Genomic DNA, 52,165 nt, shown 5'->3' with positions numbered 1-52,165 from the left:
ACGGAGTCAGGCGGCATTTCCTGAGTAGAAAATCACCATAATTGGCTCAAGTTAGGAAAAGGCTCACTTCCCCTGCACACACTCATGTAAAAAAACACAAATAAGTGCTTGTCATCAGAGTTCTCTCCACTGCTCCATGGGTTTATTATGTACTGAAGATAAACAGGAAAAAAAAAAACAATCTGTGAAGAACATCACAGACCTAATACTTTTTTTATTTGCATATTTTGTACTTGTTCTCACTTGACAACTGTTTCTGTGGAGCGCTGTAACTCATCTGTGCCTCCTGTGGTATTAATGATGTATTTTTATTTTCTTCCTCGTGTTCAGACTCAGGTTTTACTGACATCTGCATCTTAGTTCATCCTTCAGGATCAAAACAAAATGTTTTCCTAGTAGGAGTCATTCTGTCTATGACTATTCACCGTCTCAGAGCAGTGGATTTCATATAACGAGGCTTTGGTATCTAAAAAATATTAAGACTTTAAACAACCTTTTTATCCAGCCTTTATTAGACAGCCTGTGCAAAGTAACAAACACAGCAAAACTACTTTTGGGCCATGACCCTGTGATCAAGAAACATCATTTGAAAGCCCGTACTAATTGTTCTAATTGTTTTTTTGTACATGCTATTAATCCAAAATTAGACATAAATAAAAACAGATGTGAAGCACAATCATCTACGTACCTAAAACGTTTCATTTTATTCCTAATTAGGAGTGTTGATTTGTTTCAATTAATCATGATCAAACAACTCAATATTTTGCAGCCCTAGTTTTGTCGGTGATGCCTGCGACCCCAGCAGTAAAGAGTGGCGAGTTCTCTTGTCATGACCCGTGGACCACATGTGGCCCATTGACCGGTCTAATCTGGCCTGGTCTAATCCAGGAATACGATGGACTATAAATAACGAATGGTTTGAGTTATTTCCATTGTTAAAATAAAAGTGTTTTTACAGCTGGTTTTCTCTCTGGCTCTGTCTGTCAACAGGGAATCATCCGCTTCCACGACAGTTACAGCCACACTTTTCTCAGGCGAGAACATGGTAACGATAGCCTTCAGCTGACAGTAAAGCACAAGCACACGCCGCATCTATGATTTTAATAGTCTCTTTATTGTGGAGGTGAAAATGATACATGCTCCTTTACCCAAAACAACACAGATGCACTCGTGTAGCAATAAGTTTCTGGTTTTTCCTCTTCATGATTCCCTGATCCGTACTGAGCTGAAGCCCCGCGGAGCTCCTTCCAGTGATGCCTACGACAGGAGCATTACGTCTGTATCTGTAAGCCGCGAAGTCCACATACAGGTCATTAAACTGTGCAGTGGGACAGTGGCAAAGCGGGTCGTCTCCCTCACACAAACAAGGTCCAGTTCATTAGTCAACTGGGACCAAATCCTGCAAAAACAGTGGCGAGTTATGTTATTTATACGCTTGTGGATATCAGTATGCATGCTGGGAACACTGACAATCATGTGGCACATCACAGTGTCTCATCACATCTTGTTTTTTGGAGATCTTTTGGAATCTTTTTCTTTTTCTTTTTTTTTTTTGCTTAACATACATTTCATGAGAATTTGCGTTAAGTCAAGTAGAGGAGCAGTGGAGCATGCACCACATTTCCATTGCAGGCATAATCACGGAATTTTTTTTCTTTTTTTAAGAAAAAATCCTATGTACAGCAAATGATGACAAGAAAGTTGAATAAATACAATAATATCATTTTCTTCAATTTATAAAATTGCAAATGTGTCATTATTGGCATTGCCACATTGTACAGCAAGTGAATTGTATCTTTTTGAACACACATTACCGAAACGTGTTTTTCAGAATAAAAGCTCAAATATTCTGTTGTAACACTGCAATGAACACTGACTAGATACTTATTACACTTGCAGAAAACTCCCCATCATCAAAATATAGAGTACACATACAGTAAATAGCAATTTTGCAACTCGTACTTGTGTAGTATACACAGATGGCTTCATACAATTCCGACAATCACGATGATTTTAGAGAACGATGAGAGATTTTCTTCTGGAACAAATCGTCCTTTCACAAATTTCTTCTTTTACATTCAGTGATTTGGAGTCCACACGTATGTCACATGTAAAGCCTGCAGGGCTTCAAGTAAGACACGCTCAGTCTGTCACTTACTCAAAGCAAACTGCAGCCCTTTTTCCCCCATTGTTGTTGAATTTTCCTTAGCAGGAAGAGGTATTTTGATTTTTTGAAATCACCGCTCCTCCCGCTGTTGAGCAAGACGAGCGATGCTGCAGTTTAGCAGTGCAGGATCTTAATGAATGCCTTTCGAAACTCAACATTAAAGGTGGTGTATATGATGGGATTTACAGCACTATTCACGTAGCCCAGCCAAGTAAAAGCATTATACATCTGAGCAGGAACCTTGCATTTGGTGCAGTGGGTGTTGAGGATGTGTGTAATGAAAAACGGCAGCCAGCATATGATGAATACGCCTGAGGAGATACAAGAAAAATTGAATTATTAGAAAAAGAGAAAGAGAGCAAGAAATGGAAGTGACAGAAAAGAGAGCACAATGATTATAGAGAAACATGTTCAGGGACTTGAACTCAAAAATACCAGCATGTTCTCTTTGGGTTACTGCAAAATCTGTTTTTTAACGTTGTGTTTCACCAGAGTCGGTATTAAGTGTACTCTCTAATACCTCGTATGAGCGAGTACACTTATGTAAATACATGTACTGAATTTTCCAGATGATAAGTCGTACTTTTTTTCATCCTTTGGCTGGGTTTGCGACTTATACTCAGATGCGACTTACATATTAAAATGTATAATTTTACATGTTTGTTTATTCTCACACTGACAGCAGCTGGAGGGCACTCTACTTGGCTGGTGTGACTTATACTCCGGAGCGCCTTATAGTCTGGAAAATACGGTACATGTATTGTAAATGTAACACAAATCATCACATTTGTTGTTAAACACAGGTAAGTCCAAAAGTTCTAAGAGGTTTTGTCATTTCAAAAAGGTTTCTAATCTCAGTCGTCTCAAACAACTTTATTAAGTTTATTTACTTAATAAATAAACTTGATAAAGTAGGATTTGTTACCTTTGATTCAATCAGGTTTTTCAGCCCTGAAAAACGAACCATTTTGAAGATGCAGATTTTCTCTGCAACTGAAAGAACATTTGAAAGGAATTGGATTCTTTTGACGACATATTCTTTTGTCCTACTCTGTCTGTATCTTAGGCAGGTCTTAAGGATGGCAACCTTGTTGATATGCCGTCAGTGGATAAAATAAAGCGGTTGCTATGGGTTAAGTGCTTGTTCTCAATGAAGTGAAACACGCACGTTCGACTACATGCAGATTCATTTAACAGTTTTTAAATCAACACATTTATCAGCCTTTATCTGAAAGTAAACATGGAATTGGACATTTTAGACAGAAGAATGTTGAAAAAAATGAACCTTTTCTTCTTTTTTTTTTCTTTCGACCATTTTGCATTACCCCTTTATACCAAATAGAAATAAGAAAAGCTCACCCAGAACAATGGCTAACATCTGAGTGGCCTTCTTCTCCTTCTGCTGCGAGAACTTCCTCTTGTTCATAGTTTTCACAGAGGTTTGAGTTTTGCCGTTGGGTAAGGCCTGTGTCTGGAAGGCTTTCACCACAACAGGTGCAGGATCCACCTGAGCTTCCTTGGTTGGATCTCCGTTCCTCTCTGCCTTCTGGCCCTCCTCAGGTGGTGTAGGTGGTGTAGAAGTGGGGCTGGCGTTAACCTTCTCAGGCATCAGAAGCTGATGGCTTGTGGCCGGCATTTCTCCAAGTGCTCCCTGTGACTGCTGTTTCTGTTTCTGGCTGCTTCCACTGTTATTCAGTTCGTCCAACTCCAGATCCTGGCCCTCGCTGGCAACATCTTTGATAAAGATCTGAGAAGATGGGAATGAGCAGGGAGACGCCATGGATGACTTTTATAATATAGCCAGTAGAAGAAGTGACATTTTAAAATTATGGAGACCTATAGATAACATATCAAACAGCTTGATTCAAGCCTTTCATATAAATGCCCTGTGCTAATTCATGCAGTAAGACGACCTTTCGGGCTTTATTTCCTTTGAGAAATGGGGAAGAAATACCCTTCAAGGTGACACGGCGGACAGTCATTTACAAGTGTGACAAATATATTTTCCAACAATTAAACAAAGGGAAGAACAAAGAGCACACACCACTTTCTTCTTGTTGACAGGATAACTCCCATTAGATTTTACAATCATGGTGCACAACCTCACATCCTCTGGATGAGTGCACTTATCCTGAAATGACAAGCAGCTGCGTCAGACGGGGGGAAAAAAAGACACAATGTCAAAGCACAAGTGACAAGAAGGCTGCAGGAGCACTGGTTCTGCTGAGTGTCACGTCAAATGAGGAGCCGACTCTGGGACTTAAAGGTTGTTTGGCAGGAAATTTGATCTGCTGCGTTGGAGGGTGGTGATTAAAAAAGAAAAGAAAAGAAAAACAATAAACTACAAAAAAATTCACTTATTTGAAAATTGAAGTGATGGAGAATTATCCATTGAGTGTTTTATTTATTATAATTATAACTATGTATAGTAAATGTAAATGAATGATCAAACGTTGCCTTGATCTGCCATCAGATTAATATTTAAAATTAGGATTAAAATATGGATCAAATGTCAATATTTTAAAATGTAGTAAGAGAAATTCTATTGAATTTTAGTTCAGAGAAGAGACAGCAATTAATCATTCAGGATTTTTAGAGACGGGAATTTTAACCCATTCCTATACCAGTAACCCATTAATTAATTGGGAGTTGATGATGGGATTTTGAGCTCAAAGTGCTTCAGTAAAACAAAAACTATTTTTTCTCCCCACAGTTTATGTAAATTCCAACACGTGATCTGACGCTTCCATCTCTGTATCTTTAGCACTCAAACTCACTTCTCAATGCCTCAATGAGAAACAAAAATGGACAGTGGAATTGGAACTGGATATAATAAAAATGTAACCTGTTTATCATTTATTATTTCATTAATTAATTATAAATTCTCACAGCCCTACTCTCATCCCGTTGCTGTTTTTTTGCTCTTCCCTGATGTTCACCCTCCCCCTCCTTCTCCATCACAGCCATGTGTTTGCAGCTCCTTCTCATCCATCATTTTACATCCTGCAGCGGTTTCACCATCGCCACCCCCCACTGTCCTGACTTTGGGGGGACCTACTTAGTAGGACATGTTCTGTGATGTCAGCCTCCATTGAGTCTGAGCCATACAGGACTCAATGAAGTCATCAACACCATTATTCTGATTTAAATTCATTTTTAATTAACTGCTTAATCCTAATCAAACATATGTCTCCATTGATTATGTGCAAATTCCATCAATGTGTTTGTGAATGATGACTCCATCAACAATCCATCTTTGCTTTGCACATTAATGTGTCAACTCTACTCACTGGAAATCCCTGTATATTATTATGGTTTTGTTTTTTTTCCTTCCTTGACCTCAATCCATATTACATGCAAACGGAAACCTGCGAGGAAAGCCATGCATGGACACCAGTAATGCAATGCAGTGGATCAACAACATCACTTAGCTTCCTGTGCAGAGCCCCTGTTTCACTGTCAGTAAAATCAATCGATCATAAGGTCAATCATGGGCCACGGCAGTGAGTGAAGCGAGTGCGTTTTCGACACCAAAATGTTTTGTTAAACCTTAACACAGATCACGGTGTTTAGGATTACACCACGCAGAGTGTGGATTTCTCCAAACCTTCAGTTACATATAAATATATGTCAACGATTGATATGGAAAAAGCCTCAGGCACACACGCAGCGGCATCATTTCAATCCCCTGAACGTTCTTTTCTTCTTTCTTTTTTTAAATCCACAAATCAATTCTCGTCTTGGCTGGGTTTTTTCCTTTCTTGAAAGCATGTTCTATAATGTAATGCACTGTAATAGTTGCCTTTACAGCTAGCAGGTATAAAACGGGGCGGAGAGGCAGTGAAAATGACAGCTTTGTTCAGATCTTTAAACCTTCTTTTGTATCCTTTGTGTAAAATATGCAGCAGAACATTCATGTAACAGAGTTGTCCCAGGTTTTCTACTCTGGACGTAGAAGTGTTTAAACCTAAAGGCTGTCATTGGACTGAAGCTGCTCACCTTCAGTGAAGTGGCCAGATCAGGCTCGGCAGCCTGACACATTCGCTGCTTGGGTTTTGTGTTTACACGTTTCCTGCGCTTCCTCAGGACCACATAAATTTGCACATAAACCAGCAGAGTGATGATGAAGGGGACATAGAAGGACACAATTGAGGAGTAGACCACAAAGGCTGGGTTGGCGATCACACAAAGTGACTCATCTCGGGTAGCTGTGGAGACCAGAGCAGGGTAAACACACAGGGTTAATTCTGCTCGTTTCACCAGTTTTAGGTGTATGTGTGTGTGTGTGTGTGTGTGTGTGTGTGTGTGGTACAGCTAGACTGTGGAGGGAATTATTTTTACTAACACTATTGTTGTGAGGATGCTGTGTAGTTGTAGGGACATTTGCAGGTCCTGACTGACTGACAGTAGTTTGAGGTTCAAGGTTTGGTTTGGAATTAGGATTGGAATTAGGTTCAAATTATAGTCGGGGTAAGAAGTGAGATTGGATTTGTAAATGTCAAGGTAGGGAGCCAGTGAGCCACTGCTTTCATGTGGCTGTTATAGGTTAACAAGACGTGTTGTTTCTCACCTGTGTTATTCAGGCCAAACAGCAGTGGACAAGATATGGCGAAAGACAGCACCCACACCACAGAGATCATGACTGTGACCCTCCTCCTGGAGCTGTACCGAGTGTTGTACAACATGGGCATTGCAACTGCTGTGTACCTGTAATGGGCAGAAGATGCTTTGGTATCAAAACAGATACAAAAAAAAAAAAAAAAAAGAAAAAAAAAAAAAAAAAAAAAAGAAAAAAAAAAAAAAAAAAAAAAGAAAAAAAAAAAAAAAAAAAAAAAGAAGAAGAAAGAAAACAGAAATAATTGTGTGCTGTCAGATTTATGAGCTCCAGTTTCTGTCTAAATTTGGAGCTACAGATTATCAAAGACAGTTTCTGTGTCTTGGATCCAGTTTCACTGTACATTCGTCTCTTAGACCAAGCCACTGGCTGTGAATTTTACATGAAGATGGATTCCTGTGAGGGAGGCTGTGACTTCATCCTTTACCGTCTCAGGAAAAGACCTTATCATTTAACCTTGTGCCAGTGGTTGATCTCATTAGTGAGCATGCTGTAATCACCAGGAAATGCACCACACTCTACAACATCCCATACATTGATTTTTTTTTTTTCACGTAATCTGTTTTGAAAAGCCTTAAAATTATTCCAAGTGGGTAAGACTGAGGCGACGCGTGAAACCAGAGGACGGGTTCAGCCTGAGATGAGTCGCATGTTTAATGCATTATTCCTCCACATACGGAGAACGTAGTTCTTATTCAAGCTGGAATATTTTACCCAGTGTCATTTGTATTTCGTCTTTGGTATAAAATAATGTAATAGAGAGGACCATTTTGCGATAAAAAACTATATCCGTTAATGTTACTTAATGTTTATGCTACTCAATAATAATTAGCCATTTAGCAATCTGATCATTTGGGTTTTTTCCACACACAAATGAATTACACCAACAGGTTTCAGCTCCAGTGCTGAAGAGTTTTCGCCTCTTAGGGATTGAAGCTTGACTTACAATTAACACTAATCATTGTCTGCAGAACAAAATTAACAGGAAATAATTGTTTTTGTACTTCAAAATAATAACTAATCGTGATCTTTGACTGCTGCATTTTAAAAGCGACAGATTTTAATTTAGAATAATTGGTTGAATTCCTACAGAACTCGCTCTCTCCCAATAATGAATGTCGTAATGAACATTTCAGACTTTTTAAAATAAAAGTCTGTCAAATCAAGAGGAAAAGGTCCACAGAGTAGACCGAGGACCAGTCTTTGAGCATCTATTTTCCTACTTCATGTGCAGCTGATTCTCACCTGACAAACTGTCTTTAAAAATGAGAATGGCACAATGAGTTTTACTTAAATATGCTTCATTCTAATTTAATATTGGTCTTTTCTCTGCTTTAACTTGATGACCAGTTAAGAACAACTTTCTAAAATCAGCATTTTGATTGACTCTCATCCCAAACCTTTGTGTTTTAGAACATAAAGTTTCTAAAACAGCTTATCTCACTTTAACGGCCAAGCAGTATTTTGCCTTTAGCTGAATATTTCCATGTAGATCACCATTAACCAGAAGGTGCTGTGGTGGAGGAGAATCTGCTAAATCTGCTTAAAAAAAACAACAAAAAAAGAAAAAGAAAACGCTGCCTTTTGGCAACATAATTGGAGCTGAGCTAAATGAGATTTGGCATCGAGACGTTCACTTCACCTCCTACACAAAAGCAATGTTTTTCCCTTCTGCTTCCAAAGCAGTGGGACAAAGCTGATGTGATTGTCCATTGTTGAAGGAAACCTTTAGAACTTACTGGATATTCAATCCAGCTGCGCGGCTGGGAGGAAGGTAAATGACAAATGTTCTGTGGGCTCCCATTTTGAGCATGTCACAAGTTCTCACAAAAAAAACAAAAAAAAAAACAAACAAACAAACTTATACAGGGCAGGAAGATTTTCATGGTTCTGCCTGTAGCTTGTGAATAGAAACATGGGAATAGCTGTCAGTCCAAGACTGGAGAGGGAAGGGTTGAGGAGGCAAATTAAAGTTTTGGAAAAGACCCTAACACGAGAGTCTCCTGAAATCCATTCAAGACGTAGAAATAAAAAGATTCTTGACTGTGTCAGTCTCTTATCAGCGATCAGCATTCGCCAGTAACGCGTGCAATCACAAGTCAATAACAATCTAAATGTAAATTTGGAAGCAATTCCTCTCTGGCATTTTGGAAACATTCATTTCTCAGTCACAATAATCGACCGTGAGATTGTTCAGACAAATAAACTTCCTCCCACCGATGACGGACCTTTGTACTCTAATTCACGCTCGCAAATCAGAATTAAAATTGCGTCCCAGCCAGACCGTGTGCATCTTTGCTATTTATTTATTCAGTAATTTCTCTTGTAAAATGTAGCCCTTCAAAATGAAAACGCAGTCAGGCGTCAAAACTACTGTATATACACGTGTGTGTGTGTGTGTCGTCAAATGGAAAAATGAAAAGTAGAGGAATTATGTAGTGTTTGTTTTCTATGACAACCACCCACTGCACTTCCCCATGAAACAAGCTGTCACCTCCGTGTTGAATCCTAGTCTGCCTGTCAGTTACATGATTGTGCCTCGCTATTCCTTTTTTTTCTCTCCAATATTTAAAGTCTGACCTTTTCAGGCTTTTCAGAAAAACATTTTCTGCTCAACTCCCTTCAGTGTTGCTGCTATTATTATTGTGTGGCGTAACACACATTTGTGATGTTGCTAACAAAAATAAATAAATAAAGTTAACCAAAAATTGAATAAATTCAGCAGGTGACAGGCTTTATTACAAACTTTATTTTAATTTTTACAGCAAGTCAAATGATCATAATGTTACAACAGTGAGTGTAATTAAATTTCAAACTAGAGACGGAGAGAAAAAAAAAAAAGAACTTGGCTTCCACAATGAACCCAATTATCTCCATCAGTCCAGCACATTTTGTTATCAGTAATTGTAGGCTTATAGAAATGTGTTATATTTCATCTAATTATAACTAGTGAGGTTTCTACCAGGATTTAAATGGGGGTTTGTAATTAAAAAAATATTAAAAATCAAACCAAGATAATGGAATGCCTTTCTTCCTGCTCTATTTTTCACACAGTGTCTCTGGAGAACCTGTTGTTGAGAATTCATGCACAGTTAGGCAAAAACAAGACAAAGAGCAAAGGTTAAAGACTGTAGTTGACATTTAGTTAATGCCTGGTTAATTCAAAGTTTGGTTCACGGGCTTGATGTGGCCCAGACCCAACCTCAGAGTGGCCCGGTTGGTCCTCATTTAAGAAACATGGAGGTAAACTGAGATGTCATGTGACCAGAAACTATAGCGGAACAGACTAGAATGGAACATTAACCAACACTGTGTCACTCGATTGTCTGAAAGAGTTAATAGTTTACCAGCAGAGATGAAAAATAACCAATGAGAAACAACAGTTTGACCCTGTACTGACCGTCAAAAACCACTGTTCATATTTTGTGTGTTGGAGTTCTAAAACCAATCAAGGACTTTCAATATATTACGTGTTTATGACACCAACACCATGTGATCCTGCCGACTTCCTTGGTGTCAAATCTGGGCCAAACTGAATATATAAATTGAGCATCCCTGTACTTGACAGTGGCGGCGCACGGGGCCCAGTTATTAGACATCATTGTGTTGCATTTGAAGAAAAACAACCACTCACATCTTTGAAGTCAATAAAGCTTAAAACTGCTTGAATGTGATTTTTACTACAGCGCCATCTGCAGGTCTATGTTTATGATGCCAATTGTGCCTTTACACCACCTTCACTGAAGGGGTGTTGTCTGATGTGCCTCCTGACAGACACGCGCTTCGAAGGAACCTCGTCCTCTGTTATTTAGAGGGCAATGATTTCCACTGGGAGTCCATGCAGGACATTCATGACAGGTCAGACTGAACCGTCTGTGCACTGACAAACTCACCGGTCAATGCTGATGGCACAGAGATTAAGGATGCTGGCCGTGCACATCATCACGTCCAGAGTGACGAAGATGTCACAGTGGATCTTGCTAAAGCGCCATTCTCCCACCACCTGGAAGAGAGGAGGAGTAATCATGGTTAACTGAGATCAGGATGGTGGATCAGGATGGTGGAATTTCTTTAATGTGCAGAGCAATATACAAAAACCTAATAAATCTTCACAAACTAAGCAACCCAGTTAATGCAGCCTTTGTTGAATAGATAAGTAAATAAACTGACACTGTTGTGTACGGTTGGACAAGAGAGTTGTAGGATCATTGTCGCCACTTCTAAACTAATGTCATGAAATGTTTAATAACAGAGTTGGACCTCACTGGATAGAAAACAACAGCAGTTTGTCTCTAATTGTCATTTCTCAACTACTGAAACATACAAATTGAAACGCCACGGATTGTCGCACAGCCCAGCAAAAGCAGAGTGTTAGCGAGATAATTATCTCACTAACATGTATCGCTTTGTGCAGCCTGAAGTGGCCTTCTGAGCACAGACGTGACCGAAGGCCATCTGTATTCATACTGTCCCGACCGTCTCTCTGTCTCTCTACGACCTCGTCAAACCTGATGATGAGGCGACTATCAACTGTGATGGTTGGATCTGGATATCACACTAAATTTTACACACACACACCCTCCTCCCAGTCAAGGTCTTATCTCAAGGTAATGGATGTGACTTGTTGCTGCAGCAATGATGGCAGGCTGTATTGACACCCCCCCCCAAACACCCACACACTCTTTGATTTGCTTTTTTCTAACAGTTTCCTCTTCCACTGTTGTCTTCTTCTCTGCGTCTAATTCCCTCCCTCACGACAGACTTACTTTCTTATTTGGGATCCTCACATCTAAATCTACAGGTCTGTTCTCCGCGATGACTGCTGCAACCAAGGTTGTTTTTTTTTCCTTCCCCAACCTAATCAGTCCAGCGACCCACAACAAATTAGAGCGGCTCTGATAAGGTGGAAATCTATAGCAGGCCTCAGTGATGAGTGTGTTGGCATGGAGGTAAGAGTGTGTATTGAACAAGGTGTTGTGTTAAGGACTACGAGGAAAAACACAGTGTAGAGTTTGAACAAAAAGTTCTAGGACGGATTTTATAATTTCAATATTGATGGTTGGTGAGTTTTTTTTTTTTTTCAACCACTGCTCATTTCATCCTCCCCCAAATAGTGAAAGTGCATTTAAAAGAAACTGGATTTCAGTGTTTAGTATCCAGGTTTTGACCTGGTGTCAAAAAAGTCATAAATTTGGACATGTTGTACCTACACAAGACTATTATTCTACTAGTATTCTACTAGACTAGTATTCGGTACACAGTGACCAATATACGGACCAGTACATATACATATGAAGATACACAGAACACGTGTACTGGTCTATTTACTGTATGGCAGCAGTCCCCAACCAAGGATCGGTCAGTATCAGTTGTTACTGCTGACTGGTAATACTGTACCATTATTGAAGGATCATTAGATTTTCAAAATAAAACATCTTTCTACTATACTTTACTTTCTTTATTCTGTTAGTATCAGAGTCTGAATGACCTGTTGTTCTGAAACATTGATAGATTATCTTTGAATGAAAAAAGTAAAGGGATATGACTAGATTCTGTGTCCCACTGTGACCCGGTTCAAAATGACCTACGGACCAGCACCGGTCCCCCGGACTAGAGATTTGTACCCCTGCTCTATAGTACATAGAGTACAAACCACTATGAGCCAGTACATACAGTATAGAGTAATATACTGTGAATAGACCATAATATATGGACACTGTGATGACATTGGTAAAAAATGTCAGAATGACCTTTGGGGTTTAAGAGGTTAATCTTTTTTTCCCTATAACCTCTCCAAACTCCTCACATTTTATTTAATTGGTCTGCAGTTGGTATTATTTATACATCAAATCTGTAGGAAAGTGTTGAAAGTGTTACAGTTGGGTGAAGTCCAATGTGAATGGCAAATTGGTGCAGAAATAAACCCACAGCCGCATGAAAGACCAAAAACTGGGCGCTTTTAAAACGATTGACAAACCAAGGCACAATAAGGTCATGCACGACGAACCCTCGGCAGAGGAGGGCGTGATTGTTTGTCTCCATATTTTTGGATTTACGGCTGTTTTACTGCTGTTCATGTTTTATCGAGCTTAGACATTCACAATCTGCGGCACTAGGGTGCGATCTTGTCACCTGATCTCACACTAAAAGGTCTGCAGAGCCAGTGGTTGTGGTCGAGAGGCCACACTAAAACAAAGGTGGGACATAAAGGCTGTACAGCCACCAAAGAACACATAATTCTGGCCGCGGTAAATGTCAAAGCGTGGCCATACAGAGCGGAGCTCATCTTTAGCCTCCGACTGCAGAGCAAATGAAAACCCTTTACAACCACGTTTGTCGACATCATTTCGTACGACTCACAATAAATCATCGACACTGGAAGTTTTGCAAGGGTTCGAGACCCTCTTATTTATTAACAGCCATGATTGACTCCAACACTGCCCGATGAAAATGAAAATTTAATGACAACTATAGAGTAGGCTCAATGCCTGTACCCAGAGGAAATTATAACTGAGCTGATTATTACAGCAAGAGGAATGTAATCTGGACTCTGTCCCTCAGAAATATTTCTTTGTACTATTTTTTGGGTTATGCACCACGTACATTGAATTCTTTTTCCACCAGTCAACCTTGAGGGGAAGCACATAAGTCGGGTAATTAATGCTAATTTAGCATTTAATAATAAAGGGCAAGTGAAATGTCCTGTGGACACGCTGTGACAAAGTTCTCTCTAATGTTTGTGCTGATATTTAAACTTGAATGACAAATCCACCAAATGATACAAAAAACACACACACACACACACACAAAAACAAATCCAAGCAAAACAATCAGTGTTTCTGTTCTCCGTTATTTGAGGATGTGCACCGTTTCAAATTGCGTCAATGAGCGAAGAAGCATGTTTCAAAGAACCCGAAATGAATGAATAAAAAGCCCCGAGTCACGGCTCAAACCTAATTAACCGCGGTTGAAAATGTTTACATCATATTATATTGATATTTCAATGCCACGGCTCTACAAAAAACATGGTTTTATTAAGCTGGTTTTATTAAGCAGGCTGAGAATGATGTGGATGATCCACGGGCAGTCGACATCTCTCTCCCACCACGAGATTCATCGTTTTCATTTATGTCATCCTCTCCAGAGGGAACATGAATGAATCAGAATGTAGTTTTCAGCACGTTTGTCTGGACAATGTTCTTTGGCTCAATTAAAGTAGCTGCAAAGACAAGAGTGTGTGGGTGTGTGTGTGTGTGAGGAACAGACGGAGCTTTCACTCTGAAGCCATTTTCTTCCTTGTGGTTTTAAACCCTCTCTGGTTTCTGGTGCGATTTTTTACAGAGTCTTAGCCAAGTGAGCAAAAATAGAAACAGTCTCACATTATGGGTCCAAATGTCATCGATCCCTCAGCAGCAGCCAATAGAAGGATCACATTTCCCTTCAATGGACATCAGGGTTTTTAAGCATGCAACACGAATACCAACATGCCCAGGGAGTGTAAAATGTTACTGATTAAAAGTCTAAGAACAAAAATGTAGAGACCTCAGTTGGTGTTTTGATTGACAGGTGCTAATTGAGTGTTTTTGTTGATTACTGCTGATCCGTTGCACCTGCTGTCTGTGTTTTTACCCGTCATACTGGCTGATGTGTAATAAACCAAAATAAACAAGACAATGGTTTTATTTGGTAGAATAAACATTGTCTAATGTGTGTCGTTCACTCATTATGACCAAGCAGTTAAACCATAGCAACAGGTTCCTGTTTCCTCTGCCGTTAGAACTGGCTTCTTATTGAAAAATAAATCAATAATAGCAAAAGATGTTTGGATGACCTTTGACACCAAGTTACGACTGGCATTTTAGTCTTCTTTAGTCTGTAATTCAGTTGTCTGGATTTTTTTGGAGCTGGATCAAAACCTGCTGCAGAGCCTCAGCAGTTTGGTTTGGAATGTGATGAAATTGATTTTAAAATATTTAGTTTCAAAGGCTGAAAAAACTATTTAAAAAGCCTGTCAAAGATGCTTGGAGACGACTGAAATTCAAATCAGAATTCTCCTAAAACATTCAGATCTGTCTCACAGTTCAAAACATTCCAAACATTTCGACTTCCTCTCGTATTTGGCCATACAGTTTTACTGGAACGGTCAGGGTCAAATGTCAAACCAGTAAAACCAGATTACTGGTGATGTTTTACTGCTGCAGTTCCTTGACTGTTTTTACAACAGCAATTCAATTAGAGATGGAGTGATCCCAGGTGCACAGGAGACATTTACGTTTGAGGTGAAATGAAACCAACAGATTAACTTCTGTGTCAGGACAGACCAAATTAACACCGAACCCACTTTATGGCTGCACTTTAATGCTGTGGACTATAAACATCTACAGTCACTGCACAGGTTTCTTAGATGTTCGGAGTGAAGATGCCTCTGTGTCTGTGGACACTTGATCAGAACATCCAAAGTACATGTAGCACAGCCTTCTGTGTGTCAGCTAGTGTAGCAGCGACACTCCTCCAGATGGTTGACGGTTACTGTTTGAACAATGAGTTTAAACAGATTAATGAAAACTGCATTTTTCTTTTGCGTGCCGTGGACATGAAACAATGTCAGATTTATCTCAGAATTAGAAACCTTCACAGGTTAGTACATTTACTATTAGTACATTTAAGACCTTATAAACAATTTAGTGACAGGTATATGTGGGTGTTTGGCTAAATTCTAGGTCGACTTATGTCAAGAAGGTTGCTAGTTTAATGCCCAGTTGTTCGATGTGGAGTTTGCATGATCTCCATGTGTGCAGCTTAGGTTTTTCTGCAGGTGGTCTGACGACCACCAACAGCCCAAACACATGCAGACTGTGGATCAGGTCAAAGTTCAATCGTAAATGACCATTGGAGTGACTGTGTGTGTGGTTGTTATTCCCAGTCTGGTGACAAATAAACAGACAGATATCTGATATCCTATGGATTTAGAAAGTGTAATCGGATCACACTGCTGACTGTCGTGACTCATGCTGAGACACTGGAGGTCCACAGTCCCTTTAGTCTGAAATTGCGTTTCCCTTCAGACAGTATGACCTCAGGTGATGGCCGCACATTAAGCCAGAAGAAGAGACGTAAAAAAAAAAAAAAAAATACTCCAGACATTAATCAGGAAGATCATTTTCTGAACCATAAACCACATCTGTCTCTATTGATATTGATGAGACGTCATTTAATGCTTGACTTGAGTCTTTGGGAGGTTCTTAAAGGTGAGGACAGATAACAGGCGGCACTTCACTTTCACACAGTGTGAATACACAATGAAGTGTCTCTGATTTACAAAGAACTCTCAGTGAACACACTTGTCCTGACAAGGTGACGTGCTGCTGTTGTTACAGGCTGTAACGGCCTCCATCGGTGTTCCAGCCTCAGCTTCTGACTGACCAGTAACTGGGCCACATTCCTCAGGTATAAACCAGAACATATCAACAGCAGAATTTTCCCAGCAGTCAACTAGAACTGACGACGCCTCTTGGATGACAGGTGAAGTGTCTTCTAGAAACCCAGCCTGTCTCCAGATGTCTGGTTCCAAACTGCACTATTTAAATTGGTTTCTATTCAGTTCCCAATCATTTCCACCTCACACTGCCACCGTTGAATTTCCTTCTCTTAATGTTCTGTAAAATCAAATGTGATTTTACAGAATTGACTTCCTCTTTATACGGGACAATCTATAACCTCAATTAAAAGCCTACATTATAGTACAACACTACAAGTGCTGTGACAGGTGTGGTAAAGCTGTCAGACTAACATGCTTTCACAAACTTCCCATCAGACACAGCTCACTGATGGTTGGACAGACATACATTTGGAAACAAAACACAATGAGTTCCCTTCAAAATAAAAGCCCTGCAGGTGTATACCATGCACCAATCACAGTGTAATAGGTATTGGAGGTACACATTACTTTTATTTTTAATATAACAACAAACTCATGCAGATCAGGTTTGTTCTCATATTTATTCTGTCGAAGAGATTAGCAGAATTTTGCTAAAAAAAAAAGAAAAAAAAAACAGGGTTCTTGGAGTTTTCTCCTGACATGCTCTTAAATATTCTTTTTTAAGTGCGTATCAATTTAAATAGTGTTTCATCACTGCCAAAGGAGTGTAACTGTATATTGAGAAATGATTCATAACGTTAGTTATACGAGGAGAACGCGGGTTTTACAAGGCTTACAAAATATGATGCTTAAACAAATAAAAGGTTAGAGAATATTTTACAGAGAATAGTATTGTAGGAAAATTTGTTAAAATACTAAACAAATGTATAAAATCAAATACTAAGATCATTTTATACAGTGATGCGACGGTTGATGGTCAGGTGACCAGTAATTCATCACATCACTGTTTAAATATGTTCATATTTTAGTTGCCGTTTCTTAAATTGTTGTCGAGTTCAATGTGGGTCTTTTGCATTTCTGTTTGGTCCATTTGTCTTTGTACCCTCTCTCTATGATGACGTGTATGGATTGTGTGTTCATTCCACTCTTTTTCAGTAAGTAACAACTTGTGTAGGTTCAGTAGTTTTCTTATTGTCCTCCCACCCTCCTCTCTAAAACTAAACTCCTGCAGATTCTGAATGCAGTTGTCCTACCTCCAGGTAAACAACCCAGGGCATAACCAGTGTGGCCACCAGGAGGTCAGCGACAGCCAGGCTGACAATCAGGTAGTTGGTGGTGGTCTGCAGAGCCTTCTCTCTGGAAACGGCCATGCACACCAGCACGTTGCCGAAGACGATGACAAAGATGAGCAACGTGAGCAGCATGGCATAGTAGTTGTACTGATGCTTCTGCTCCTGTTGGGTGTCGTTGAAGCTCCACGTGCCATTGTCAGAGAAACTATCGTTGTAGGCATACTGGGTAAAGACATCCATTAGCTGTGAATGATGAAGGCCAGGAGTGTGTCCTGTGGATCAACCAGACAGAAGAAAGGGCAGAGTTCAAGTCTTAGTGAATACATTTGACAGAATCTGGATTTGTGCAGTCCTTAGACTCTGAAGGCTTTTCAAGAGTCCATCAATTTAAAGAAAACATTTAAACCAATCCTGGAAATCGAGGGTGCACAATTAATTAAGTTTGGCCACAAGCAAAACACAAAAGGTAATTTAAGAAAAGGAATGAGAATACATTTTGAATTCTTTTGGGGCAAATATCTAATGTGTAGAAGGTGCAACAGGATTGGCTGCCTGGAAATAAACAAACTTTAAATGAGCCATTTATTCAAGTTTTCCTTTTAAGAAACCATGTAGAACGTTACTATACATTCTCATTGGCATAGCAAGTTGACCATTTTGTTAATGTATGGCATAAATTAGCACAAGAGGAAGTATTTGATCCACAAAAGCCCATAGGAAAGTGAATTAAAGTGTATGCTGGGAAATTATCATTTAAAACCAAGAGAGAACCGGCAGCCTATTATAGATTTACTTTGGTTTACAAATGGCATATCACAATTCATCTGCCTACAGCAGTACAGAGGCTCTGTGTCCTAATTAGCCGTCAAAAACACTCTACATGTTTATTTCAGCACCAGGCGCTGTCCACGATGATTCCCACTGAAAGCTGGTCAATTTCAGGAGCACAAATCAACAGTTTTAAATCTTGAATCCAGCTCATTACTTACATTTTGCCCTCTGTAGGTAATTTTTTACAGCCTATAACTGAGTGCACATTCTGCATATCAGATTGCCTTTAATGGGCACTGCTGCATTTATTTAGGAATGAGACTTATCAGGGTTTGGATTAAAAAACCATTCCAAAGGTGAAAGACAAAATGTTCCTGTGATCAACAGAGAAAAACATTTTATTCATTTACTTTACTTTGTATGTAATCAATTTATTCTTCTTTTGCAAGTACATCTATGAAAGAAGCAGGGATAAGACCAAACAATTAAAACAGATGTGAAAATTCACCAAACACCAATGGACTAAATGAATACACTTTTAAATAATTATTATTTCAAGTGTTTTATGCTGCTTTTTTTCTTGCAAAGAAATATGATTCATCCCAAACACTGATGAATGAAAGTGTTGTATAAAGGAGCACGTAACGCTAGTTTGGCATCGTGACCTCATCACTTGCCCACACAGAATAAGATCTATTTAACCAAAGGCGTAATATTTATTTATTTATATTTGAAAGTGGTTTTAAAGTGCTTTAGTACAACAAGGTGCTGCAACACATCACTTCTTAACACTGTAGCTTTTACTAAGTCATCTTTAGAAGTGATTTGTTCATACAATCACAGCACAATCCACTGATGTGCACAAGTGATGTCCTGAACTTTGAAACAAAAACAAAAAAAAAAATTCCCTTCTAGACAAATGTAATTTGTAAAGGCTACACTGAATCAACAAAATTATGAAAAAAAAAAAAAAAAAGCCGATAGTCACTAAGTGAAAGGGTGATAAACCAAGTAAGAAGAAAACTTGAACATAAGTGACAGGAAAGTAAGAAAAAAAAAAAAAAAAAAAGTTACCGGTAAGCAACACTAGAACTGTTCAACATGAAATGAACCATTTTCTACGACCAGAGATAACGCGGCATTGGCGACAGGATTAATCCTCTCGCGTTACAGCAAGGTAACCGATTCCTTGATTCAAGAGTTGTGTTTTTTGTGCTAGAGTTTTTTTTTCCAATTAATCCAGCTCCAATGTTGAATTTCAAATGACACTATAAGTGAATATAGATCTGAGTGTTAATGGTTTTTCTTCCATATCTGACTCCCCATGATCCTGATAGTGATTATAAGTAGAAGATCAAAACCCTGTCATTTGATCAGACTAAAAAAGAAATTGAAATACTTTGGTTGTAGTTGTTACACATTTAAAGAAATAAGGGAGAACAAAATACCACCGACCCTGCAAGGAACCATCTTAGCTCTCCATCATCTTTCACTTCTAACATGACCATGATCTAAAGTATAATTTGGAAAAGGTCAAGTCCTTATTTCAAGTCAAGTCCATAAAACTCTGTTCAGTGAAGACTGGGGTTCATGGCAGAAGAGTGTCAAATCTGAAGGACTAATAATTCATCAAATGCAAATATTATCTAACACGTAGTCTCAAGATCCTTCAGAGAAGAGGCTTAGAGTGCACAGATCTATAAATGTTTATCAACAATTGTTTACTTATACGTTTTCAAAAATAGACAAGACAAAAATACTCATGTCAAATTTGATGTATCGTGACATCAAAAAGAAGGGAACACAAAAAAGGAAAAAGAAAATGGTCCTGAAGATAAACAGACAGCCTGACATTCAGTAATTCTTATTTACTGTATCCAAGAGAATAGACCACTTCAGTGCTGAGCCCATGTTCCATCAGTCAGCCTGTATAATCAGATGTATTTCTCATGCAGGCTGTGATAGTGCAGGAGAGCGACGTGACTGAGGTGTGAACTTCTAAATGACTTCCATTTGATTCTGCTGCAGCTCAAACTCAATTTAAAGCGTCATATTGGAAACAGTAGGAGGAAAGATCTGATTTCTGTCTCAATATTTAAATTTTCTTCACCTTTTCTTCATTTAATTACCACAAAACCTTCCTTCGCTGATGTGGATCTCATCCATGTTCATTCAACAGAGAGGGTTTGTGTGCAGTAACATGAATTATTATAAATGACCAAAACATTTGAACACATAGGCCAATCAAATCTGTAGAGATCTGCATATTTACGATTCTTCTAGTTCATAATGTCATATTTGCCACTGGAGCATTCCCTCGACATGTAAAAAGAACTAATTTGGAAACGTTATTTTACAGTACATTTACAAATTAATTTGTGTTTGGTTCTAAAGTGAAGAAAGTCTCAGAAAGGTCAATATGACAACACATTATGTCCTTTGTGTGCAATCAATGTCTTCATTTTTATTGGAAATTACAGTCAGAAAACAAGCAGAGATGAAATTTGAAAAACAGAACACAGAAAAGTGAAGCGTGACAATACATCAATGGCCTGAATAACAAGACCGGAGAACTATATTACAGCTGGAGAGAAGAAAGCAGTTTGTGTTTTGTTTGTTTAGTTTTGAGGACATTTTAAAAATTCCTTAAAATGTTTTGCCACAGAGAATGGAGGAGCTGTAGATAATGCGAAGATACTTAGTCCTAAAACAAGTCCTAAAATATGTCAGTGACTATGCCTGAAAGTTAGAATGGTGTCAAATTAGACATTAGAGAAAGTAAATAGTTACATATAAAATTAGTTAAATATATAGGGATGTCCAATAGTTTCAGCCGATATTAGCCTAATTATGTAATATTATACAGAAATAAAGTGTTTAGACAATTTCAGCAATTTTAATATCAGACATCCCTAAGTAAAAGGAAACATTTTAAGGGACTCAGACTGTGTGTTGCTCCTATTTCAAGTCGTCTTTTTTTTCTTGGCTTAGTGGCAGTTTAATCCACCAGGACAGACTGCATTGAGATCCTCATGCAGCCACTTATGTTTTCTGAATGGGACAACCTCCCCCCACTGTGCTTCTTCACCATTTGATTTAGTTTGTCCATGACAACGCTGCACCTGCCTGTTAGTGCCGGTGGCTTCAGTGCAAGAGGTGCTTGTGCAGTGGTGGTTTAGAGGTTAAGGAAGTAGACTCGGGTCTGGAAAGCTTCAGGTTCGAATCCACCAGCTGCCAAGTTACCACTGAAGTGCTCTGAGCATGGCACCTTCCTCACACACCGCTCACTTTGGTGATGGGTTAAAAGCAGAGGTCACATTTGGTTGTGTGCAGTGGTGTGCTGTGTCACAATGACAAATAGTTCACCTTCCTTGCTTTACTTTCACTTGAGATTCAACTATGGGGCATGTTCCTGGTTTTGACCATCCATCAGCAAATGAGGCAGCATCAGAACAAATTATCTTTAATGCACCAATAGTACATTAGGTGCATTTTTCTGCTGTGAGTTCGATATCCACAATCAGTCCATTAAGCATTCACTTAATGCAAGAAGGTAATATTTTTAGCATGACAAAATCAGTCATCATGGGGCATAAATATAATTTCTCTCACAGCTTTCATGAGGTAGCGCTGGATGAATCTACTAGATGGAGTAGCTAGACCTTGTTAAGGTAGAGGCAACATCAAGCATCACCACGGATGCAAATACGCCTTTATTTTCTTACGTAATATGTACAGGTCAAAAGACAATATGTAGTATTTTATCAGAAAAAAAAATGGTTTAAAGATGTGAGGTGACTTTTGAAAGGGCAATAAACAACAACGGCTGTATGAACAAAACAAGGCTAAATGTCTGTTAAGTTTTCATAAACTAGCGGTAATCTACTCCTGAGTGGACGGATCTCTCGGCACAGCACTGAATTACCATATGACCGCAGACAGGAGTGTTTGGATATCATTTTATCACGCCTTTGACAGTTTTATTACGGCTCATCGACTCAGCTCTCTAAGACATTGGAGGGTGCTAACCTAAAACTCATACCGCTCCAATTCTGCTCGCTCCAAAACCTAGCAAACAAATTGAGATTTGATCAGGGATCCACCACTCACCACTCACCACTCACTTATTTGTGGCCCCTAAACTATGTTGTTTCAATATGTATTTTGCTTTTGTCAGCACAGATGCTGCTGCAGTGTGCTGTTCATTCCAACAATGTACCAAACTCTCAGCACCAGAGGCTGCCGCACTATTGGCTATAGCGTTGGTGCCGCCGTTTGTTTTCATTTCCTGAAACTTTGACAGTGAAAGGAGCCTATTAACTGTAAGTCTCACCCCATGTCAAAATGCCCCACAGTATGATGAAGACCTGATGATGTCATCTTCAGGTCAGAATATTGTTCTTGGATTTTACTTTAGCCTGTATCGTCACTTCCAAGCCGATCACTAAGATCCATAATCCTGGAAAACCAGATCGATTACCAACACTCCCCAACTGTTACACTTAACACCGGTGTACCTCAAGGCCATGTATTGAGCCCCTTTATATACTTCCTCTTCACTCAATACATGTTTATTTCCAACTTCATCCAGTTTGCAGAGCACACCTTGCACACCACAGAACACCTCGCTGATAAGCGGACATTGATGTATGGATGGCTTGTCCAGCATGGCCAGCAGTAGCATGGCCTCCGCCATTGTTGTTGTTGTTGTGTGGCATTAAGCCAAGTGTTACTGGGGCAAAAGGTTATAGAACTGACCATATCGTTCACACAGAGATGCAAGAGCCTGAGGTTTCAACAACTTTCAACTATGGGACCCATGTTTGGAGAGCAGAGTTTTCAAACTGTATTTGTCTAAATGCAAGCCAAATCTGTGCTATTGCTCTGTAGTTGTATAGTCACTATGTAAACACTACCTCTGTACTGGTTCATCCCAAAGACAAGATACCAAGAAACAAGCTGGACAATGTGGTTATTGCCATTCAGTGCAGTGAAGAGTTACAGACCTGTACATTGGGGAGACCAAACAATGGCCATAGGCGCATGGCCCAGCACAGGAGGGCCAACTCCTCAGGACAGGACTAAGCTGTTCACATACACCTTAAGGACACAACACACTCCTTTTAGGACAACAATGTTCATATTTTGGCCAGAAAAGATCAATTGAGATAGGGGCGCTAAGATACAACCTATCACCTACATATAAGGCTCTCTTAGGAACAATACCGAAAAGATTCACCTCAGTTTCACACATCAAAGAGGCATGTCAACTATTCTGATGAGGGTTGCAACAACCCATCAGACTGCTAACAACTGTTTACACTTTCCTGTAGCTACCCAGAGTATATACGTATTTGCTGTACTCCCCACCACCAGCTAGAACTGAAGAAAGCTCTTGGATGAGAGGCAAAACGTCTTCTTTGAGAAAATTTCACATCCAGTTGCCTAACAGAACTCTTCAACCTTTAGCGCTGTACTATCCCTATGACACAAGGCATGAGTACTTCGAGTCACAATGACTTCAAAGTCTTAACAGGACAAATATTGATTATTAACTGCAGCATAATGTCAAGCGCATAGAATCATGGCTGCAGGAGAGAAAACTCCTAGTTATATCAATAACTAGGACTTAGCTTTTGACGTGTGAAGGTCATGTCCATAAGCAATTATTGTAAGCGTCTGGCATTATTTACAAATGGATGAGTATTATTGTAAATTAGAACTCCTCAGCAACTACAATGATTGGAAATGGTGTACATATAATTTCTACTCCCAAATATAGGCTCTTCATTTAAACGTGAATTATTCAAGAGGAAGAAAAAGAAACCTGAATGTCACTGCACTGATTAGATTACCATACGCTTCCCCACACACAGTTGCACACATTTTGGAAAAAGTTGAGCATCAGAAGCAAGTTTAACTTTTTAATTAATCGTTTAGCTTATATACGACAACCATATTTTGAGAGAATTGAAGATTTAAAGCAGAGCTTTTCTTCTCTCTACATTTAATTGCCATTTCATTAGGTACATCACTGAACCTAAATCCAGAAGTTACCTTTAGAACCTTCTGATTTTACTGTGACATTATTTTGGCAGAGGTGCCAGAAAACATTCTTCTGAGGTTTTGGCTGATTCTGAAATTTGTACCATGCAAGTTCACAAATTCTGCTAGTTTTCTTTTCATCAACATCCCCATTGGGCCTTGCTGATTCACATCTTGCATTTTGGATGCTTATTAGTTGACATCAAGTAACATTTGCAAAACTCTTTGAGGATTTAAGCTTTGTGATTTGACAGTTTGTTGTGTCAGGAGGGTTTAATAAGCGATCGCTGGAGAGAGCCGAGGCATTTATATGGTTTTCACTTTTATCCCCGCACACACTAAACTTCCATCATATTATCTCTTTACATTGTCTTCGTAGCTGTTGAATTCAGAACAAATGTTCACATTTAATTCCTTTATAGTTTGCTGAGGTTGACACATTTAGGTTGTTTTCTTGCTACTACCTTTGCCAACTGCGTTTATCTCCTGCAGTTTTTCCACATTTGCTCTTCTGCACACATTGTTTTTAACAACACATGTCATTAAAATTAAAGATGTAATTCTAGTTAAAGGGGGAAAAAAATCCCACAGTGATTACTTCAAGTTTCAAGTCTGTCTGTGCAAAGTAACCTGTGACTGAAACATCATACTAGTGCATCTTTTCACTCAAACACTTGAGTTTTGTAACATTGAGCAGCAGCAGCAGCAGCAGCATCAAGCCATGGATCAGGTGCAGAAAGTTTATTTAAAATCAAAATAACAGAAACTAAATGGACACAGGGCCAGGTAGGAACAAGAGGAGCTCAAAACAACAAACTCTCAAAAACTATAAACTCTGAACAGAGCACTGGCACGTGCTACAAACCACAGAACATAACACACGAAACACAACAATCAAAATGAGCACACAGTGACGCAGTAAGTGCAACTGAGTGAGTGAGAGGTATATATACCCAGGGCACCAGGTGACAGGAGTGAGACTAATGACAGAGACACAGGTGAGTGTGATGACACTGATTAACACCACACTGAAGACACAGCAGGTGGGAAGGGCAACAGACAGACCTCACACAAACTATAGAACAGCAGTAGAATAAACTGAAATATATTACAAACAGAAACATTTTAAGTTGTGTTGTTTGTCTGTTTAACTCGACTGAAGACTAAGCCTGTTTACCTCTCCATTTGTTTCCTCATACAGTACGACCATCTGTGAAAAATGTTGTCTGGAACGATAGATTATCATGGGGTCCACTGTTTTCATCCTTTTTTGGTAATCCACCTTTTCCACGAGGTGCAGTGGCAGCATATCTTTATCTTTATCAATGCACTATGCTACAGCCCGTGTTATCTCCTTCCAGTGCTTACCTTGCTACTGGTTAAGAACACATTGACTGCAGTAGCATTTATTCAGCGCAATATGACTGTGGCTGTTGGAGCTACAGCACCAATTTCGCCGATGTTTTGGTGGTGGAGAAATTCACACTCTCCGTATGGAGTGATGGAATTTGAAACCTCTGGTATTTATTTTAAGTGATTTTGAAAAGTGCTCACACGTTTTTGCAGGTCATAGTAAAAGAGCATCACACACAAAAATACGTCACAATCACATGTAGGATTTCCAACTTTCTGAGCACCAGGTTATTTATTAATTCCCTTGACAATTTGCAGGCTATTTTTGATTCTTATGGTAATTTGGGACAAAGACGGTCCCTTTTCAGCTCAATGGGATGCGCGTGTTTGTTTCTAAATAGAGGAGATTACGTTTCTCAAGGAATGGTTGGCAACCCTAATAATGCAGCACTAATCGTAGTACTCACAAAGTGGAAAATATTCCCCTGGGAGAGTTTTTCTGACAATTATTTGCAGATGATACGATTTTGCACACACATTATGTGTGTGTGTGTGTGTGTGTGTGAGAGAGAGTAATGAGGAATTTAAAATACCATTGGCTACCTTTTCATGTCCTTCTGCAACTTTGCCTCATGCTTTGCATATCATGAATGCACATAGTGTATGTAAAGAAAATTTTGCTGGCCTGAATCTTCAGCCTTTTTTCTATTTTGAAAAGTTTTAACAACAGAAACTGCAAAGCCTCTGTGCTGGGAAAGAGAAATGAGAGGTTCAAGGGATTCACTGAGATAAAAGTAATAATAAAGGGACTATAAAGCAGTGAATAAAAGAGAAATGCTCCTATTAAGATGTTGAAGAATGGTTCTCAAGCCACAGTCTCTATATGTACTTATCGATTTACCCTTCATTTGGTCCACATTGCTGCTCTCACTGCTGGCTTGAAAAGCTAGTGTTTACCTATAAGCAAAACTCTTCTCTATTCTCCCTGCAGCCTTCTGTATCTCATTTCCTGTAAATGATGTCCCCAATGACCTGTAGGTCTACCAGAGAGCAATCATGATAATAATGTCCTTCTCCACTCCTCCAGAGGTCAGTGGCATCGACCAACAACCAGTTAGTGAATCTCGGAAGACATTACGACTAAAGTGAATACCTGCAGGAACAAGAAAAGATAACTCCTTATTTAAATAGAGAATTATTACAAATTTTGTGGGGTTGCTAAAACTACAGATGCAGATGATTACATTTTTATCCGTGTGTGAACTCGATCAAAAAAACAAAAAACAAAAAAACAAATTCATTAAATGCTTTGTAATTATTGAAATAGCACATTTTTGTTCAATGTTTTTTGGACCAGGAGTGTGGTAATGAAAGTTAGCTCTGACGTCTGTACCAGGACTGTTTAGCTAATGTTAGCTCTAGTGTCTGAAACCAGGACTGTTTAGCTAACATTAGCTATGGTGTACCAACCAGGACAGTTTGAGGTTGGCTAGTTCCTTCTCTGTCTATGTGATGACATAGTTCTACAGGGTGGGCCAGAAAAATGTACCCATTATATATCTCTATCGTGTTCGCTTTGCTTTTGTCCTAGAAGCCTAAAATTTTGGATAGTTTCTCTCAAGAGGCATAACTTTTGATGTACCCGATTTCATTTGTTTACTCTAAATGAGTGTCGAGTATGGTAGGGTAAGCATTACCAGATTGTGGCCTTGAAGGAGGCTGGACTGACAACAAAGCAAATCATGAAAAAGGTGAATATTTGTCGTAAGACTGTCTACACATGCGCACATGCCAGGCAGTGCCAGGTCATCTCCAGGCTATGATAAAGGCAAAGGGTGGCCATATTGAGATGTAAATGTGACTGAGAATACAGTATAGAAACTGTGTTCAATGTTTGTTATATTTGTCTGCAATCATTTTTGAATAGTGCAGAAAAAATGATGTGTAAATCTTTCTGGCCCACCCTGTTGGACTTGTCGACTCAACTTCAATTTTATTGTCAGATTAGTTGATGTGAGAAAAATTATGTTATCGATTTCCTATTGTGAATACCTTGTGATCTTGTTTCTACATGTGACTCCTATGTGGTCATTTCTTCAAGGACTGACCTCAGCATGATGTTAATCACAACCATTTTCCTTCATGAATCCAAACTCCTCTTCTCACAGAAACCCAGGCTGACGGACCGGTCACTCACCTCTGCATGTAGTAATTGTTGCATTTTATTCCCTTGTTTTGTATTCAAATAAACAGACCACTGACTGCCCTGAAGGGTTTTACTGTTCCTTTTACAGATCATGTTATTTACATAAATTACATGGCTTAATTACTAACCATTTGCTGTGCTGTGTAGATGTAGTGAGCCACACTGTAGATGAAAAAATGTGCAAGGAAATGACTGTGGGCTGAGCTTTGTTTGGGATTCTGTCAGAGGGTGAATACTGGGTCACTTGTGGACCTCCCTCACTTTAAGTGTGCAGGGACCCTGCACTAATAAAGCTTTCGGTATTTTTCTCCTTGTTCTTTTGTTGTTGTTCTCACACAACATGACGCCAGAACTAAGCGCTGATTAATGTGTAATGATTGTATAATGTGAGCTTGTTTGTCTCGTTCTTATTTCCACTGCCTGATTTGGAGGCTCATTCACCAGAACAAAGTAGAAGAAATCTGAAGAATCTACATTAGGTCCATGTGAATGGGCGCCTACGTTGTTTTCTGTTCTCATTAAATGGGAAGGACAAGTTCTGAGGAATTTCCTTTCCAAAAGCACAGACTTTATCTCCCTGTTTGGTCTGATAATAAAAATGCAGAAAAAGTCTGTAAAGTTGAAGGGTCATCAGTCATCACACCACTGTGTTGACATTAACCTGCCTTTAAAAAGCTGAAGTTGATAAAATTATTATCATAACAATAATGTCTTATGATGAAAGGTCACATTTCATAGATGCTAATCTTGGTTGAAACAAAACGTGGGGACAAGGGAAGAACTTTTATATAGAAAATACACAGACACTTCAATATTGAGTTCAAAACATCCAAGGTTAGTTAATCAGTGATAACAATGGCATTACTGGGATCAACAGACAGCTGCAGTGTTTTATGTTTTTAGTCTGCTTAAACAAATCGTGTGATTTGAAAACTTGCAGCGGTCAGGTCTGTGTATTAAAATTAGGCGGAACAACTATATATATATACAAATATAGTAATTTGTAATTTTACTTTTACTCAAGTACATTTTGACTCAAGTATTGTACTTCACTACATTTGAAAAGAACCTGTCTCTGAGTGAAAAACTAAATGTAATTTGTAAAGTTATGTACATTTAAAAAAAATACATTTATTTCTTTTACTCGAGTATATTTTTAGTTGGGTATTTTTACTTGAGTAGAATTCAAACAAAGTAAAGATACTTTTACTTAATTACATTTTTAGTACTTTTCCCACCTCTGTTCATCAGGCTAAGCTGATAGTTTATATACTTAGCCAATAGTCATAATCACTTTATAAAATTGTCCGTACCGTTACTCTGCGAGGAAGGAGCATTTACACAACAACACACCAAGTCAACCAACACTGGTAACAGCCACACAGAAGGAAAAACACGAGTGGCTTCATGAGCAGAAGACCCTGAGTCACTCAATCCTGTTGATTGAAACTGTCTGTGACAGTTTCATCTCAGAGTAAAACAGTGACTTGAGATGTGAGCGTCCCTCTGAGAGCTAATAGAACGACTGGCTGTTGTGTTGGCTCAGTAGTGTATAAAGAGTTACACGGTCATTGCTAGTTGTGTGTCTGTAGTTGTAGTTGAAGTTGTTGTTGCAGTTGATTTCATTTTCAATGACGAAATTGGTTTGAACTACACAAAAAGTTTGGGGGCTGCTGTTTTCTTTTTCGTGATAAAATACAAAGTCTCAGCATTGAGAATCTGTTATGGATGGAGACAAAGAGTTCCTTTCTGTCTGATGCCCCTACTTTTAAATGCTAACTTTCTGAGTGCTCAGGAGCCAGGTCTAGACACCACCAATTATAAACCCAAGATCCATTCATGTTGTGGCTCATGGCTCTGGCCTCCAAAGAAATAAGGGCAATAAAGAAGTTGGAATTCAAATGAAAAAGTCGATGCTTTTATGGTTCAATGAGAAAAAAAGAAGCAAAGGTGCAGCAGATTTTCTGCTCATTTTCTGTCCCATTAACAGGAACATACAGCATCGGCAGCAGTGCAAACAATTTGTTGAAACAAAGTATCAACTGAATAAACTTCATTTGAATAATCAGCTTCTTTATTTGTACGACAATGGTTACTTTGTCCTTTAATTATTTAATGTTTAGACAAGTAATGGACCACTTACTGGCAGGCTGCATTTATGTAACAAGGATAACTGCTGCCAGTAAAGGAAAGAAGCAAAGAGCCGATAAATGTGCATCGCCGGCTGACAGATATGTCTGCTTATGAATGCGCACTTTCATTTCCTCTATCCTAGATTATTTTAATAGAAGTTTCTCCTCCCTGACTGGAGAACCAGCCTAGAAACACTGCAGTATCTCCAACCTCAGCAGTCAGTCTGGTAAACATCATCACAAAGTCGCCGCTTTAAAGTGTTTACCCAATTAATTTTCAGAATTGATTTTAAGTCTGTGTTCATTTTTTATTTTTTATAGTCGTCATAGCCCGGCTTCAGATTAAATTTTAATCCCCGAAGAGCCTTTGCATATTTAGGAATCCTTGAGAACTGGATTCCTGTCCATCCCAGATTCAGGGAAACAGAGCTCTTTAACAACCTCCCAGAGGCTGAAGCAGAATCTCATGAATATCTTTATATCTCATTTGTAAACACAGTTTAAACCAAACGTCCCTTTTAATATGACTGGATTAGCAATTTATCTTTTAGACGATGTTAGGGTAATGAATCTCAATAATTTAGTCAATGTTTGAACTATTTACAAATCATTTATTTTACGTCTCTGAGCCAATGAAAATATGTGACGACCTCTGACGTGTTATTAACATTAGCATGACTTTTCTTACAGCATGGTTCCCATTTATGTGACGTTGGGTTGGACAGGCTTGGTTTTTGGAGAACAACTTTCTGTTGGCTTCTTTGTGTCGGTCTGTGGTATGAACTCATATTGACCTTTGTGCCTTTTTCAATGAAAGTTTAAATTTAGATTGAACAATAGTCACTCTGTCAGTGACGTTATCTTGGTTTGTTCCATTGGCTCAGCAGCAGCATCACTCACTGTGGATCTTTGGAAACTGTTACACCATCAAACAGTTTTAAGGTTGAGAAAAGAGAACAAACATGATTATATATGTGTAATTAAATTATGCTGCTTATTTACATAGATCAATAACTCTTGGATTGAAAGTTTCAGGCGGTATAGTGCCGCAACATCCAATCACCGACGGGTTTATCCTGACAGATACATTTGCGAACAATGGAGCAATGCTTATCATCGACACGTGTGGGCACCAACATGTTTTTCGATTCATTTGGGACAAGCATGAATCAAGCAGCAAGTTTTTTTGTGTCTATCACGTTAGGTGTGAACGCAGCATTATAATGTGAACAATGCAAAAAAGAAAATAAAGAAATGGAAATGAGCTTTAAATTCTGGCAGCTGAAATTGAGCCAAGCTACGTTGACCTGAATCACACACATCATAATACCTCAGTGATTCTCCAACGCAGTACTTCTGCAGAGAGGCCACAATCACAGCTATCTGAACTTGGCTGAACTACATTTGAATCTTTTTATTTTTAAACTCGTAATTTCATTTAAAAAAGGAAATAAACTCACAACCAGTTGATTGCCTTAGTTTGACCCTCACTTTGGAGACCACTGCAAATCTTAAGCTTTAGCCTTAAGTAAAAGTTTACACCTTACTAAGATCTGGCCTATAACTACATGGTCTAATTGTCTTCCTTTGTTCGTCGTTCAATTGGCTGCTCTGCCCTGTGGTTCACCCGTGGGCTGAGCTGCAACTGAGTCCAATTACTTCTGTGTGAAGTCCATGCAGTCTCTTTTCAGTTTTTTCCCTTTTATACTTACCTTCTTTTTCCTGTTTAGTCGTTCAACAAAGATATTTATGTTCTTTCAATAAACATGTCTTTCCTTTTTTCCTCATCTGAGATCATTTATTCACTTTATTTCCAAAGACCAACTTTTTGACAGTTGGGAGTTTTAAAATGCATGGCTGAATTATTCTATCAGACAAGCAGGACAGGCAACAGAGAGAAATTACTGTCACTATGTGCTTCTGTGTAGTAAAATACCATAAGAATATTTGCCATGATGGGCTTAGAAAATGTCTGCCTGGTCATAAAACGTGCAGACTGGACCATAAGCCTTTAACAATGTGCAGATAAGCTGGCTTTAAACGGCTATAGAATGCTGTTTCGTCTTTTTACAGTCTCTGCCCTGTTATGCGCGGTAGCTTAGAAAGTACACAGTGAGTAGATAGGAAAAAAATGACTGACTTTCAGAGAGAAAAGTGCTTGGCGTACAGAATGTTCTACACCCAGTGGAACCACAAGTTTTTTTGAAATGTCGACTGATTGCTTTCAAACATTTAGCAGTACTCAGTATGAGATCTGAGACTGGACTGTGTCGTAAAGCCGAAGGACATTTAGGTTCAAATGGAGTAAACAAACAAGCCCACACAAAGTTTTTCAAAAGGATAGAATTCGATTTTTACTGCACTACAACTAACGGGTTACCGGTTGTGTGCTTTGTAGAAGATTGCACAAAAGTTGGATCTTGTTTTGGTTGTCACAAAAGTAGAAGACAGTTACTTCCCTCTAAGTTCACTTGTATGTCTAATCAGTAATTCAGTTGACAGCAGAATTAGACTTTTTGAATCATGAAAAGCTTTGCTTAATGTGTCAAATGTTTGATTACCACAGTTCATGTTTTTAACCACATCGACCCTTTTCTTGTTTGTCATCCCTTGAAGACTTGCTAAATACCTGAGCTGTGGAGAACTTTTAGACTTTTCTGTTCAGACTATTTAACCAGTGAGTTGAAATCCTTAGGGAAACTTGACATTCAGAGAGGAAGAAGATTAGAAAATAAATGAGAGCTCAGTCAAAGCTTTATGATTGCAGTAATTCTTAGATTGTGATTATAAATTGTGTCACTGGAAATGGAAAAGTTCACAGGAAGAGAAAAAATACTTGCATGACTATAATGTACCACCTGCCACTTTACGATGAGTCCCAGATTTTTAACGCTCCATGTGAGTCATGTACCATTGGTGTATTTATAACCCTATTACGGACAGAATTATTCTTTCAATTTGGACAGAGTTCATTCCATTCACTGTTCACTGCTGGGGCTGTTTTGTTTTTTTTCTAAAAATCTTTTTTTTTTTTTTCAAATGCTCACTCACATTTTACTGCCACTGGAGGAACATTCAGCATTAATGGGATTGCAAAAAAAAACTCTTACTGCTCTTCTTTAATTCATGCAAATATTAATGTAGTCCTACTTGGGATGACTAAAAGAATAGAACAGAATGAATTAGCCAACATTATCGACAGTTCAACATTGTCAGGTGAAGCAGGCGAGCTGTGAATTCAGATTAGTTGACCTGCTCTGCGTTCAGTGCTTTTGTAGCCTCAACTGACTTTAATCTCGAACCCCCACTCCTGTCTCGTATCTAACCATAGAGTCCATTTCCCCGGTGACTTTATCACTGATCTGAGTGTAGAATGCATTATCTGACTCTCCTGGATTTGTTATGACAAGGCTTTTCTCCTGAGCCCGTAGTCCTCATCGCCGCCCCCCAAAAAGTGCAAGAAGCGTACGTCCTGCATTAAACAACTGTATGAATGCAGTGCGGAGTTCTAATTTACCGTTGTCAGCAAGAAAACACACAAACCATCATTGACCAGGTGCGATGGTTTTGTTTAAAGATTTGCCTTTATCGCATAGTGTGGTCATGTTATTACGCAGCAGTAGAATTTCTGATAAGTGTCGCCCCCTGGATCCTACTGCTTGTACTTCACCCTAAAGCCTAGCTTACAATCAACATACATAGCCTTTTTTCCATCCCCTTGTTTTTTATGTTTCCTGAAAACTTGCAGATGGTTACATTAAATTACAGTACCACAGTAAATCGTGAGAGTGTTGTTGCACAGTAGAGCTCAGGTGAACCCCCCGCCCCAAGAAGACGACAGATCAACAACAGAAACCGTGGAATCAGGAAGAAGAATTCTGCCTCCACATGTCGTTTTTTACTGACCTCAGTCAAATTAACTCAGAACACTGCCCCCTTGTTGATGATTGTATAACAACCATGCCTTGACATAAGACAACAGTAGGTAAAGCGGGCGTGAATAAGGCTCCGTTATTTTAAATAACAGCGTTAAATGAAAGCTTTTAAAACTAGTGGCAGCCCACTCTTGAATACACAACATACTAACATACTTACAATGATGTTTTACATCATCGATGTGGGACACACTTGAGGGCTGTAGACTGTTCACTCTGGGGTTTAATGTTTGTGACACTTTCATTAGAAAGTAAAATAAAAAACTTCCAAATACTCAGGATTGTGTATTGAGACCTGCAGTAGTTTTTTCCCCACAGGCTTAGGTGAATCAGTGATTTGCTGCAGGTGTGTGTGGATGAGTGATTTCTGATTGGTCCTGAGAGTATAAAAGGCAGGATGTGAAGGCTGCTGCACTTTTAGTCTGAACAACTCTGCAGCAGTTGCTGTGCTCTTTAGAAAAATGTTTGTTATTGTCCAGGAATTTATGTCTTTGTGTTATGTTTATCTGTGTGGGTATTTTATGATTTTGTGTTTCTTGTGCCTTTGTGAAGGACTGTCTCTTAGTTTACCTCTGTGGGTTGAGGCTATCCTTTAAAAAAGAAACTTTCAGGCTCCAGTCTTGTGATTACGGCTGTGAGAAGCACTAATAAAAATACATTTACCTAATTAATTTGCAAGAAGACTAATTCTTGTGTTTCCCAATTAAAAATCATCCCAGCAGTGATTGTTGTAGCTTTTAATCATTTGTAAACAGGTTTTACAAATGTCTTTACTCTTAATGTTTCTGTTCTGATGTAATCATTCAGTAAAAGCACCAGCCTTAATTGAACTGATGTTTTAGAACCTGGTGTTCTCTATCCTTTAATCTTGCTAAATGCTAACAGTCATGTGTGTCTGCACATGTATGAGGGTTGGGATATTTTTGTCAAGAGTTGAGGTGTGGTTTCATCAGACTGTGAAACAAACAAACTTGACCAAATCTCTGACATGTGCTGTCACCACGGTCCGTTCCGTGCCTGTTATTGTTCCTGCTGTCACAGACCATTTACATATTACAGTCTGATGAATAATGTTGCAGTTTGAATTTTTTAAATAAACTGACATAATACATTTACAGAAAGAAGCAGATGCCTTCTTATTTCTACATCCAGTTACATCCAGTCCTGTTTTTCTGTTTCAGTCTTTGCCTTGACCAATCCCTGGTCCTGATTCCACTTTGTCAATTCTGTCAAAGTGTTTGATTCTCCCTGCGATAGCATTCGCTCTAATTAGTTTTCTCGCTGCCACAGCCCTCTTAGTCGCTAGGTCAAAATCATTGATGCTGGCAAAGTCAATGACTATCTTGTGAGTTCCCTTTGCATGAAAATTGCTCCCTATTGTTGGGGTATGAGTAAAAGAGCAAATCATCACAACAGGGAATCTTCTTCTACACTAGGTGGCGGTTGCTATGACTTTAACAGCCCTGAAAATAAACCTACTCATTCTGAGCTGCAATTACAGTGTCATCATCTTGTCATTACAATTATGCTCCTTTCTTTTGCTCAAATCATTAAAGATTTTTTTTTTTTTTGAAGTGTGAGGAGATACATTAGGTTTATGTTTTGTAGCATCAGGTTGCATTAGAGGTGTTGTAACCATGTGGTGTTAAAAACAAACCATAAAAGATGGGTTTGGTTTGAGGGGAAATTTTACCTCTATAATACATTATCAACATATTTAGTGAATAAGATTTTTTTTTTTTCGCTTAAACACATTGAATCCCAATATTACCCATAACATCTGGGTTCTGTGCAACAATTTGTTGACAGACGTGGAACTGCAGTTGTCAGATACAGCAGGGACACTCGGCCATTTATTTGACTGACATATGCAATAACCTGACTCGCTGGAAATGGGGTTCAGCGCACAAAATTTAACACCTGCAAGGGACATTTAAATCAGAGGATGTTTTTGAAAGCAGTGGCTCAAACCAAAATACTGGCGAGCTCCCAGATATCCTTCATATTATTCTCACTTGGGGAAAGCAGAAAAGAGGGACATAAAAAAAAAAAAAAAAAAAAAAAACAAACATCTGAAAGGGCTCAATAAAGGCAGCATTGCATCATCGTCAAAAACAAAGCCCCGGGGGCATGCGGTCTTCCTTTGCATGGATGTTATTGATACACTAAGACATAAAGGTTATTTCAGTAGTGTCTTTGGCTATTACCTCCTCCATTCAAACCAAAAAGAAAATGATACTGGGGGATTCACCCACTGGAAAAAGGGAAGAGGGAGGATGGTAACAAGCCTCCATCGACCTCATTAGGTTGGAAGGAAGCTCCAGCCTAACAACAGGTCTCGTCTCTTGTGAGGCCATGCATGGTGCACACACACACTCACCCCTGGCTGCTTTTCCATTACACTGGTTGAGACATGCAGTACATACACACCAGTAATAATAGATGCAGTTGTGGGCATATGTGAACACTAATACCCCTCCCTGCCCCCTCTTTTTTTTTTTTCTCTCTTGTTCACCTTTATTGTCTCAACAGAGGTGTTTGTGTTCTAGTTAAAATGAGTTCTGTTAAGTCACCACATGTCTCTGCTGCTCAGTGTTTTCTCTCCATGACCTGTGACTCTTCTGCGGCACTATCCTCTGAGATTATGTGTAATACCTGCACTGACCTGAATGGCACTGTTGCTTTTGGTTGGCAGTAGTGTGAGGACGTTTACACGTGCATGTAATGGAGAGCAGTGAGAACAACACCAACACCTTTTCAGGCCTTTCCTCCAGGGAATAAATAATACCCTAAAAGGGCGCAAAATATTCAAATATATTTTGCACATGGATCGGACAGAAAAATACTTAAAATAATAGTGAAAAATGTATAATAATAATGACAGATGCCAGATGAGTTGTTTATTTTTTGGTAGTAACTGTAAACAAATAATGGGATTGAACAACTTTTTAATTATTGTCTTTTTATCTAAGTCACAAAGTGCAAATGAAGGGAGAGGTAATGGCCTTAAAGTAATCATTTTCAACACTTTCAAACTGAAACTTTTTTTTCCTTGTATCTTATTTATGATGGAGAGAGGGAAAATGATAACTGTTCTGATTTTTTTTTCTCAGCTTGTTCAAGGGGAAAAAAAGATTAAAAACTCAAGCAGGAATTTTCAAATGTACAACAGCATCAGCTCTGCAGCAACGAAGGACAAGAACCAACTCTGAATGACAGCTCTGCCCCGACTACTAACGCTTCAGCATTCAGCTACACAACAGGCACTGCACTTAAAGAAGAATAAACTCAGCTCTTACACACAATATATCTAGTATCCACCTGTTCTGAGAAATAAATACAAATTGCCAAAAGGATTTCATAAATACATTGAACACAAACTACAGTACAACAACTTCTGCAGAACTGTCAGTTAATAATGTCAGTGACTCCGGTGCTGCAATAACCACTGTTTTATATTTCATTTATATTTCAATGCATTCTTCACTTTGAGGTGTCTGGGTAACACGACGGCTTATATGAAGTTATTCTGACCTTTAAGATTATAATCTACAGAAATACATCTAAAGTTTAACTTGACTCACAGCACTCTATAAAGAAATGAAGTGAAATAATTTTCACTGTGAATAAATCACTGACCTAAGATTCTATTTCCTCCACCAATCAAAATTCACTATTGGCCAAAGTTGACTTTTACTGGCAATTAAAAAGAATAGAAAATGCGCCCTGAAGGAGCCAACAAGTACATCATCAATTCTACTGTGCTGACAATTCCCACAGAAGGTGGCGAGCTCTAAACCTCCTTAACCGGCCTGTGATTGCTGCAGCTTCACTGCAATTCACCCCGAATCGTTCGCTGCCACTAATTAGACTTGATCTGCGGAATACGGCTGCTCGTGATTTATTTTTGTATAGATGCTTGATGAAAACCTCGTAGTGAGCAACCACCCAGTCTGTAAACGAGGGAGGTTTGGGGGGGCTGAAGCCGTGAGTAGATAATGGCTGTGAGCTGAATGAAGCTGCAGGGTTCATTTTTAATCCTCAGGGGGGAGTGCGGAGCTACAACCAGGCATCTGCGGTTCCCTCCTTCAGGAGTATTCACAGTAGAAAGGCTACTATCATAAACATTCTACTGATGATTATTGTGTGGCTCTGTGCTTTGTGTGTTGGTTATCTGACATTAGCAGTTGCTATAAAAGTATATGAAGAAGCGTTAATTTATCAAAGCCAGGACAAAAAGGTCATGCAGACAGGAAGCATCTATGCTCGCTTTGTTCACCAAACAAAAGGCTCCCAGAGAAAATGTCAAGGAAGCTGCCGCTGAAAAGGATAAGGATGTACAACTGCAGCTTTTATACAGCACTTGACTCAAGAGAACTTAAAAAAAAAAAAAAACCCTCACAGTAAAGAACGAGTAGTTTCAGGTCAAGCGGCTCCCTGACCACTTGGCCCTTAGTCACAGACAACCTTTAATTTTTTTTTTTTTTAAGAGATGAGTAATAAAAAAAAAGGTTTTGGTTTTATTTCAGGTGTGATGTTATTTCTGTTCCCTGGGGGTGTGTTTGTGTACCTGTGTACCTGTACCTCATCTGTATGAGGACACTGATTCAGACTGAGGGTATTTGGAAGTTGAGTTGGGATTAGTCGCAGTGAAGATGACAAATAGCTTCATATTTCTAAGACAACTTAAAAACAAAAAACACAACTGAAAAGCCATTTTCATCATTTTACCACCAAATAAAAGTCCCCACAAACCACGGGAGTAACGTGTTGTAACCATTTGTCGTTATTTAACCTGCAGTATCAGTGTCAAAAAATAAACAAACTATAACTTCCTACGTTATCAGTTCAAGCACAGTAGATTTCAATATTTAGTACGACACACTCGCTGGATCACCCACAGTAACCTTTGGTAGAACACCTGATGTAAAAGCTATAAGAAAATACTGTGACGTTTAAATGTGTTTTTGTTGAACTCCCCTGGGTTAGAGTTAGGGGCCAGAGAACGGAATACATCTAAGATCTATGGCATGACCGGTGTGTTTGTGTGTGAATGCCTGTGGAGGAATGTTCTTCAGGGATAACTCATGTTGTGACTTATGTTCTCTTCAAAAAAGAAAGATCCAATTACACAAATCATGTGGAACCACCTAGGATCAGGTTATGGTTATGATTTAAGTCACTGCTCTGCCTCAGAACGTCCAAACCAATTTGGTTTAATTAAATATGTGAGATGATGCGTGTCCACGCGGAGGCGGATTAGCAGCTGTGTTGGTCAGCACATGACTGCACGTAAACCTTAGACACTTTGTTCCTGCAGGACTCGGGAAGGTTCCGGAGTTACTGAGGCTAATTTCTAAACTGCTTAAGTCCGGAGTCCTTACAGGAAATTAATGTCCAAAAAGCTGGGCTTCATACATAATATATTATATCACTTATACAGTATACACCCTGTGGATCAATATACGTACTGTATCATGGACAGACTTTATTGTGAAGCTGAAGGAACCTGCTGACATGCGTTCCGCAGCCAGTGACTGCAACCTGGAGAATAACCAGATCATGGTGGATCCTCTATTGGCTTTTGGAACTAATTGGCTCCTCTACGCTTTCAGTGACGGTGCGGGTCCCTGGAGTGTTGACGCATCTGACAGAGCCAGAGAATGGGTTTCAAGAGGAAGAATGTGGGCCGCTGGGACACATTCAGAAATTCAATACAATTAAATAATTTACTTGTCAAAACACAAGGGATTAAGGAGTCACATGACTGCTGTCGACGCAACATGTAAGACGGTGATACTGCGACCGCTGTGGAGTCAATTAGTTTGGAGTATTTTTTATTTATTTTTTTTATTTTGTATAGTAAAAAAGGACAAGCTAGCCACAGGGCTGTCTATGGTCCTCATTTATATAATTACCACTGCTGTCTACGTTACCAATCTGATGAAACAGTTAGCGGACATCAATATTTAACATGACAGAATAAATTAAACAATTGAAACATCTAAACACGGTTTAACCCATCTGCAGTGGATGATTACTGTCTAATCTCCCAAAGCTCTGATGCTGTGATTGTTATATTTGAAGACAAACCAGCAGCAGCAGCACACTTCACTTGTGGAAACAAATGAGAGGAAAGGGAAGATTGGTTTCTCCCGTGGTCCCTATTTAAACCCCCTCTGTACTTTGACAAGACTTTGATACCACAGACTGGATCAATTTGGACGCCGCAGACGTGTAAACAAATAAGTTTTCTTTGGTGTGGTAATTGGATTGAAGAGGCACAGGTTGAGACACGCTCCAGGTTTTTGTTGAATACGTGTCCTCCCCCCTGGGAACACTGTGTTGAATTTAAATGTCAGTATTGACTGACCAGCTGCTTCAAGTATTCAGCTTTAATCCCCTTTAAACCACTGTCCGTTGATCCCGGAAATCACCGTAAACCCCCGAACCTGTGAATATTGCTGGCACAAAAGTCCGAGGCTTTTGATGGTCAATTGTTTGGAAGCATCTGAGGGACTGCGTGTCAAACAGCTGTGTTTGACAAACGCTGCGTTTACAGGCAGCTGGGCTGAAGCTGCCTTTCAAACAGCAGCCACTGTGGCAGATAAAAGACTCAGGGATCCATATGGATTAAAACCCTGCACCCTGACAACAGGACTCCACGTTCAGTCTTGGGAAATATCTCAGCCTTTAAATGTATTAGTAATGTGGATAAGCTGGTTGTTAAATTGTGCATTAAAACCTCCTCAATAAGAGTGGAGTGGACAAAATCAGAGTCCAGTTGGCAGAGATGTTCTGATGAATCAGCTTCACCTTTAACAGCATTTTCTCTGAGAACACAATTCATTTTAATTGTTTGTTTTTTTAGATAACATTCATTCTGGGATGGTTTTTGTCGTATTTACCAAGTGCCATTTTTTCCCTCACAGTATATCATTTTATTGTCAAATTAGAAATCAGTCTGTCACCAGCCGAGTGTTCAAGGACTCTGTAAATAAATAGCCCGTGTCACCGCAGATGTGACGAGTTGACAGGTGACTATAAATTAAAATAGTCTGTTTTTTTCTTTCCCATCGTTCTATCCTCTCATCCACTGATATTGTCTGGTCACAGCTGCTCACGGATGTTGACAACACACACGGCAGCCTGCAGCAGCCACCTGTGTGTGGATGCGCTGCCTCTGGAGAAACCTGCGCTCCGTGAGAACCGTTTCTCACAGACGCACGGACACTGGAGGATCTCTGAGCATTTCTTACAGGAGTGCGGTTTGACTTGTTTAATGTTCTGTGTACGAAAAAAAACTGCAAACAGTCCAACGCGTCTTTTTACGCGTAAACCATTTGAGTTTGTTTTATTTTTATTTTATAAAGAGCCGCAGTATTTGGCACATCCAGCGCTGAGGCGCGCACCCGGACTCAATCACTGGAACCGACCCAGAGCCAATACGCGACAAATGGCAAACCAACAACAGCAAATCCGCCTTGAAAGTTAATTTATGAGGCATCACAACCAATAAATCAGCGCTCGGATCTCCAGGGTCTGCTGGAGCAGAACGCGCAGAGCTTAGACGCTGATGTTTACGGTGCACGGTGAATCCTGCTGGAGCAACATCCACTCCTGAATCCAAGCATACTCTGAAACTGTGTTTTCTTTAAGTTAAACACACCAGTGTGAGACAAAAAAAAATGCAATGTACATTAATGAACAAACAATAAAACGTTCCGACTCTTACCTTCACGCCATAAGTTTGACTAGAGCAGAGTGTTTGCAGGCAGCAGGGGTAAAGTCCAAGAGCGTCCACGGACACTTATCTCCCCGTGTATCCTTCATTTGCTCTGCACATCGTTGTTCCCGCATAAATGAGCAGAGAACGTGCAGCGCTCGGACCGTCAGTCCAGGAGACCGGGACTGTCGCTGTCTCACAGGGTGATAAAATAATGACAATAATAATGTCAAAGCAGTGAAATGCAAATGCGTTACTCTAAGAACAGTTTCCGTTGTTTGCAGAAAAGTCACTGATGTGACGGTGTAAAGTGCTTCTGTCCGGGAGAAAGTGCAGGATGTTGTGCGTCTCCGTCCGCCCTGGTGCACGGGAGCCTCAGTGACGGCGCTGATGGAGGCAGGAGGCTGTAAAGAAGTGTGGAAATCAAGGCGGGGTTACGTCTGCTTAAATCCAAGCAGGAGACGTATGTTTCCTTTAGTGTCAAGGCGATGGAGAAGCCTGTGCTCTCTCACGTCTCCTCTCTGAACCTCTCCAAAATGCGCATCTGGCTGCGCGTTTTCAGAGAAGGGACCCGGTGGAGAGGACATAAGTGATGTATGGTGTGTCTCCAGTTTAGTCACCAATTACAGATGTACAGTATGTGACCACCTCCCTCTCTCTCTCTCTCTCCCTTGTTCCCTCCTCCCTCTCTCATTGTTCTTCTCCATTATGAAAACCATGTCCTCCACTTCCATGCCTGCCATGTAATCAGGACCCACTTTACACATGGGAAGCTTTGTGAATACAATTAACTGAGTGTAAGAACAGAAACCAGCCCAGCTCGCTCCTCGGGGCCTTGACGACCAGCCCTGAGAAACAGGACACCATGAAATCCCCATCACACCACTGAGATTCACTCTGACCTGTGAATTAATGAACTCTGCCTCTCCTCCTCACCGCTTCTCAAACTCTTAGTGCAGCGCCCCCTTTGTGGTTACAACTATTGTGCACCCCAATCATGTTGACATTTCTAGCAACAGCTGGAACTCTGCTCAATTTTACTTTAAACACTGCAAATCTTACAAGACTCACATCTGAACTCTGTGCCCCAAACGGTTACTTTGGAGACGACGTGGCTCATGTCTAATAAAAACTACTTCCAAGTGTTTTATAAGAGTCATTTCTACTAGATGTTAAATAGTAGTCAGAATAAGTCTTTAGGGATTAAATCGGTATCTGACAGAAATGATTTATTAGTTCATTCATCTTCTACAGATTAACCCCCCCTCAGGGTCACAGAGGGAGTGACATCCAATCCCAGCAGTCCTTAGGGGTTGCATCCTGCACAGAAGGTGTAACCCCCCGAAAACAACCATTCAAACTCATACTCAGAGTGGGATAGATTGGGTATCAAACAGCAAATTGGTGAACTTTGTGCTGCAAGGCTAACCGCTCTACCACCGTGCGGCTCTACCTTTTAAAAACAAGCCAATTCCAAAAATTCTCATCCAATAAAGGAGGATAATTTATGTTGCGGATGAAAGGTCTGCTGGGAGCGGATTGTCATTCAGATCCGTCTACATGTGAACAGCTGCAGCCATCAGGACCGTGTCATCGAGTGTCTGCTCTACAGAAAGATGCAGTTGGACCTGTGTTGAAAAGTATTGAAAAGTAAACAGTCACAGATATCAAAGAGGAAAAAACCGTAAAGATGGAGTAAAGATTCTTCGTCTACAGTACAACGTGATTGGTCAGCTTGACAACACCGACTGGACGCTTCACGCTCCAGCACACAGTTTCAAATGAGCGTTTGAAGTATCGGTTCTGTGGTATTGATATATTGATACTCATACGAGTATCGATTACTCTACATAAAGTAGCTATGCTTATTATGAAAGGGAATAAAAAGTGGGTGAATCTCTACCTCTGCAGAGTAACTGACCACATACGGGCTTTTGTACTTCAAATTGACTGTTATGTCCATTTTTCAACAGGTACTTTTTTCTCCCTGCAGTATCCTGAGGCTTGAGAGACTATAAAGTATTTAAAGTATCCAAGTTCATAAAAGGATGTGGCAGCAGAGAGCTCTGGAGCAGGAAATAATAACCTGTGTTCAAGGAAAAATGTAATATTTCACAGAACACCTGAAACGCCAAAATAAATCTTTCCACTGATGGTCGGTCATTTCAGCTGTTGGTTTCATCGCATCACACTACCATTATTTTTGACAAAAATTTGTGTGTAGAAACCATTATTTTCCATCACATCTTTCTTTTTAGGCTTGTTTTAAAGAGTGACGTTAGCTCTGATTTCTTTTTTTTTTTTCTAATTTTAAAAGTTAAATAAAAACCTGGTTCAACACAACAACACACACAGACCTCAACTTTTGACTCAAATCTAATGAGAAAGCTTCTCCAATCTGTTGGAGATGCCTCGACAAAACACCTTTTGAAGTGATTACATCTGTCTTTGAACTTTTTGACTAATTTGTTTTTGTATTTCTTTTGACTAATGAGAATTAGAAATTAGAAATTACTCATTATCGTTTTATAAACTTTAGCAGAGCTCAGTTTTTGCCTTGAGCATAATGGGGGTCACAGCAATAGTTCTATCTACAGAGGGGTGTCGCTGCAGGAACAAAAAAGTATGGCAACCACTGACTTTGCCTTTGCCTTGGCTAGACAGTCAATATTATTGGACAAAGGACATTGGAGATGAAGCTGCCAGGCAAGTGATTCCTGGCAGATGGTCTGATTCCATCTGACAATGAGGAACTGTGCTTACATCAGAACAACACAGGTTTAAATAATTATGTATATTTCTATTGTAAGAAATGAACCAATCGGGTAGTTATCTGTGTTAAGATGGGAAATACAACATCCTTTGGTCCCTGTGAAGCCACAGGGAATGATCACATCTTCCAAGGAGGGAGTCGTGTCTCCACCTTCTTGGTAATGGCTTCTATTCTGGATCTCATTATTTTAAAGCCAGAGATCTGTGTTAACTGAACCCCCTATAGTCTCCTCCCACACTCAGATAACTCGGTTTATATTTGGTAGCACAGAAATGATAGATTTATTGATTCAGTTTGACAGTTTCATTAAAAAGAGACCAAACCACCAAGGCATTTAGTGCAGAGTTATCAGTAGGAAAGTCAGGAGGATGAGGAGGACGATGATGTGTCTGCAGGATTATTTCAATGTCACATGACTCTGTATCATAACTGTAATGCACAAAGTAAATAATTGAATCCAGTGCACCTTGAACAGCAGCTCTGTCATTACAAGGTCTGTTCTCTGAATGACCTTGTGAGGTCCTACACTGACTGTTCTGGGATCTGTTTCACCGCTAACACAATGCAGTTCAGGACACTGCCAAGGCAATCAACCCTAACCCTGTTTTAACCCTGGTCTCAATACAGTAGAATCAGCTGAGTGCCCTGCTTTCATTACCAGGAGGTAGAAACAAGAGCAGCGCCAAGTTCTGTGAAGGGTAATGCTATGTATGGACCATTGTTCAATTGTTGGTGTCATTGACAAAAAGAGGAGCAGTGGCCATGACCAACATTTTCATTCCCTGGTCATTCAGTCAAGAGATTTTCATCCAGTAACTTCAGTTGTAATTGATGATTACTTATTCATGTTACAAATATTGTACATCAGGTTACGAAACTCAGCTGCATGGACTTTATTAGATGCTCTTTAAGCTCCCAAAGGCCATGCCAAATGACTGGCAGGCCGCATTTGGCCCCCGGGCCTTGAGTTTGACATATGCGACTTAGACTTTAATTTCCACCTTAAATCCTTAACTCCACTACCCAGCATGTGTTTGTGTGGTCTTCAACCTTCAACCTGACTCTTGTGTGCAGTGTGAGCCTCTGTGTGTGTGTGTGTGTGTGTGTGTGTAACTGTAGATGCAGGCTGTGTGTGTTGGTTTGGTATGGGGGCGGGGAGCTGATTTCTGTGAAATCGTCAGCTCTACGCATGTTGGCCATTGTTACTGTGCGTGATTGGTAAATAAGTAATGAATTAATTACTAATAAATAAATCTTCCATGTTTTCCAGGGTTAATGCTTCTCCGTGTTACATTGCACTGTTTCTGCTGCTGCCCTCACTGTTTGGTAACCTTAATTAAAATGAAACGAGGCACACGCAATTAACACTCGTTTAAAGCCAACTCCACATCTGTAATCAATGTGATTGAGTTCCGTTGGAAAAGGCAGTGAAATTGGCATTCCACTCATTTCTGTGTGATCCGTTGCATTTCTCTGATTGGTTCTTTGCCTTTAATTGGCAGAATGAGTCATAATAATGTAAGGATTCTGATTGACATGAATAAATTAATAGAAGAAGATTAGCTTCTTAGCAAGTCATCAAAGTCCTGTAATTATCCAATGCGAACTGGTCGTGCAGTGTTTTTCTGGCTTTTGAGAAAATTAGCTAAAGCTCGAAAGCTGGCAGGGAACACAGACACACTGTCACAATGTGAGAACAGACTTTTTTCACACTACTTTCTTCTTCACTTTTTAAAAAAAGGTAACGTGGTAGTGATGACGCGACTGTACACCTTAAATATAAATAAAAACATTGAATATGGCACAAGAATACGGCAACATTAGGCAACACAAGAAGTAACATCCACATTGTGAAAACAGTTTTACACCACAAGACTAGAAATAGCAGTAATTGGTCTGTGGTTTTTATACCAGGCTCAAAACCCAGCCACAGTGTGTGGACGGAGGGCGAGGCTTTAATGGAACCCTCGGAGTCTTTGTTGTGGTGTTCAAACCCTGGTGGTCAATGATGGTATTTCTACATGGAGGTTCCATGTTTTTCTTTGTTTGTTTTGGTAAATAATTTGGTCACATGATACATCAGTTAACATGGACACATTTTCAAAAACCTGCAGGACTAGGTTGATTGTTCACTCTAAATTGACCAATGAAATAAGTGGGATGGACAGGGATAAGAGATTAAAAAATCCATATAAGTTTGTATCTTTTTTGTTTTAATGAATAGTAAGGCGTTATCTCCCAGAGTAACCACATTCTTGACACCTGCCAGGGCCTGTTGCAGCAGATCTACTGTTAACACAAGAATTTCCCACGTGTGCGATACAGTTTAATTATTGATTATAATTGTTATTTAAGATAACAATTTCAGTTTATGTGGGACACAATGCCATCTCTGTTGGTAATGGTATTTCATATCGTTATTAGAATTAAAGGCTATTGTGAATTGAGTTTCTCATTCCAGCCCTAACAGGGACACACATGTGGCAGATGACCTTGAAATGATTAACTGAAAAATCACTCCACAGTGATGAAATAATATATAAAAACATATAAACTTGTGATATTCTAATCCTCAGTGACTGGTTGAGGATATATTTGTCTCCCAGTTTACTAAGCTGGAAAATTGCAGCATGTGGACCAAAGTAAGAGAGCACACATGAATCACACCCGCAGGAGGTTTTAACACATCCTATTCTGGGGTGGGAAAAAAAATACCCCAAAAACTGAGCTGCAGTGTTAAAGTTAAAAACACTTCAGTGTAGAACGAAACCATCAGCCTTAGAGAGTCCACAGACCGTGTGCACCAGTGTTTCTGACGCGCAGCTTTGTGCTTGGTGATGTAAACCCGCTAACAGCTGCTGAGCTGCCACGTCATCGACCTCCCAATTTAATTCCTCCTGACACTGATGATAGACAACAGTTAAGAGCCAAAGCTGTCGGCCCATTTTCATGCCTGTAAAGTCTAACGGTGAGACTGAATGATGAAGAGTTTGAAAACCTCAGTGATGGAGTGACATTTTCCCTGTATTCCCTAAACCACGGGTCATGGAGAACAGAAAAGTTTCCATATTCAGTACAAGTTAAGTTTCTATTTGTAACAGGAACTAGAATAAAGAGTTGTTTATTTGTATGGTGTTTCCACTGCTGCAAGAACCCCAGGTTGGGTATTAAATCCTGTTTTGTTTTGGATTTGTTTTTTCCTTTTTTGCACCTTGTGTGTAGAATAATCTTCTACAACAATTCCAAGAAAAACTGCACTGGTAGAAACCTCTCCAGGCTGACTGACCCTCAGTGTCCTTCTGTAGAAGTAGGTTCCGTGCTCGGAGCATCTCCTGGAAGCCTACAGCAGCTTCTTTGAATATTATTAATAATAATGTGCAGGTCATTCCATCTACGAAGCGTGTCTGAGTGGACCCTTGAAGGTTCAGCGAACAAGATAAGATTTAAAGACTTAAATACAAATCACACATCACATCATAACAATTGTTTTTTAAGGTTTGTCAATAACAGCTGTTTCATATTCAGCCGGCTTGGAGGTAGTTAAGAGCCTCTCAGCTTTTACAGGCTTGACCTGAATACTTCGTACTGTGCCACTGGTATTTTAGGAGCCCATTTGTAAAGGTGAAAGATTAAAAATGCAGCTGTCGTTCCTATTCAGAAATACACTCTTCACCACAGTGTGTTTTCTGACTTTTGCACTTTGTAATTTCTGGTATCTACATGTTATAAATGAACAACTGTTTTCACAAATGACCTGGAAAACTTTAATAAAGACATGTCTCTGTGGTGTTGACAGGGGGCTCCATGTCACCCTGTCCCAAATACCCAGGTGACGAAGGGCATTCGCTGTAAAAGCTCTGCCGAACCCTCGCTGGGGCAAATCCTGATGAAGGGAAAAAGTTAGAAATGATGGACTGAACTGAAGTCATGAAGTCCTTAGAGGTAAATACTGCAGTACTCCTCAGATATAACACTGCTTTGAAGTTCTTTTATCCATATTCATATTGATGCTGTAGTCACAGTATTCTAATGTGTGGTAACCTCCCCTGGCTTGAAGTACTTTTTTTTATGTAAACTGAAAGTACAGCAGAAAATGTAGTTTTTGGAACTTTTCCATAAACAGTGAAATACAGAGCCTTGTCCACCTCATCGTAATATTAGCTGTCATTTGGTGGAGCTTGAACAGCTAAATATTTTGACTGCAGCCACAGAGTTTGCATTTACAAAGATGAAGTCCAGTCCAAGCAGACTTTTAATGCTGTGTATTGTGAGACGTCTGACACAATCAACTGTAAAAGGTATTGTTGGTTTTAATAAACACACCAGCTCAGTTAGCAGTTAGTTCACAGCTGGGTCACTGTGGGGTGTGGTGGAGCATATTCAGTCCCCCAACTCTCCTCCAACCCAGGAACTCCACCCACCTCTGTCCTTAATGCTGGCATAGAACTTTACCTGTAGCTCCAAGGCACAAGTTAACATGGAGTCATCAGCTGCACACAGGCCTGACATCACTGAGCACTGAGTCCCAGGCTGCCATTAGGCTGGGTAGTAATGGCAGACTATAACCAGCCTCACTGATGTGTACATTTTGGTGGTGGAGGTTTTGACGGGTAGTTATTATAATTGGACCGGCCCCCGCTGTTTCACTGAAGATAAATCCTAATGCTGCACACCGGCAGGACTCTGAGGACAGTTCCATCCACTCCAACCTGCACAGGAATTACAAGTTTAGAAGTCTGTTTGTTTTCTTCTCCACTGTAACTGTGCCCTTGAGGTCGAGGTGATATCCATCGAGGCACGGTTGGGTGAATTTAGTGGGAAAGGCTCAAAGAGGGAACCACTGAAACATATAGACTTGGAATGGAATGGATTAAAACACCTTGAGGTCTAATGTGTAGTTGGAACAATAGCTTTGTTCATTAACGTCTGTATGGCCGTAAAAAAGGGAGTGAAATGGCAGCCAGAGCTAGGAAGTCAAAGGAAAAAAAAAACAGGGTATTTGATTTGAAGGAATGCAACAAACTTCCTGCTCTGTGAGAACTTCTGAGCGTCGATTTAAACTGGAATGACATCTAAATGAAACAGATTGGAGAAGCACAGATGAGTAACTCTCTGATTTGACTCTGCAGCTGATGTTGACATTTCACAACACAGACAAATTAAAAATCATTTACTTAACATCTGAGGTCTTCAAAATGTTGCAGTGACTTGCCCCACAGCCTGTTTCTGATTGGCTAATCTAGCTAAACTAAGGCAATGGAGTGGCAGGCAGTGATGCCTTTACTGTCCCAGCAAAAACAAACGTTTTAGCCTTTTTGGTCTAAGTTAAATTAGCCACTCTTTCTTATGTCTATAATACGCTGTAAGCTGTAGGACTGTTTTTCAACTTTGGGGTTGTAACTCCACGTGGGGTCGCCTGATATTCAAATGGGGTCACCTGAAATGTCTAGTATTGATAAAATGAGCTCTTATTATCAACTCATTATTAGTTTTGTAATTATGTTTAGGAATCATCAAACACAACATTTCACATATAAATCAAGTTGAAGAATGATTGCAACATATAAAAACATCTGAGCTAGTGCATCTTGATCGACAGCTGCGGTCACATGACTGCGTAAGTGACAGCTACTAAAACACAAGCCAAACAGGGCTTGTGTTGGGAGCCACTGCAGTAGGTGATCAGGTTGTAACGTAAAATACAAACACAAAAATACAGGAAACACGCCAATAAACACCAAAAATGACCCAAATACCTAAACACCTAGCATGAAATTCAAAAGAACAGTTCTGACATGAACTCTATTAACCTCTGTTGATGAGTGGGTCTGAACAGAAAACCTAATCATAAGTTGCTGGACACTGCTTAGTTTATGTTTTCCCATCATAAGTTACAAACTAATTAAAGTTTCATAATCCCCATCTCCCAGGAGGCACTTCCTTTAATATTGGAAACTCTATAATCTCCATGTCAGGGGATGGAGTGAAGTTCTCCTCAGTATGAAGTATGCTGTAGGTCTGGAGTATTCTGTGTCGCCAGAGGTTGGTGGTGGGAGGGCACAGGCTTGGCAGGTGGTGGCTGAGGGGGAGGTCACTCCTGTTCTTCTGTACATCAGCACATACTCTGTTACACACACATACACCAAGCAGAAACGTCCAGAAAGTTGGTCATTTTTTATGAACCACCAGTCTTTTCACCAAATCCTTTAAAAAATTAATGTTTTTTTTTCCTGAATCTGTTATCATCAAATACGCTCTGGCAACATCTCTTGCATGACACTGTCACCCGGTTTTCTGCCTGACACTGTCAGTACAACATGACACGCTGTTCACCGTGTGACAACCAGAGACAAAGCAGGCGCGAGCGCGTGTTAGGCTGACAGCACCGCCGAGCCCATTCACGGAGTAATAAGGAGGAGAGAGGAGTGAGTGAGTAAGGCTGGGAAATATTTGGATATGTTGGGCTTGTACTTGTTTCACTCCGGGGAGGATGGGAAGTGTGAAGAGCCAATAGTCTAACCCCACAGCACCAAACAAAACAACAACACATTGATCCTGCTGACTTGTGCTGCTTGTACAGCCAGAGCCCCAGCTCTGTGCCACGGACCTGCTGTCTCATCCAGACACGGTCACTGAAGCAGACATGACTCTGTAACATGATGTCTGACCAGCAGGTTTGCATTTTGTCCAGATTTTGTCCAGATTTGAGCCTTATATTGTTTTTATTATATCTTCTTTCCTCATGACCTCCTTTGCAACGTCCATAAATCTTCTCCTGGCTCCTGTTCTTCCTCTTCTACCAGACAGCTCCATTTTCTTCAGTCTTTGTCCAATATGTCGACTTTTTCAGAGACTGCAACTCCAATTTATCCTCGGGCTTTTACAGCTAAATGGTTCCTCTCGTGCGTACATTTGCCTTCTCTGTATTCCTGTCAGAGCTTCACATTTTTCACCCTGCCTTCTCCATCTCTGTGTTCTGTCTTATCAACAGTGTCACTGTCTCTAAACCATACATTAGAGAGAGTCACCAACATGCCATGAAAAGCCAACCTTTCCCAACTCTGCGTCTCTTTTTTTCAGCCCTGCCACTCGTCTCCACCCACTTATTATACATGTGTGGATCCAGAAATACCCAGCAGAGCTCATTTGTGACCTTCTAAACCCACGGCCATCATTTCCAAAGGCAAAACAATCTGATCTGATCCCAGAGTATCCAGAGATCCAAGTCTTTGAAGAACTATTTTCCATATTCTGTTCAGTTCCTGGCATTCTTAGCACAAATTTATTTACCTTTCAAAGTTGTTCATGTTGAGCTTGGATTAGATTAGATTGATTGTTTGATGTGATATTATTTTAAAACCAAAGCGACATGTGTTAGATATTTAATAATTCTCTTCTCCTCCTGGACAGTGGACAGAGACCTGGCAAACATGAGTAGGCAGCCTTAAAAAAACAATTTTAATATTTTTGAGCCGCTCTTGTTTTTATCTGATCGTTTTTCGCCTACACCTTTCATTAGACTAATTTGTCGTTCATCCACTAATTCAACTGATTCAAGTCACTGTCTTTGTCATGTGCCAAAAAATAATCTTCTTTTCTAAACACAAACATGAATGAGATCAATCTAAACTGAAAGTCACTGTAATCAGATTAAAAATAAAATCAAAGAAACATGGAAATGTTTCCATGCCAAAGATTAACAACACAGATCTGGAACTTTTTTTTTTCTTTCTTTTTTTTTTTTTTTACTTTCTGTTCCAGGTACAACAGG

The 52,165-nt window shown here is 39.7% G+C and overlaps 1 protein-coding gene across 1 annotated transcript; it reads right to left on the bottom strand.

Moving 5' to 3' along the window:
• Positions 1-1,542: 1,542 nt before the first annotated feature.
• Positions 1,543-42,691, bottom strand: drd2a (dopamine receptor D2a). Its single transcript, XM_008309620.3, has 8 exons — positions 41,631-42,691; positions 17,415-17,725; positions 10,676-10,785; positions 6,738-6,874; positions 6,167-6,375; positions 4,212-4,298; positions 3,527-3,914; positions 1,543-2,478 (listed from the first exon to the last, which is right to left on the bottom strand). The coding sequence occupies exons 2-8, from the start codon at positions 17,691-17,693 to the stop codon at positions 2,282-2,284; spliced, it is 1,407 nt and encodes a 468-aa protein (XP_008307842.1). The 5' UTR covers positions 17,694-17,725; positions 41,631-42,691; the 3' UTR covers positions 1,543-2,281.
• Between the last annotated feature and the right edge of the window lie 9,474 nt (positions 42,692-52,165).

Source organism: Cynoglossus semilaevis, chromosome 4, assembly GCF_000523025.1.
Source record: "Cynoglossus semilaevis isolate Cse_v1.0 chromosome 4, Cse_v1.0, whole genome shotgun sequence".
Taxonomy (NCBI): Eukaryota; Metazoa; Chordata; class Actinopteri; order Pleuronectiformes; family Cynoglossidae; genus Cynoglossus; species Cynoglossus semilaevis.
The sequence above is the reverse complement of the archived record's forward strand: the minus strand, read 5'-3'. Positions and strand labels throughout refer to the sequence as shown.

Bases quoted from the DNA above. Each gene is read 5' to 3' on its own strand.
- drd2a (XM_008309620.3), bottom strand. From the start codon at position 17,693: ATGGATGTCTTTACCCAGTATGCCTACAACGATAGTTTCTCTGACAAT. The intron at 3,915-4,211 runs GTGTGTGCTCTT...CCATCTTCTCAG, and splicing joins CTGTCAACAAGAAGAAAGTG to ATCTTTATCAAAGATGTTGC. The intron at 2,479-3,526 runs GTGAGCTTTTCT...GTATCTCCTCAG, and splicing joins GATGTTAGCCATTGTTCTGG to GCGTATTCATCATATGCTGG.